This window comes from Triturus cristatus, chromosome 4_2 (genome assembly GCF_964204655.1).
Source record: "Triturus cristatus chromosome 4_2, aTriCri1.1, whole genome shotgun sequence".
Classification (NCBI taxonomy): Eukaryota; Metazoa; Chordata; class Amphibia; order Caudata; family Salamandridae; genus Triturus; species Triturus cristatus.
The window spans coordinates 919,756,623-919,828,711 of record NC_140586.1 but is presented as its reverse complement, the minus strand read 5'-3'; the positions used below and the strand labels follow the sequence as shown (position 1 = coordinate 919,828,711).

Sequence of the window (72,089 nt, the reverse complement as noted above, 5' to 3'; positions counted from 1 at the left end):
ATCGTTGTTTGGCTCGCACACCAATGAAGAGATGGCATGGATAAAGACGAGCTAGATACTCTAAAGGAGGTGGGGCTGGAGAAGAGAAAAGAGTTTTGTCAACGTTACCGCAATACGGATCGCCGCTCCTTCCAACAGAGGGTTCAAACCCCTAATCGGCAAAAGAACCGAAACCAACAGGGTCAGCAGAAATCACAGTATCAAAGCCGGCGATCCAACAGGGGAAGAGGAGGGAACCGTCAATCCTCTACCTCGACGAAAGCTCCAGCCAAGCAATGAGTGGCCACTTCCTCCAGTACCGTTCACCACTCCAGTAGGAGGAAGTCTGCAGAATCATCTGCAAGAGTGGCGAGCCATCACGAAGGATCAGTGTGTGTTGGCTACGCTGCAGAATGGGTACTCTCTACGTTTCCGACGTCATCCTTCCTCGATCCCTCGGGTACTGTCATCATGCTGCCAGGGAAGTGGGCATCCTTCTCCAAAAATCAGCCATACAGAAGGTTCCAAGGTCTCAAAGAGGTCGAGGAGTTTATTCCAGATACTTCCGAGTAAAGAAAAAAGGTAAAAAGTCAGAATACAGGCCCATTCTGGATCTGGGAACACTCAACAAGTCCTTGTCTCCGCAAAGGGGATTGGATGTGTTCGCTGGATCTGCAAGATGCCTATTTTCATATACCGATAAATCAGCATCACCGGCAATATCTACGATTCATAGTCGGAACATCACACTATCAGTTCAAAGTGCTGCCCTTCGAGCTGAAGTCAGCTCCCCGGGTGTTCACGAAGTGCATGGCAGTGGTGGCAGCTGCTCTGTGACGCAGAGGCATCTTCGTCTACCCTTATCTGGACGATTGGTTGCTGAAAGGCCCCTCTCCCCAGAGGGTGATGAACCATTTCCAGCAGTGCCCAGGGCTTTGTCAAAAACAAGCATCCTGGGACCGGTTTCAGGGTATGTCACCCTTCTTCAGCGAGGCTAGCTTGAACCCGGTCATAGGATGCTTGTTTCCAGTCCAGGGAAGACATGACCTGGCAGTTCGGGCTGGACTGCTCCCATTGGGTGCAGGGTCAACACTGATTTGCATATGGCTGGGTCCAAACTGGAATGGCATGGTGAGCAAAAAAACAATGGATTTAGCCCAGATCTCTGTACTTGGGTGAATGTATGAAATTGTTCTGCATTCTGTCCATCAATTGTTCTTTTTTCATTTGTCACCCCGGGTGGGACGGGTATGCTCAGACGTGGGTCCCGTGCTCTCTATGCCACTGGAGTCAAGCTATGCTGCCTGATGAAGGCTGAAAGCCCGAAAGCGGTTCTAGGATGCTTGTTTCCAGTCCAGGGAAGACCTGACCTGGCAGTTTGGGCAGGACTGTTCCCATTGGGCGCAGGGTCAAGACTGATTTGCATATGGCTGGGTCCAAACTGGAATGGCATGGTGAGCAAAAAACAATGGATTTAGGCCCAGATCTCTGTCCTGGGGTGAATGTATGACATTGTTCTACATTCTGTCCATCAATTGTTCTTTTTGCATTTGTCACCCCGAGCGAGACGGATATGCCCAGACATGGGTCCCGTGCTTTCCATGCTACTGGAGTCAAGCTATCCTGGCTGATGAGGGCTGAAAGCCCGTAACCGGTCCTAGGATGCTTGTTTCCAGTCCAGGGAAGACCTGACCTGGCAGTTCGGGCTGGACTGTTCCCATTGGGTGCAGGGTCAACACTGATTTGCATATGGCTGGGTCCAAACTGGAATGGAATGGTGAGCAAAAAAACAATGGATTTAGCCCAGATCTCTGTACTCGGGCGAATGTATGACATTATTCTGTCTTCTGTCCTTCAATTGTTCTTTTTGCATTTGTCACCCCGAGTGGGACGGGTATGCTCAAACGTGGGTCCCGTGCTCTCCATGCCACTGGAGTCAAGCTATCCTGGCTGATGAAGGCTGAAAGCCCGAAAGCGGTCCTAGGATGCTTGTTTCCAGTCCAGGGAAGACCTGACCTGGCAGTTTGGGCAGGACTGTTCCCATTGGGCGCAGGGTCAAGACTGATTTGCATATGGCTGGGTCCAAACTGGAATGGCATGGTGAGCAAAAAAACAATGGGGCAGATTTATGAGCCCCTTGCGACACTTTTGCGTCACTTTTCCCATGTTAAAAGTGACGCAAAAGTGGCGCAAGGGGCTCATAAATCTGCCCCAATGGATTTAGGCCCAGATCTCTGTCCTTGGGTGAATGTATGACATTGTTCTGCATTCGGTCCATCAATTGTTCTTTTTGCATTTGTCATCCCGAGTGGGACGGGTATGCCCAGACGTGGGTCCCGTGCTTTCCATGCCACTGGATTCAAGCTATCCTGGCTGATGAGGGCTGAAAGCCCGTAACCGGTCCTAGGATGCTTGTTTCCAGTCCAGGGAAGACCTGACCTGGCAGTTCGGGCTGGAGTGTTCCCATTGGGTGTAGGGTCAAGACTGATTTGCATATGGCTGGGTCCAAACTGAAATGGCATGGTGAGCAAGAAAACAATGGATTTAGGCCCAGATCTCTGCACTGGGGTGAATGTATGACATTGTTCTGCATTCTGTCCATCAATTGTTCTTTTTGCTTCTTGCTTAGACGTCTTGCTTCTTGCGGCCCGGCAGTAAAATTGAGCGCGACTCCTCGGAGATCCCGGTCCCTATCTAAGAAGAGAACTTCAAGGGACCGCTCCAGGAGCCCCAAGACCTCTTCTTCGCACTTGAGGTCCTCGGGTCACCCAGGGAAGAGGTATAAGAAGAAGAAGTCCAAATGGACTTCAACTTCACCTCCTCTGTTGGCCGTCGAGGAGGGAGGTAAGGAGAATCGACGCTCTAGACAAGATTCTTTAGAATTATTGCCGGGTTCAACTCCGCGGCCTTCCATTTCCCGAAGCCGAAGCAACCCCTGCGCAGATTAAAGACTTATATGAGGCCATGTGCCGTGTATTTGAGTGGGCCGTCCCCTCCAGTGCACCTTTGAGCCCCACAGGGACATATGAGGCCCCACCAGGCTCCACGCCAACGGCTCCGGGCCAAACGCCAGTGGGGTCTCATGGATCTGATTCCGGATCCGGGTTGGCACTGGTCTTAACCACTCAATTTTCCCTAACTTCGGCCTGAAGTCAGTTCCTCCTACCCCGCCAGCCCCATTCTGATACACGACAACTCAGAGTAGGATCGACATCAGTCAACGTCGACTCCAGCACAAATGGAGCACAAAGGTTCCTTGTCATTGCCTCTCATTTTGAAGAGGTTTCAGGCATGGGTGAGGATTGGGAGGGGTCCCTGTACCCTTTGGAATACCAGGTTGCCCCTTGTGTACAATTGGACTGGTATGAGGGCCTTGGAGACGCCAGTGGACTGGCCACATCTCCAGATACTGGCATGCTCTCTCCACCTAGTGTGACTTCGGTGGAGGGGGTATCTTACGCCATGGTGGTGAGGGCGTGCTGCAATGATACTTGACCTGAAACTACCCTCGGTTCAGATCAAGACTAACCTCTTGACCGAAGTGTTTCAGCCTGGGGCTGTCTTGTCTGAACCCATTTTGTCCTTTAGACATCGTCTCTGCACGTGGTCCCAGCCTAACACAGGACAATAGCACGCCGCCATCGCTCTGCACCAGGCGATCCAAGTTTTCTCAACCAACACCCCACCCCTGAGAGCTTGAAGCTCGAGTTGTGGTCTCAGAGGCAGTGAAAGATGAGAGCGATGCAGCAAAGTTCAGCATTAGGTGTGGCTTAGATACAACTGACTCGCTGGAAAGAGCGGTTTCTTCGACGGTGGCCTTATGACACCATGACTTTCCAAGAACATCTGGCTTCTCGAGTGATGTTCAGGCTAACCTCTTGGGCATGCCCTTTGGTGGGACTCGTCTTTTTGGTGAGAAAGCAGATTCTGCTTTGGAGCACTTCAAAGAATCTCTTGCTACAGCCAGATCCTTAGGCCGCTTAGCTACACCTCGTGGGCAATCTAGCGTTTGCCCCGTTTGTTGCTATGGAATGGGTTATAAACCGAGTCAGCCATACCACTGCCACTATCTTGCGCAGACTCTCCAAGTTGTGCATGGACGTGGACACAATTCATTCAGACCTCATGGGAATGGTAGCCACAAGTTGTCTGCCACCCAGTTACCGGCAAGTGCAGCCTCCAAGCATACCCTGTATGACTACGCCTCTCCAGTTGGAGGGAGAATTCAATATCATCTCCGCTGCTGGAGGTCCATACCAACGGACAAATGGGTCTTGCATATCATTTGGATGGCAATTCTCTTCCCTTTCTTTCTTTCTTTTCCTCCTCCTTTGTTTTCCTCCTCCTTTACCGAAAACTCAGGAACGGCTGGCGGAGGATCATCTAGTTTTACTCCAAGAGGAAGTTGCAGCTCTTCTGGCCAAGGGAGCTACAGAGAAGGTTCAGATTTCAGAAATAGGCTGTGGCTGTTACTCTCGCTACTTTCTGATACCGAAAAAGAATAAAGGTCTACAGCCCAATCTGGACCTTCGGACTGTCAATCTCTTCCTCAAAAAGGAGAAATTCAAGAGGCTCACGTTGGCTCAGAACTTATCTGCCCTGGAACAAGAAGACTGGCTGGTAGTATTGAATTTGCAGCATGCTTATTTTCACATCCCCATCCAGCCTGCCCACAGGCATTACTTGTGGTTCAAGGTAGGCCACGAGCATTTTCAATTCACTGTGATACCATTTGGCCTTACCAGCGCACCTAGGATGTTCACCAAGGTGATGGCGGTGGTTGGAGCTCATCTGCGCAATCAGGGGTGCCAGTTTTCCCTACCTCAATGACTGGCTGTCGGAGGCATCTTCACCCCAGGCTGTCATCTCCAACCTCCAGACAATGGCGAACCTTCTGTATTCGCTGGGGTTCTCTATAAACATGCAGAAAAGGAACCTGACTCCTTCTCAGACACAGTACAGTTTCAGTCTTATCCTCCTGAGCAGTGAGTCCAGGATGTTCAGGTTATGATACCGATATTTCAGCCTCTAGCTTGGATGTCGGTGAGAATGACTCTGAGGCCAGATTGTGTATGTGGGCTCTGCAGTTGGTCATGAAGTACCAGTGAGGGCTGCATCATGAGAGTCTCTCCAATGGTGTCCAGATCTGCAAAAGACCTGCAGTGGTGGTTGACAAACCGCGATTGGGTCTGAGGCAGACCCCTCTCCCTTCCCCAACCAGATCTCACAGTACTGACTGATGCATCACTCCTGGGATAGGGTGGCCATCTGGGAGAGGTGGAGATCGGGGCACACAGGTCTCTGGCGGAGTCGGGCCCCACATCAATTTACTGGCGCTTCGGGCAATCCTGTTAGCACTGAAAGCATTTCTTCCCTCCGTCAAGAGGAAGTTAGTGAAGGGTGCCATGTGGTACTACAACAAGCACGGTGGGTGGGGTTGTGGACCCGTTGTTAAAAGGCCCTGCGTCACTGGACATGGTTGGAACAGCAGGGCATAACCCTGGTGGTTCAACAACTGGCAGGTTCTTTGAATGCCAGGGCAGACAAACTCAGCCGTCGATGCCTAGCAGATCACAAATGACGTCTCCAGTCAGAGGTGGCACAAGGTCTCTTCTAGCAGTTGGGAGAGTCTAGGTCAGATCTGTTCGCCTCCCAAGAGAACAAGCAATGACAGAAAGTATTGCGCGCTGGAGTTTCCAAGGCGGCTATCGCTCTGTGACGCTTTGCGTCATAAATGGAGCTCAGGCCTACTGTACGGCTTTCCACCCATACCACTTCTGCCCAGCGTTTTCAAAAAGAGCAAGAGCGACCAGGCCCAAGTCATTTTTTGGGCTCCAGACTGGGCATGTAAAGTCTGATATCCAGAGCTTCTTCGAATGAGCATCGATCCTCAGATCAGTCTGCCCCTTCGGGAGGATCTTCTGTTGCAGCAGCAGGGGAGAGTCCTCCACCCAAACCTGTTAACTCTCCGCCTTCTTGGGTGGCGATTGAGTGGCCACAGTTGATAGATTTTGACCTTCCTACCAAAGTATGTAATGTTATTTTGGTGGCGAGGAGGCCCTCCATTAAGACGGTTTACACCTGCAAATGGCAAAAATGTGTGAAATATTGTACAGAAAGGTCTATTGACCCTCTTTCTGCTTCGCAATCTAATAGTCTTCTTTTTATTTTTACCCTTGCCCAGCAGGGCTCTGCTTTGGGTAGTTAAAATGGGTTATCTTTCTCCTCTGTCCACTTTCTTGCAAGTGCTGGGCCAACCCTCCTTGTTCAAATCCTCTATCGGAAATAGGTTTCTAAAAGCTCTTGTACATATGTTTCCACCTACGCTTTACCATGCCACAGTGGGATCTCAACTTGGTTCTCACATATGTCATGTGTGCCCCCTTCGAGCCTTTACACAATTGTCCCCTTTGGCTGCTTGCAATCAAGACAACCTTTCTAGTGGTGATAACATCTGCCCGGAGGCTGAGTGAATAGCAGGCTGTGTCATTCAAGCCTCCCTATCTGATGACATTCTTAGATAAGGTGGTGCTTTGCACCCATGCCTCATTCCTTCCAAAGTGGTAATCCCTTTCCATCTGGGTCAATGGATCACAATGCCCACATTTTTTGCTCCCTGGCTTCCCTCTAAGAAAGAGGACAGTTTCCACTGTCTGGACCCAAAAAGAGCATCATAATTCTACCTTCACCACACAAATGAGTTCCGGGTGGACGACTAGCTCTTTGTGGGTTACGTGGGAGCTTATAAATGTCGAGCAGTGCAGAAACAATCCATTTCGCGCTGGGTCATTATCTGCAATAAAATCTGCTACACCCTGCTAGGAAGCAGCCCCCTGAGGGTAAACAAACTAATTCCATCAGGAGGAAGGCTGCGACCACTGCAGTGGCTCCTGGTGTTCCAGTTCTGGATATCTGCCAGACAGCAATGTGGGCATCTTTGCATACGTTTGCCAAGCACTACTGCCTCGACATTCAGGTCTGTAAGGAAGGGCATTTCAACCGTTGGGTCCTGCAGGATTTTTTAGTCTAGCAAATCTGTCCGCAGCCCACCCCTAGGATGGTATGGCTTGGTTATCTATTCAAAGGTAAGGAATCTGCAGCTAGAAGTCACTATCAGATGAACAAGTTACTTACCTTCGGTAACGCATTATCTGGTAGTGGCAATATTTAGCTGCAGATTCCTTAGAGACCCACCAATGCCTTCCTGCTTTGCTGACTCATTTTATAGGGCTTGTGTTGCTCCCTTTTCAGGGCCCTAGTTGTGACACACACAAGTCAGTTCACTTCATGGCTCAGCAGTTCTGGCGTGGAAAAAGGGAAAAGGTACTGACATCCGCGTGCCTAGGTGGTGCCTATATAGGTGACTGCATCATCAAAAACGATGCCTGCGACATCATTCGGAGCCAAACTGAGCCATCCGACGTCATGCAGGGGTACTGCTCATGCAAAGGTTTCCGGATCCAGTCTGATGCCTGAGAAATTCAAAGTTAAGGAATCTGCAGCTAGATACTGTCTCTACCAGATCATGCATTACTAAAGGTAAGTAACTTGTTCTTCAGGAACCATGAGACCTATATATTTTGGTGTCAAAACATAGGTTTTTGGGGTCAAGTAATCTTGTAGAGACAGAAAATAACTCCTCAGAGCAACCGTTCCTCCATTTTCCAAAATGGCGGTTCTTTAATGATGTGTTTTAGCCATCTTATTGGTAATTTAATGTAATATTGTTTTTGTTTCAGGTTTTCCATTAATTCAAATTCGTAAACATGAGTGAAGCAGGTGGTAGCAGAGGACCATTACCTCCTGACAGAGTGTTGTTAACAACAAAATCTGATGATACCTTCAACAAAGAAAAATGTGTCATATGCCAAACTAATCCAAAAGATAAGCTAACATCAACAACGGCTGGACAGAAGAGTTTGAGATACTGCAGAAATACGGCAGGACGAAGTTCGCAAAAGATTTAAACTGTTGGTTAAAGAGGATCAAATATTTTATCATTGTAACAACAAGTGTTACAAGTCGTATATAATGGGGGAAAAATGGAAAAAAATTGTCCAAAAATAGCAGAAACCAATGAATCACAACAAGAATCCGAGTCTTCTGAGAAAGCGACAATAACCAAGCCCGATGCCGAGCCACCTAGAAGATCGATGGCTACCCCTCATCCACCTCCAACAACTGATCAGAAAGCAGAGGATCTTCAATGTGTTATGTTAATGTTAATTGCATTTGTAGAGTGCAGCTGTTACCCGAAGGTGTCCTGGGACTAAGGTGAAGACCTACCGGGGAATCAAGCGATTGGTGTATTGTGCGACCTAATTTGTGAAAAGCCAAGTTGTTAAAGCCTTCCTGAAGGCCATCTGATTGGTCATGAGTTTCAGATGTATTGGGAGATATTGAGGATATATTTTTATTGAAAGAGAAAAAGCTGTTTGACGTGATCACTAAAGCTAAACGTCCACACATTAATTGCCATAGTACAAAGCAGGTTACAAAAAAACTACTTTTGCAAGCACTAGAGAGATGGAAGTAGCAAAAGAAAGGAGTGAATTTATCAAGGACATTCTGTCACATGATCTTCTTCCAACAAACGCCTTATTTGATGGAGATGCTGCAACCAAACCAGTGAAGCACAAACTCGTACAAGAGGTCATAAAAAAACACTTTCACCTGAAGAATTTCAATTCGAAAATGTGTCCTCATTGAAAACTGCTGTTTTTGTGGACTATATGTCACAATTACATATGATCAAGATTTCATCCAAGTAAAACTACAGAACGGTCGTTCAGACTGTTCTACAGATATCAAAGTCAGTGTGCAACTTGCAAGAACTGCACATTGTCTTTGACAGTTATCTTGAACTATTTGCCAAGGAATGTGAGAGAATCCAAAGAAAGTCCACAAGTGGAACAATTGACCTTATCTGCATCAAACATTCGACACCTATACCTGTGCAACTTGATAAATTCTGGTCATCAACATCGAACAAGCTGAACCTAGATATATTAACTCGCCAAAACTTTGCTGATGCTTCAGTGAACACTGAATTTCCAATTATTGCATGTGGAATGATTGTCCATGAGGAGTTGGTGCCTGCAGAGATATGTTCAACGGTACAGGCCATATTGTTCAAGAACTTAACAGCAAATTGGAGGAAGCTGACCTCCGTGTTGTGCCCCATGTTGATTCTGCTGTTCAAAATAGGTCCAATCGAGTCATTGTACTTTAAATTAACACTGATGTTATTATTGTGCTACTTAGATTTGTGGTAATGTTCAGAAGTTTAGGATTGTCAGAATTATGGATACGTTATGGAACAGGCAAGAAAAGACACTTAATCCTACTTCTGTACAAAAAACTTAACCCAGAGATGCCTGGTGCTCTTATCAAGGCACATATTGCTACTGGTGATGACACTATGAGCAAAATTGGAACAGAGCTTGGAGCTTTAACTGCAGAACCTGTGAAATTGCTAAAAGGATTTGCTGAGACAGAAGAAGAATATGACTTTAAAGACGTAGAAAAACACCTTGCGCGTGTGTTGAAAATAAGCTCCGACTGTCACACAGTTGACGAACTCCGGTAAAGTGAGTTCAAGAGGTCAGTCCCGCTAAGCGAACTTGATCTTCCAATGATGGTATATTCTGAGCGTGGACACATTAAAAGAGTGTTCAACTTCATCATTAGATGTGTAAATATTTTGGATCATGCATATGTAGAGAAATATTCGTAGGAATTTGGTTAGGAATATATTGATGGGGTGCTAAAACCGATCAAATTTCAAAAGCCTCTACCCACAGAACTTACACATACATGTACTTGCAAAACATGTGCTACAAAAAGATTTCCCTCTTGAAATGGTCTTCTCAAGTGTTCAACATTCTGCAAATGTACCAAGAGCAATTGCAGAAACAAAAAAATAAAGTGAACTATGAAAATTTATCTAAAACAGGAGTGATAAACATTATTTTGTTTTCATATTCAGTTCATAAACATTGTTTGTTGTATACATAAAAGGATTAAAAACCATTATTATTTGTTTAATTTGTATATATGTCTCTTCTTCCTCTATTATAGCTGCCATTTTAGAAAATGGTGGAAGAGTTGCTCTGAGGAGTTATTTTCTGTCTCTATAAGTCTACTTGAACCCCAAAACCTATCTTTGTTTGGGTCAAAACATAGGTTTTGGGGGTCAAGACGTCTTAGTCTTAGAAGTATATAGGTCTCATGGTTCCTGAAATATTACATCATCACTGCAACACATCCCCCATTTTTTAAAATGTCGTCCAGAAAAATTCCGCCCGGAACAGCAAAGTCTACCCAAGAAAAAATTACTTCTTTAATGATCCAAAAACACAAATAAAAAATGAAAAACTCTTGAGAGCAATTTTTTACAGAGCTATATCGGGCCGGGATTACTTTGGATAAGTGGCTTTTGCACGGGTGATGCATGTGTCGGGGAATGCCGCCTAAAGACACAGCAACACACAGTGCAGCTTACAGGGGGGTGCACTGGAAACATCAGGGACCGTTCTCTCGCATCCTCACAGGGCTTGTACAGACATAAGTGCGCGAGACGGTAGCACTTCCTTCCCAATTCTATGTCAGGACAGGGGGCTCCGATTATGCTTTCTCATTTCTTTATTAGAAATGCTCAGCAGCCAATTAGAAAAACATTAGAGAAAAGAAAACAACAGTACCCATGAACACCAGGGTATCACGTAACCAACCATAGAGACCATAGTTTAAAAAGTCATCTAGATAGTATCACATCCTCTTTCTTTGCTGCTCCGCAGCCAGTTAAGTGCTTCTTTCATTATTACTTACTTGATGCTTTGTCTTTTTTCTAATGTTAATGCCTTGTTAGCGCTCGCGCTTGCTTCATATTCCTCGCGCTCTGCAGGCTGCCTGTCTGGTATCAGCTTGGGTTTCTCGGCTGTTTCGCCGCTTCTGTTGCACGTATGGCAGGGGGCGTGTGTTTCATCTCCCGGTGTCGGGGCTCTTTGCGCCCGCGTCTACAAGCATTTTGGTGGAGCGGGAGACGGGGCTGGAGGACTCGCGCGCTGTGCGCGACCTCCTCTTTATGTTTAACGAGGCGGCCGTTACCGCGCATGCGCGGCGGCCATTTTGAGGTTTTTCTTCTGTTTTTTCACGGAGATTTCCCTACGAAGGTTGTTTTCTTCACAACGCATGCCCACAGCCTCGTTTTTTCTGCCCCATTTACACCTTAGGCATATTAAATTGCTTTGGGCTGTACAACTAAGCATAGGCTCTGCCTAAAGTGTGTTTTTTACAGCAAGCCCTCCGTCCACATTTAAATATTAGCGTTGTGTGCAGGTTCTCCCTGTACTGTTGGCTTGCTGTGGGGTTGTTCACTCCCCCTGCATTGTGCCTTTGGCATTATAGAATTTTGTCATCTTGTGGGCATTATTTTAACACTTTGTGTCACTATGAATGAATATTTTGATGAAGATGACTATTACTATGAGGATGATGCCTCTGGCTTTTCGGAGCATGATTTGGTCGAGGCTTTAGACCAGGGTGTACAGCACTCAGTTAATAAGGCTCTTGCTTGTGCCATCAATCCCTTGAAACGTAATTTGACACATTACGCCAAACAACAGGGCTGGTTGCCATCCACACGTTCGTCTTCTAAGTCCCCTGTTAATCCTCACAGGTCGGACTTTAAGAAATTGGCTAAAACTCTGGCCTCTGATAAGTCTTCCAATGTGCCATCGAGGGGCGCTTTGGCATCCACCAGCAATGTTACGGACACTGATGGTACTCATTCCTCAGCTTCCACTGATCAGGATGTTTCTCTGCCATGAAAGAAGTCGCGTAAGGAGCATTATGTGGATGCTCCTACACATCCTCCTGTATTAACTTTCGAGCCTTCGGACATTTTTCATCCTCATTCTTCTTCATGGCTTCCTTCCCCCGCTGTGGCAGAGTATGTTCAAGCTCATATTCGACAACCCTTTGAGAAGGATGTCAGGGCCCGCCTTCGGTCAGAATGTCCGCGTCCGGATCTCGCCGACCATTTAGAGGACACTCCGGAGATTGATCCCACGATGGTCTCCTACCTCAAAAAATATGCCAAAGATCCCAAAAAGGGTCTTGACAGATCCTGGTGCTCCTGCCAGGACAAGTTGCGGGATTTGCTAGGGCCTCTCACAAAGATTTTAGATCTCGGTTTTTTGGCCAAAGAGTCTTCGGCCCTTGTTGACCCTGATGAACTTATCGAGTGGTCTCAGAGGGCTATTTGCCAGTTGGGTAATGCCAACTGTGCAATTTCCAGTGAGCGTCGCCGTTCAATTCTCCTTAAATTGGATCCATAACTGGCGGAGCTATCCTCATCCGAGTCCGGCCCTTTAGCTCAGGGGCTGTTTTTCGGTCATCCTTTTTTGAAAGAGTTGACAAAATTTGTGGCAACTTTCAGCGGCCTTGACCGTTTTTGCCAGGGCCGGCCGACATAGGGGACGCTCGTTCGGCTGTGGCTCTCAAAACTACCAGAGGGGATTCCAGTCCCAAAGAGGCGGTGGTCCAGATTCAGGCTACAGCAACCGTTCCCAATTCTATCCCTCTCGTAAAGGGAGAGGACAATACAGAAAGGGACGTTCCGGCGGAAACCAAGGTGGCTACCAGGATTCCAACACTTCAGGTGAGCTTGATTCCAGCTTCCGATGTGGTTCTGGGGGGTCGAATACGATTTGTTCTGCACAATTGGCATTTAATCTCCAAAGATGCTTGGGTGCTGCAAACTGTTCAGGGTTACAAAGTAGAGTTTTACCAGCCCCATCATCAAACCCTCCCTCCCACTCCTCTGTTTTTCTCTCTTCAAGACCAAGAGTTTATTTCTGCAGAAATCAATTCTCTTCTGAAAAAAGGGGCATCATTCAAACTGTTCGCCATCCCCAGGGGTTCATCAGCACGGTTTTTCTGGTGCAGAAGAAAGGGGGCGGTTCCCGCCTAGTGCTAAATCTGAAAGAATTCAACGGAGGTGTCGTTTACAGACACTTCAAGATGGAGGGAATTCATCTGTTGCGCGATCTTCTTCGAGAAGGGGATTGGATGGTTCGCCTAGATCTCAAGGATGCATACTTGTCGATTCCCATTTTCGAGCCACATCGACGGTTCCTGCAATTCCATTGGCAGGGGATTTGGTACGAGTACAAGGTTCTCCCGTTCGGCCTCTTGTCAGCACCTTGGTGCTTCACGAAACTTCTGAGGCCCGTCGTGGAATGTTTGCGCCCTCGGGGTGTTCGTTTAATAATATATCTAGACAACATTCTAATCATGGCAGAATGTCCCCTCAAAGTCTTGACACATCTGTAGTGGTCTATCGACCTCTTGCAATCTCTGGGTTTTCTGGTGAACCCTCAGAAATCAATTTTGATTCCATCACAGGTGATAGATTTTCTGGGATTCCAGGTCAATTCTCTTTCATGTCAACTTCTCTTACCCAATCAAAAGATTCGGTACATCAAGAGGGAATTGAATTTGGTTATTTCCAGACAGACTGTGTCACTGAGCTCGTTAGCACGAGTTGTCGGTCTGTTGGCGTCCTCCATTCAGGTGATTTTCCTGGGTCCTCTGCATTACAGGGCACTTCAACGCTTGAAGATCCGTCATCTCCAGAAAGGCCTTCGCTATTCCGATCTCATTCCTCTTTCGGAGGAAGCGAAGAGGGAGATGCAATGGTGGTTAGACCACATGGATGCTTGGAATGGGCGAGCCCTGTTCGGTTCATTTGCGATCCGGTGTTTCTCTCCTCTTCGATCCAATTGTTGCATTCTTCTCCGCATGGACAATATCTCGGCGGTCCGGTATATCAACAAGTTAGGTGGAACGAAATCCAGGATATTGGCGGAGATCGCCAAGGATTTTTTTTGGCACTTTTGTCTGCAACAGAGGATCACTGTTATTGCCGAATATCTTCCCGGTCACCACAATCAAATTGCAGACTGGAATTCACGCCACCTTCGGGACTTCAGCGATTGGCGGCTTCATCCTCGCATTTTCCGTTCTCTCCTCTGGATCTGGGGTCAGTGCCACTTAGACCTGTTCGCCTCTCGCCTGAACACTCAACTTCCTCTGTTTTTCAGCTGGAGGCCGGATCCGAAGGCCCTGGCCACAGATGGGTTTCTACAACCTTGGCTGTCGGTTCTGTGCTATGCCTTTCCCCCGTTCATGATGATTCCCAGGGTCTTGGCTTGCACGAAACGTTATCAGGCAGACTTAATTCTGATTGCTCCTCTGTGGAGGGCTCAGGCGTAGTTCCCGGTTCTCCTGGAGATGTGTTGTGCAGTGCCGCTCCTTCTTCCCCAGAAGTGGAATCTCTTGCTGGATCCTCTCGGCAATCCGCATCCCCTGATTCTATCAGGCAATCTCCTTCTGCCAGCGTGGCGAATCTCGGGGTTCGCTGGTCGATCGCAGGCCTTTCACATGACGCTTCCAAATTTATCAGTGAAGCCTGGTCTCCCAATACTCATAAACGATACAGAGGGTCATGGAAGCGATGGTGTGACTGGTGTGTTCAATGGGAGGTTGATCCCACTTCAGCGGATGTCTCCCTGATCATTAATTTTCTTGCCTCTCTTGCTTCCTCCGGTTTGGCTTATCGCACTGTCAACAACTTTCGTTCTGCCATTTCGGCGGCTCATCTTCATATTGATGGTAAACCGGCGGGCGAGCATCCTTTGATTACCAAATTGCTTAAGGATATTCGTCTGGCGAAACCTCCATGTCCTAAGTACGTATCTTTATGGGATGTATCCATTGTTTTGAAGTTCTTGGAAGCCTGGCCTTCCAATTCTTTGCTTTCCCGTAAGCAACTGTCAGCCAAACTGACTATGTTGTTATGCCTTGTTTCTTGCAAACGGGTGTCTGATGTTCGTGCTTTGGACTTGGCAGGTCGCAGTTTTACACCTGAGGGTGTCACATTTCGTCTTTCCAAACGTACCAAAACGAATACTTCCTTGATTACCTATCCTTCCTTTCCTAATCATCCCAACCTTTGCGTTGTTCAATGTGTCAAGGATTATGAGGTATGTACTGCTCCTTTACGTTCAGATATGCATGGTCAATTATTAATTGCTTTGCAGAAGCCTTTTCGCCCTGTTACCCCAGCTACATTGGCTCGCTGGGTTAGATGGCTCATGTCTGAAGCCGGCATTGATGTTTCCATTTTTGGTGCTCATTCGTCACGTGGGGCTATGGCTTCTAAGGCATTCTCGATGGGTGTTACTTTATTTGACATCATGAAGGCAGCAGATTGGTCTCTGATTCAGTGTTCAAGACCTTTTATTACAAACCAATTGATCATATTGCTTCTGTGGTGGTGGATCAGCTTTGAACAAGCATAATCGGAGCGTCCTGTCCTGACATAGAATTCAAAATTTGCGAACATACGTGACAAGAATTTTCAATTCTATTAAGGACAAGGAGGCGAGGATTATCCCACCCGTTGTTATTGTTTTCTGCACATGTTTGGCATTTACACTGTTGTTGCATATGAATTATGTTTAGTGCAATTCCTTATTTTCTCTACCCCCCCTATTTATGACTTCATTCTATATACTGGGTGTGTGTTACGGCTGTATGTCTCTTTTCAGGTTCTGACCCGAAGTAGCGGTGTTGCTGTTCCTTCTGGCTTATCCTGTTTTCGATCCTCTTCTGTTTCTGGTGATCTACTGCTGCCTAGTCCTGTGTTCTTCAATTTGGACTCCTGCTGTTGCTGAGGGTCTTTCAATCCCTGAGGTTCAACGTTTTTCTTGGACTTCCTGTTTTAAATTTGAACTGTTTTCCTCACCAAAGAAAGAGGATGTGATACTATCTACATGACCTTTTATACTATGGTCTCTATGGTTGGTCACTTGATACCCTGGTGTTCATGGGTACTGTAGTTTTCTTTTATCTAATGTTTTTCTAATTGGCTGCTGAGCATTTCTAATAAAGAAATGAGAAAGCATAATCCTCGCCTCCTTGTCCTTAATAGAATTGAAAATTCTTGTCACGTATGTTCGCAAATTTTGAATCATGAATCGTTCCAGTAGCCATATTGCAGGCCCACTTGTTGGCGGAAGTCTAAACTGCGCAGGCATTTGGAAAGGTTTCACTTTATGGCAATCCTGCAGAAAGCTCCCAGCGCCATCTTGAATGAGGAATTCCATCCCATTGCAATAACAGAGGCCTGGGAATGTAACGTTTTACCAAATGATACGGTCCCGTTAGCTTCGTGAAATGTATTGTTAATCTGTAACTGTGGTTGAGCATCTTAAAAGTTCTTTAGAAAACCTCAGCGAAACTGTCATTGTGTGACTACATGCAATGAACCATGAGGGGCTGATCTGCTGTAGGCAGTGTCAATGGCTCTTTTGTAAAGCACCCTGATGCCCTGTTGGCTCATGTTTGCGCAATATGAAACTGCATAATGAACGAATCAATATTTTGTACTCTTGAATTAAATGTTTAATTCAGAGGACCGGGTGTGGCGCCATGGGCGTGGTTGGAGAATACCATATTGTCTTTCTATTTGCAGAAATATATGGAATGTTCCTCAAAAATATTTGTAACAAAATAGTTTGTTTTCAATTTTGTTTAAATTCCAGTTTTAAAATAATAGTGGCAAATTTTTTATTTTACTGTTCCAATCTTTTCATACCTCATTATTCCTTTCCCCCGATTTACTTTTGATTCCTCAGGCACATTCTTTCAAACAGTAGAGCTGTGATCATTGTTTTTGCATAATTAATGGCCGCCACATTTCTATGAATAATAGCCACTCATTAAACTGCACAACTCTCACAGGCTTGTCACTTCTAGCTCCTGACACATGATTGGAATGTCTCTCAGTAACGTCAGTGCCCAGCTTCTTGGAAAGCTCAATCACCCTAAATAACCTTAGTATATTATGAGCACCTGCAAGAGGAGAGGGCGCAAGGTGGAAAACATGCTTAGAATTATCTTCCAATGAGGAGACAGCACCAGCAAGCAGCAGCCAATGATCTCCCTAACATAATTACTGCAAACATCCAAGAGACCACACCAGGCGACCATCCCAGAAACCACTGCAGGACCAATTACAAGAGGTGTTTTAATGAAGCACTTCTCCACTTAGCCTGGAGCTGGGAGAGCCTGCTGCGGCGCCCATGCATGCCAGGACGGTAGCAGCCTCCTGTCTTCCCGACTTCTCAGGGAGCTGGCAACAGCACCAGCCTCCAGCAGGTTGGAGGAGAGCCAAGCACAGGAGCTGCAGAGCCAGCCAAGGAAAGCTCCGCTCCCACGCTGCCTAGGCCGCAAACCTCATACAAGACATTTACAAGATATTCCTAGGTGTGGAGAATCAGACACCGAGCTGTAAAGTACTAAGTAGGGCTGACGTGAAATTTAAATTAGACCGGTCTCATTCTTGTAATTTAATGAATCTTGTGTTATGCTTGTTATGTGAAATTCCCCAAATTCTGGCTTTGGTGACTTTGCATACTTACGTGTCATTTGCTGTAAAGTAAGACTTACTGTACAAGCATGGGAGTAACAACGCGAGAGTCTGTTGTTCGTGATTCCTTGTTTATTTCACTTTTTTTTTTAGCATGAAATGCATTCTCACGTCAAAAGATTACACAAGCATGCATTTCGGCCGAAAATATAGTGCTAATTGGCGGATTAGCATTTCACATAATTACATGTAATTTTGCTAATATTGTCAAAATTTGACATAATTACGCACATTTTGCACACCCTCAGCAAGTAAACCTAAATCATCAATTAAGACTTAGACGTCTTTTATTACCCAACACCTTTGCTCATTCTATTGACTTCAGAAGGATGAAAATAGTTGTAGGCTCCATCGTGATTCAAACTTTGAGCTGAAGTTTTCAGAGAGATCTCAGTAGCAGGTGCACAAACCACTGAGCTATCATACCATCTGTAACCACTGGAGAGCAGAAATTGCTGAGCTTTGGAGGAATGAAAGGATTAAAAAGCATTATTGATAGTCCATTTGGAGTATCTAGAGTACCAACAAATATTGGAAAGAGGAGGGGGGTACTGAGAAACATCAATCAATCAATCAATCAATCACGGCATTTGTAAAGCGCGCTACTCACCCGGAAGGGTCTCAAGGCGCTGGGGGGGAGGGGTCCGTTAATGCTCGAACAGCCAGGTCTTCAGCTGCTTCCTGAAGGAGAGGTGGTCTTGGGTTAGCCGCAGGTGGATGGGGAGGGAGTTCCAAGTCTTGGCTGCCAGGTAGGAGAAGGATCTTCCTCCGGCGGTGACTCTGCGGATGCGTGGGACGGTGGCGAGGGCGTGGCTGGTTGATCGTAGCTGGCGGGTGGGCGTGTAGAAGGTCATTCGGTCGTTGAGGTACTTGGGGCCCAGGTCGTGGAGAGCCTTGTGTGCGTGGGTAAGGAGTCTGAACGTGATTCTCTTGCTGACGGGGAGCCAGTGCAGGTCTTTCAGGTGTCCGGTGATGTGGCTATGACGGGGGATGTCCAGGATGAGTCGTGCGGAGGCGTTCTGGATGCGTTGGAGTCTTTTTTGTAGTTTGGCTGTGGTTCCGGCGTAGAGGGTGTTCCCGTAATCTAGTCGGCTGGTGACGAGTGCTTGGGTAACAGTCTTCCTGGTTCCTGTGGGGATCCATCTGAAGATCTTGCGGAGCATACGCAGGGTGTTGAAGCATGATGTGGAGACGGCGTTGACTTGTCTGGTCATCGAGAGGGAGGAGTCTAGGATGAAGCCCAGGTTGCGTGCGTGGTCCGTAGGTTTGGGAGTGGTGCCCAGGGCAGGGTGCCACCAGGAATCGTCCCAGGCGGAGGGGGATGATCCCAGGATGAGGACTTCCGTCTTGTCTGAATTCAGTTTCAGGCGGCTGTTCTTCATCCATTCGGCGACGTCTTTCATTCCTTCGTGTAGGTTGGCTCTGGTGGTGGCGGGGTCGTTGGTGAGGGAGAGGATCAGTTGGGTGTCGTTGGCGTAGGAAATGATGTTGAGGTTGTGTTGGCGTGTGATGGCTGCGAGGGGGGTCATGTAGACGTTGAAGAGGGTTGGGCTGAGTGATGATCCTTGAGGTACGCCGCAGATGACTTTGGTGGCCTCGGAGCAGAACGGGGGGAGGCGGACTCTCTGGGTTCTTCCGGCGAGGAACGAGATGATCCACTCCAGTGCCTTCTCTTGGATTCCGACGTTGCTGAGGCGCTGTACTAGGGTACGGTGGCAGACCGTGTCAAACGCAGCAGAGAGGTCTAGGAGGATGAGGGCCGCTGTTTCCCCGTTGTCGATCAGGGATCTGATGTCGTTGGTGGCTGCGATCAGGGCAGTCTCGGTGCTGTGGTTGGCCCGAAACCCAGACTGCGAGGGGTCGAGGGAGCCGTTCGTCTCGAGGAAGGCGGCGAGCTGTCTGTTGACTGTCTTCTCGATGACTTTGGCAGGAAAAGGAAGGAGCGAGATGGGACGGTAGTTCTTGAGGCCGGTGGGGTCCGCCGTTGGTTTCTTCAGGAGGGCGCTGAGCTCGGCGTGTTTCCAGCTCTCTGGGAAGGTGGCGGTGTGGAAGGAGGTGTTGATGATGTCCCGGAGATGGGGTGCGATGATGGCGTCGGCCTTGTTGAAGACGTGGTGGGGGCAGGGGTCGGTAGGGGATCCGGAGTGGATGGTGTTCATAGTGCGGGTGGTGTCTTCGTTGCTGATTGGGGTCCAGTTGCAGAGGGTGTTGTTGGCGGGCGTTGGTTCAGTGGTAGGGTGCGTGGTCTGTGCGTTGAAGCTGTTGTGTATGTCGGCGATCTTGCGGTGGAAGAATGAGGTGAGTGAGTTGCAGAGGTCTTGCGAGGGAGTGATGTCGTTGTTTCCGGCGCAAGGGTTGGAGAACTCTTTGACGATGCTGAAGAGTTCCTTGCTGTCGTGGGCGTTGTTGTCCAGTCGCTCTGTGAGTGCTGTCTTCTTGGTGGCGGGGATCAGCTGATGGTGTTTGCGGGTGGCGTGCTAGAGGGCGGTCCTGTTGTCTGTAGTTTGGTCAAGCCGCCAGGCTTTCTGGAGGGTGCGGCAGTTCTTCTTGGAGCCCTTGAGTTCGTCGGTGAACCAGGGGGTTTTCTTGCTGCCGGGTCTGCTGGGAGGGTTCTTTAGTGGTGCGAGGTCATCGGCGCATGAGGTCAGCCATTTGGTGAGGTTGCTGGCTGCTTCGTTGGGGTCCGTTGTGCTGGTGGGAGGGTTCTGGCTGAGGGAGGTTGTGAGCTGCTCGGCGGTGATCTTGCTCCAGCTCCGGCGAGGGACCTGTTGCGGGTGGTGGTGGGTTGTGGTTCTTCTGAAGCTGAAGTGGACGCAGCTGTGGTCAGTCCAGTGGAGTTCGGTGGAGTGGCTGAAGGAGATGTGCTTGCTGGATGAGAAGACTGGGTCAAGCGTGTGGCCGGCGTAGTGGGTGGTGGTGTTCACCAGTTGTTTGAGTCCGAGGTTGGCGAGGTTGTCCAGCAGGGTGGTGGTGTTTCTGTCATTGTTGTCCTCCAGGTGGAAGTTGAGGTCCCCTAGGAGGATGTAGTCAATGGAGGGAAGGGCGTGCGGGCTGATGAAGTCTGCGATGGCGTCGCTGAATTGTGTGCAGGGTCCTGGGGGTCTGTAGACGAGGGTGCCTCTGAGGGTGGTCTTGGGGTTGGTGTGTATCTGGAAGTGGAGGTGTTCAGCGGCGGTGAAGGTTTCGTCGGACTTGGTCGAGATGCGGATGGTGTTCTTGTGTACGATGGCGATGCCTCCTCCCGTCTGGTTGACGCGGTCCCTCCGGGTGATCTTGTATCCGTCCGGGATGGCTATGGCGATGTCGGGAGCTGAGGAGGCGTTCATCCAGGTCTCTGTGAGGAAGGCGACGTCTGGCGATGTTGTGTCGAGGAGGTTCCTGTCAGGATCAGTGCTCTTCTGAATCACTCGGGAGCAGAACGTCGCTGTTCCCAACGCCCCTTCCCAGCTCTCCGGGCCACACGCCTATTGATACGAGCTGGCCCAAGAAACCCAGGGGGGGGAAAGGGGAATTGGACAGAGAAGAGACAGTCACTACGTCTTTTTCTTTCTTGAGTGTTGACGCCCTTTTATCTTCCACTGCGGTGATAGTAGTGGATATACTGTAAAGAAATAATCACATTAAATAAGCGCTCTGTTTTACACTCTACTCCTCTATGCTCTGTGTGACCTTTCCTTTTAAATACCCACCCTAACTTTTAGTGACCGATGCTCCTCTTCTGTTGTGTGGTGGTGTTGTCTTGGGGTGTAGTTACTGTAATGACAAGTAATTTCTTTTAGGTTTTGTCTTTACTCTCTCCCTCCACTTAACTTATGTTTTTCTTGTTTCTTTTCCCTTCTATAGGTGCGCTTACCCAAGATTCCACTGAAGGTGCCTTTACTGGATTCTGGTTGGTGAGTACCTCTTCTTCTAACTTCTAGTGTACTGCTACCGTGTCTTTTTTCCTCTTCTTCCTTGTGTCTATTCTGTCATTAATCTGCACTATTGTAATGCTCGAGGGATATTTTCCTCAACGAGTAGTTACTGCGCACTGTCCTATAAACACGCTACTCTGTGGTAATATCTGTGCAAGCTGTGGTTCAAGGAGTAGGGTTCACTTCACAGACTGGCTGACTGGATTTTTTAACTGTGACGCCTTGAGTAATTTTTATCACTGAAGATTCTCCTCATTAACGTCGCTTCTGTAACATACTGGTGCCTATAAACAATAATTCAAGAGAAACGAGAAAAGCATGCGCTTGCCTTCCTTCGCTTACAAGTTCGTTTCTGAGGGAAAAAATAATTCTTCCAAAAAAAATAACTCAGTGCTGAACAACGGAATAGTCTTACTTAGTGTTCAGATACTTGGACTCGATTTTTCTCTCTACTTGACGACAAACTCTCCTCACAGACGCGCCGCACAAAACGATGACTTTCTCTCCTCACGACTCCGGTGAAGTGCTCAAGCGTTCCAATTGCGGCGGCCATCTTAGATCCCAGTCGTACTTTACATCGCTTGGGGATCGCTGTGGCATATGGTCTGCTGGTCCTGACAGTACCCCCTCTCAAAGGACGTCCTCCCACTCTGGGCTTATTAGGAAATCTCTTGTGAAATTCCCTAATTAATCGAGGAGCATGAATGTTTGAAGAAACTTCCCAAGCTCTTTCTTCGGGCCCATAACCTTTCCAATCCAACAAATAGTACATCTGCCCATTTCGTATCTTGGAGTCCAAAACTCGCTGTACCTCAAATTCTTCCCCTAATTCAGTGTGGATTGGTTTTGGGGGTATTTTAACTCGTAGATCTCTTGAAACCTTTTTTAATAAGGAGACATGAAAGACCGGATGCACACGCAATCCTTTGGGCAACTTCAACTGATAATTCACGGCACTTAGTTTTTTCTCAATCTCATATGGCCCTACAAATCTTGGTTGAAACTTCCTAACCCCCTTAAGTCTAAGGTGCTTTGTGTTTAACCAAACCTTATCTCCAACTAGTAAGTCTGGTTCCTTCCTTCTTCTTTTATCAGAATAAAATTTGTAAGTCGCCTTTGCCTTGGTTAAATTGTCTGTGGCTATTGAATGCACTTTCGTCATGTGATCAACTAAGTTTGTTACTGCTGGAACATCTACCTCTTGAAAATCTACAGCTTGATGGGGATGTCTTCCTGTGTTTAAATAAAATGGGGAATAACCTGTGGACATGTTTTTTGCATTATTGTGGGCAAATTCTGCCGCCCACAGATAATCTGGCCAATCTCCTTCCTGTTCTAATAAGCATAGTCTTACGTACTGCTCTAACTCTTGATTTGTGCGCTCAGTTTGGCCATCTGTCTCTGGGTGATAGCTAGTCGTGTACCTGGAGTCAATACTTAGTTTCTTAGTGAAGGCCTTCCAGAAATGGGATAAAAATTGGGACCCCCTGTCTGATATCACAACCTTGGGTATTCCATGGGCTCGAACTATGTGTTGACTAAAGGCATGCGCCAGAATTTCCGCCGTGGGAACTCCCTTCAATGGTACAAAATGTCAAAAAACGGTTGACAGAGTGCACACCAATTCTGCCATGTTTAATCGTTGTACTCTGTTTAGCGTGCAAGCCCGGTATCGTGGTCTGTCCAACCACGTGAATTGTAACAACACTGGAAATGTGGGGCTGATTGATGACCCACTCCGGACGCACAGCGTTAAGATGCATAAATAATCTTGCAGAGTTAATCAAGTTCAAAATGTTTATTTGATTTAGCCATGTTCATACATTGCGTTGTTCAAAGTTTATTCAGTCGCATGTCGGACACTATGTTCACTTTAAAATCCTTAATGCTGTAAATGTGCCATTACGTGCCTCCTTCTATAGCATGGAACGCTACATAGATACTCTTTAATTCAATCGATTCCATTACCCAATGCATTTCGTGCCTTTCCTGGCACTTCGTCAGGGGTTATTCTACAAATTTAAAACATAACCATTAGATGACTGCCTTGTAATTAACAATTTTACACCTAATATACACCATATCAGATAAAACATCCTTGAGTTCACCCTGTGTTCAACATATTTGCCCGCAGAATTCATGCTGTTAATTACACCCTGTTAAATGCCCCATTTTTTCTATAACCCTCGGTAATCCTCAAAACCTTTTTAACCTGTCTCTCTCACCAAAACCACTTTGTCCACCCTTCGTGAATCTCCCTTCAAAATAGATTGAACAGGCCCATACCTCGAGTGCTCTGATGACTGCCTCCATTCATTTTCAAACCGGTACTGAATACCACACTTCCTCCTCCTATTCACAACACCTGTGTCTAGTTCCCGCCCATCCTTATCCTTCCTGTTCACTCCCCCTTTCTCATCAAACTGCTCGGCCCATAATGCACCATTGCTGTTGTTAAAAAATAAGGAATGTAATGTGAGATCTTATATTTTCACATCAATGTGATTTCTTAGCTGAATGCGCTTGTTCAATCTATAATAATATAACTTCGGTCAGAGACGATTTTAAGGCACCCCATCTTTAACGCAATATCCTGGACATTACAACAGAAAATTCCCCGCCCTCCCACAACAATTGTTGTCAATGTTGAGTACACCAAGTACCAAATCATCCTCAAGTAAATGATGTCCTGTGCAAAAAGATAAACATATCGTATCTCGAATATAACCATGGTATCAGCCAAAATTCATCCAATGTTAGCTCAAAAAAAGTAGTCTGTTTTGATCATTTCAAAGAGGATGTAAAAATGGTCCATCATGCGACACGTTCCTTTGTGAGTTTCTTTTGTGGGTTACGGCTTCTTAATCCGTGGGTGCAACTCGTCGAGTGGACAGAAAAAAGATAAGTCAAAAAACGGTTGACAGAGTGCACACCAATTCTGCCATGTTTAATCGTTGTACTCTGTTTAGCGTGCAAGCCCGGTATCGTGGTCTGTCCAACCACGTGAATTGTAACAACACTGGAAATGTGGGGCTGATTGATGACCCACTCCGGACGCACAGCGTTAAGATGCATAAATAATCTTGCAGAGTTAATCAAGTTCAAAATGTTTATTTGATTTAGCCATGTTCATACATTGCGTTGTTCAAAGTTTATTCAGTCGCATGTCGGACACTATGTTCACTTTAAAATCCTTAATGCTGTAAATGTGCCATTACGTGCCTCCTTCTATAGCATGGAACGCTACATAGATACTCATTAATTCAATCGATTCCATTACCCAATGCAGTTCGTGCCTTTCCTGGCACTTCGTCAGGGGTTATTCTACAAATTTAAAACATAACCATTAGATGACTGCCTTGTAATTAACAATTTTACACCTAATATACACCATATCAGATAAAACATCCTTGAGTTCACCCTGTGTTCAACATTTTTGCCCGCAGAATTCATGCTGTTAATTACACCCGTTAAATGCCCCATTTTTTCTATAACCCTCGGTAATCCTCAAAACCTTTTTAACCTGTCTCTCTCACCAAAACCACTTTGTCCACCCTTCTTGAATCTCCCTTCAAAATAGATTGAACAGGCCCATACCTCGAGTGCTCTGATGACTGCCTCCATTCATTTTCAAACCGGTACTGAATACCACACTTCCTCCTCCTATTCACAACACCTGTGTCTAGTTCCCGCCCATCCTTATCCTTCCTGTTTACTCCCCCTTTCTCATCAAACTGCTCGGCCCATAATGCACCATTGCTGTTGTTAAAAAATAAGGAATGTAATGTGAGATCTTATATTTTCACATCAATGTGATTTCTTAGCTGAATGCGCTTGTTCAATCTATAATAATATAACTTCGGTCAAAGACGATTTTAAGGCACCCCATCTTTAACGCAATATCCTGGACATTACAACAGAAAATTCCCCGCCCTCCCACAACAATTGTTGTCAATGTTGATTACACCAAGTAACAAATCATCCTCAAGTAAATGATGTCCTGTGCAAAAAGATAAACATATCGTATCTCGAATATAACCATGGTATCAGCCAAAATTCATCCAATGTTAGCTCAAAAAAAGTAGTCTGTTTTGATCATTTCAAAGAGGATGTAAAAATGGTCCATCATGCGACACGTTCCTTTGTGAGTTTCTTTTGTGGGTTACGGCTTCTTAATCCGTGGGTGCCATCTTAGTAAATGCATCCACACACACCAAAATCGTATCATAACCCTTGCTGGATGGTAAATCTACCATTAAATCCAAGGTTATTGTGTGCCATGGGTGTGGTGGTGTAGGCAAAGGTTGTAGTAACCCTTGCGGAGCTTGCCTCTCCGGCTTTCCCCTAGCGCAAACGTCACAAGTGGCTACATATTGTCGCACATCCTTTGCCAAGCTGGGCCACCAAAAACGTCGCCTCACTAAATCTTCGGTCTTTGTTATTCCCTTATGGCCTGCCAAAAGATCATCGTGACTTTCCTTCAAGGCCTTTTGCTGCATTTCTGCTGTCGGCAAGTAAAGGACTCCATGATGATATGGTAAACCTTCCCGAACCTCTCGACCAGAATCTTCTCTCACCCATTCTTCCAATTCTTTTTTGGACATAGAGAACAGCTTCTTCTTTTCCTGTGATTCTCGCAAAACTGCTCCAATTATTTTCTCCGAAGGGATGATGGTCTGGACCTTAACCTCCTCCATAACTTCTTCTTCTGTCCCTCTCCTAGATAAGGCATCCGCCTTACCATTTTGTGCACCTGGACGATAAGTAATTATGAAGTCATAGTCCGCAAAATATAATGACCATCTTAACTGTCTTGGTGTCAAAGTTCTTGCAGACTTCAGGAATTTCAAATTTCGATGATCTGTGTAGACTGTTACCATATGTCTGGCCCCCATTAGGTAGTGTCTCCAGTCCTTGAAGGCGTCCTTAATTGCTAACAGCTCCTTCTCAGTGATGGTATAGTTAATTTCCGGTGCAGTCAATTTCCTAGAGCGATAGGCCACTGGGTGCAGTTGACCAGTTGACTTGTGTCTTTGAGATAGCACTCCTCCTAAGGCCCAATTGGAGGCATCCGTTTCTACAAAAAATGGCTCAGATGGATCTGGATGCAAGAGAATTGGGGCGGAAGTAAAATCTTTTTTCAACTGCTTAAATGACTCTTCTGCTTCCTCTGATCACCCAAATTTGACGCATTTCCTTAGTAGTCTTGTCATAGGAATTAGTTTCTGAGAGAAATTTTTAATGAACCTCCTGTAAAAATTAGCAAATCCGATGAAACTTTCGATTTCCTTCACGGATTTCGGAGATTCCCACTCCAGAACTGCTTTGATTTTGCTTTCGTCCATCGTCACCCCACTGGGAGCGAGCACAAACCCCAAGAATTTAACGGATGATACACTAAAAGCACATTTCTCCAATTTGACATAAAGACTGTGCTCTCGCAATTTCTGCAACACCTTCTTGACATGCTCTTCATGTTCTTCCACGTTGTTCGAATAAATGAGTATGTCGTCGATATACACCAATGCATGCTGATCGATAAACTCCTTCAAAACATCATTGATGAAGTGCTGAAAAGCTGCTGGGGCATTACATAGGCCATACGGCATTACTTGATATTCAAATAGGCCATGTTTAGTCCGAAATGCCGTCTTCCACTCATCTCCTTCCCGAATTCGGACCAGGTGGTAGGCCCCTCTCAAGTCCAGTTTTGTATAGATCTTGGCTTCCTTCACCTGGTCCAATAATACGGAAATCAAGGGCAATGGATACCGATTCTTAACGGTTATTCTATTTATTGCCCTGTAGTCAATGCAGGTTCTTAATTCCCCACTCTTTTTTGGAATAAAAAAAAGTTGCGAGGACACGGGGGACTGTGACGGTCTTATAAACCCGTTCTCCAGATATTTGTGCAGATACTCCTTCAGGTGCTCATCCTCTTTCTCTGTCAGAGCATAGATTCTACTACATGGGAGATTAGATCAAGGTTCCAATTCTATCTTGCAATCGAAGTCTCGATGCGGAGGTAGCCTTTCCGCTTCCACTTCACTAAAAACATCTAGGTACTCCGCATATTCTTCAAGTAGTTCTATGGTGCTGATCACACAGATCGTGGATTTCCCTTCGCTTAGAAGATGGGCCTGAGTGTTTTCTTGATGTCTGTGACCTTCCAAATAACAATGCTCCTTACAATAATCTGAGTTCAAGGTCACGGTACGGGCCCCCCAATCTATTGTAGGGTTGTGTTCGGTGAGCCATGGCAACCCCAATATTAATTGGAACTGTGGAGCGTCAATCAAATTGAACTGGAGATTTTCTCGATGACCTTCTTCAGATTCCAACTCCACTATTTCAGTATGACTCACTATGGGTCCAGATGAAAGATTCGTGCCATCTACTGCTCGAACTGCCTCACTTCTTTCCTTCTTGATGGCCCTTAACCCAATCTTTTCTGCGAATTTTAGGTCACAGAAATTGCCTGTTGCTCCCGAATCTAACATCACTGTGACTCGCCTTAATATTTGTTCTCGGTAACGCAGCGTCATCATTAAGATCAAATGCGGAGCCGCAGACTGCAAGGTATTCGCCAGGGTATGAGCATCTGGAGCTGTTTCTTCATTTGCAACCACCAGTCCAACTCCACTTACTGGTGGTGCAAGGCGTTTCCCGACGGCTTCTGCTTGGGCTTTTTCTGACAATCCCGAACAAAATGCCCAGTTCCTCCACAATATAGACATTGCTTGTTCAACCTCCTTCTTTCCTTCTCCTCCTTGGAAAGTGGACCTCGAATCGTCCCAATCTGCATGGGCAACGTCACCTTCCTTGCTGCCTTCTGTTCTCGCCCGATCAAACCGAGTCACACTTGGACGATAATCTCGCTTCCTTTCTCCTCTTCTCTCTCCTTGACGGAAGTCAATTTCTAAAACTAGATCGATCAATGCTGATATTTCCGTAGGTCGATTGGGTACTTGTGCTAATGCATCTTTCAACTCATCTTTTAGACCTCGATAAAACACAGCAGCTCTTTTGTTCTCAGGCCATTCAGTTTCTACCACCAACTTATTGAATTGAGCCAAGTAAGCTACTAAGTCTCTGCTTCCCTGTTTTATTTCCAATAGTTCATTGTCTGTGGCCTGGGATGCTCTTCTTCTGTCGAAGATACGAAGGAATTCCTTCTTGAATTCATCCAAATCATATAATAATGAAGCGTTACTGGTGACCAGAGTCATAGACCACGACGCCGCATCTCCACTTAAGTACGACAATATGAATGCCACTCTAGACTGCGCATCGGGAAATAATGCCGGACGACACATAAAATGTAGTGTGCATTGGGTCAAGAACACCTGAGCCTTTTGGGGATCACCACTAAAACGCTCTGGGGGCGCCAAAGGAATTACAGGTGACAAGGAATGAATTACTTGTGTCGTTATTTTAGGCTGAGTGACTGAAGACTCACTGGCAGCTCCTTCTGAATTAACTGGGAACCAAAAACTTGGATCAGAAACCATGCCACTCATTTTTAAGTTTAAATCTGTGGTTTCCTTTCTCAATTCCCTATTCTCCTCTCTAACGGAAATTAATTCTCTTTGGATTCCTTCTAAAACTTCACCTAATTTTTTCAAGTCCAAACCTTCAGCCATTCTGCTCAAGAGCGACTAAAAGACGTGGGCACTTCACTCTGTCAGGATCAGTGCTCTTCTGAATCGCTCTGGAGCAGAACGTCGCTGTTCCCAACGCCCCTTCCCAGTTCTCCGGGCCACACGCCTATTGATACGAGCTGGCCCAAGAAACCCAGGGGGTGGGAAAGGGGAATTGGACAGAGAAGAGACAGTCACTACGTCTTTTTCTTTCTTGAGTGTTGTCGCCCTTTTATCTTCCACTGCGGTGATAGTAGTGGATATACTGTAAAGAAATAATCACATTAAATAAGCGCTCTGTTTTACACTCTACTCCTCTATGCTCTGTGTGACCTTTCCTTTTAAATACCCACCCTAACTTTTAGTGACCGATGCTCCTCTTCTGTTGTGTGGTGGTGTTGTCTTGGGGTGTAGTTACTGTAATGACAAGTAATTTCTTTTAGGTTTTGTCTTTACTCTCTCCCTCCACTTAACTTATGTTTTTCTTGTTTCTTTTCCCTTCTATAGGTTCGCTTACCCAAGATACCACTGAAGGTGCCTTTACTGGATTCTGGTTGGTGAGTACCTCTTCTTCTAACTTCTAGTGTACTGCTACCGTGTCTTTTTTCCTCTTCTTCCTTGTGTCTATTCTGTCATTAATCTGCACTATTGTAATGCTCGAGGGATATTTTCCTCAACGAGTAGTTACTGCGCACTGTCCTATAAACACGCTACTCTGTGGTAATATCTGTGCAATAGAACTCTCCGCTGTGGTTCAAGGAGTAGGGTTCACTTCACAGACTGGCTGACTGGATTTTTTAACTGTGACGCCTTGAGTAATTTTTATCACTGAAGATTCTCCTCATTAACTTCGCTTCTGTAACATACTGGTGCCTATAAACAATAATTCAAGAGAAACGAGAAAAGCATGCGCTTGCCTTCCTTCGCTTACAAGTTCGTTTCTGAGGGAAAAAATAATTCTTCCAAAAAAAATAACTCCGTGCTGAACAACGGAACAGTCTTACTTAGTGTTCAGATACTTGGACTCGATTTTTCTCTCTACTTGACGACAAACTCTCCTCACAGACGTGCGGCACAAAACGATGACTTTCTCTCCTCACGACTCCGGTGAAATGCGCCTCTCCACCGGGCTGACACCTGGATCCTACTGATTACCATGGAACACTAGAGCGCTAACCTGCTGCTCAAGCGTTCCAATTGCGGCGTCCATCTTAGATCCCAGTCGTACTTTACATCGCTTGGGGATCGCTGTGGCATATGGTCTGCTGGTCCTGACAGTTCCAGAGTTCGATGGCATGACTGTGGACGGAGCGGGTGTTGAGCTGGATGCATTTGAGGTGGTTGTTGCTGGTGTCTGGCTTGGCGGGAGCGGTGCAGGTCCGGAGACAGGTGAATTTGCAGTCTTGGCAGGTGAAAGGTCCGTGGGTGCGTCTTGGGGTGGCTCGGTAGCAGGTGGAGTTCCGGCCAGGGTTGAGTGCGTTGAGGGTGGTGGGGTCGTACGTCCGTCGTGTTGGCTGGTGTTCTCGGGGACCAGGGGTACTGGCGCTGGGCGCGGTCCAGGCGCGGAAGGGCGCAGACGGGCTTACCTTTGGCGCGCCATAAGAGGGAGGGAGGGGAGGAGGGGTCAGCTGGGAGGCGGGAGGGAATAACCAATCGGGGGGCGAGCGCTGGCCGGGGCAGTCCGCTAGGCGTACGGGGCACAGCAGGGGAAGCAAGGGGGCGAACTGGCACACGGGGTACAAAAGAGAGGGGGAGATACAGGCACACGGGGTACAGTGGAAATAAACCGATGGGGCGAACCTGGCACACGGGGTACAAAAGAGAGAGGGAGATACAGGCAACATGGTGCTGAGGGTCTAAATTATAGGGTTGTGCAACATTTTAATTAGGGGTTAATTATAGGGTTGCGAGAAATTTTAATTAGGGGTCAACTACCACGCCAAAATAGATAAACACAAAACGTGACTGCCTTCAAGTATCTACATTTTCAGAGTTCCAAGCTGCCTTGGAAGTCCCAATGAGGGTTCATTCGAAGCTTCAGTCCCAGTCAGGACTCCAGGTGCAGGAAACATTATTTCGAAGGTCTCCCTCTGTCACTTGCTGTGGAAAGATTACAAAACATGGTTGTGCTTTGGCAGGCGAAGGGTGAGAACCCCAGGACCTGGGAGCCATGCACCGGTCAGTTGTGTTACAGAGTGCCCACGTATGCTATTCCACAGCCTAGAAAGGCCTCCCCTGCCTGCTTGGGTTAGAAAGCTCTGACCCGACCCCGGTCTGAGATCCTGCAGGCTTGGGTGTGGAAGCCCTCAGCACTGGGGTCCGTTCCCCGGACCGCTGTGTCCCAAAGTGCCATGGACAGGGTCCCACTAGCCCGAGAAGGTCTCACCTGTTTGCCCTGGTAAAGAAGCTCTGGCCTGGCCCTGGGTCAGAGCTCTGGCAGACCCGAGGTTGGAAGTCCCAAGCCATGTGCTCCCTTCTTCAGCCCGTCGTGCCCCACAGTTCCAAGGACAGGGTCATGCAGACCTGAGCAGGGTTCCCCAGCTTGGCTGGGAGAAAATGTTGTGACCGTTTCCTGGGTCAGAGCTCTCAGAGGCCTCCTGACAGCACCATGCAGTGGCCCAGCTCGGGCCCCAAGAAACACCAGGATCCTCCAGGGAGAAGCAGAAGCTGATTCCTAAGACATGGTGTGACCAGATGGCTGTTCTTCAAACCTAGCCATCTCGTCGCTCTTAGCCCAGCCATCTGGTCGTGCATTCAACAGGAATGAATTGTGCATCCCTGGTAGTCTTGATGAAGGCTCATTTGACTCTTTGGATTACCCTTCCTCAGATAAGTAGGAACATGGCACTAGGGGTCCCTTTGTCATCAGTTCTTCTCACCAAGGGCCGTAGGGCCCATGCCCGGCCTGCCTGCCAGCCCTGCCTGATGGTCCATTTAATCTGAGCTTGGCTTCCTGGAGAGCAGGCAGGGAGGCGAAACGGATATCCAGTTGTAGGGCAGCCTGCTCGGAGACGGTTTAGCCAGCTCTGTATTCCAAATGATTGGGAAAACTTGGTCAATGTAAGGACGGACTTCTTAGCCAGCCTTGGCTGCTGTTTCAGACACAGAGCTTCCACCCCACCTGGGGTGTCTAAATCAAGGATCTGGCTTTTGTGGAGACCACTCAGCAGAGCAAAGGCCAAGCAGCCTTGCAGCTTGTGCCCACTCGGTGGTCCGACTAGAGTGGATGGAGTTGGGGATCTCACCTGAAGGCCTTGGCCCCGCTGTCCTGTCCATTGCTCTTCTCTACCCAGCACATTTCAGGAGCAGCCCGGAAGAAGCATTTTGTGGGGTGTCCTGGCTGCCCAGGCCAGCACGTTAGCTTCTCATTCAGGCATCACCTTGCCGTGTCTCTCCCTTCCGTTGTTGCAGAGCAGGCTGGGCCTGCAGGTGGCAATGTGACAGCTCTGTGCCCAAGCCCCCTACAGGCAAGTAATGGCTCCCGCTGCAGGCTATGGAGGTGTTGTGTAGTTCCTATAAATCTATATAGGAGCTGTGCGTTTAGGCTACATAAACTGTGAGATGTGGGGAATTCCCAATCCGTATTTATAAGCACCAGTAATAGTTCTTTTATTTCTGACAGCTGTGCCGCACAGCCTCCTAGAGACTGTGTTTTCGTACTGCTAGGATGGAACTTGCCTTCCTGCATACATCTTTTTACAATCGCACAAGCTACGCTGTATTGCTGTACATGGGATCCTACTTCCAACACTAGAATTGGTGTTCAGGTAGGATTCCAACATGTTTGATACCAAACATGAGCGGTTTCAGTGCAGCCAATATGTAGTTAGACATCTCGTATTTGACTAGATGTCCACTGTATTCATTAAATGGCTGACCGCACTTACAAAGTCCGGGGAATCTACCCTGGGGTTTTTAGAGGGGCCATGCTCATGCAGGAGCACCATCACACTTGTAACCAAGCACCCTGCCCTCAGTACTAAATAGCCTGCCAAGGGGTTACTTTTAGGGGCCGATTCGCAAAGGTAACCAGAGCCAAAATACTAACTTTAAAACTTTTGGTATTCACAGAAGCCACTTACAACTTTTGGTACTCACAAAAGTAATTTCCGACTTGAATCTTTCTTTCCGCACTCTGGCTGGAATTTTTGCACTCGGGCAGAATTTACGCACCCGGGCCAGAAATTGCGCCGAGCCGGAAATTCCGCACCTGACCCAGAATATCCGCATCTGGGGCAGAATCTCCGCATCCGGGACGAAATATCGGCTTAGGGCAGGATGATCATTGTCTCCACTGCTAAACACCTGTGCAAGTGCTTACCATCCCCCCTGCTTGGGTGAGGTGAAGTCAATTAACACCAACTGCAAGACCTGCACCACTAACCATATAAATGCAGCACACAAACAAGGTACAGGTTTGTCCACAGAGAGTTCTTGCTTGCCTGCTCTACGCATCACTTCAGGAAAATGCACCACCAGTGAAGGAAGAAAATTTCACAGATGAGGAGACCACCATGATCCTGGAGCACATTATGAGGCAAAACACACAAGATGATGGACGGGATGTTGCATATTGGCAAAACATTCACCCCCAGTCACAGATCTGGGTTTAATCCATCGTTATTTCGCTCACCACGCCACCCCAGTTCAGACATGGCCAAATGCAAATCAGTCTTGACCCTGTGCCTCATGGGAACAGTCCAGCCTGAACTGCCAAGCCATGTTTTTCCTGGACCCGAATCAAGCATCCTAGGACCGGTTTCGGGGTTTTACCCCTCTTCAGCCAGGATAGCTTGACTCCAGTGGCGTAGTGAGCACGGGACCAACGTCTGGGCATACCCTTCCCACATAGGGCAAACAGCAAAACACACAAGATGATGGACGGAATGTTGCACATTGGCAAAACATTCACCCCCAGTCACAGATCTCGGTTTAATCCATCGTTATTTCGCTCACCACGCCACCCCAGTTCAGACATGGCAATAAGCAAATTAGTCTTGACCCTGTGCCTCATGGGAACAGAACAGTCCGAACTGCCAAGCCATGTCTTCCCTTGACCGGAATCAAGCATCCTAGGACTCGTTTCGGGGTTTCACCCCTCTTCAGCCAGGATAGCTTGACTCTAGTGGAGTAGTGAGCATGGGACCCACGTCTGGGCATACCCTTCCCACATAGGGCGAACAGCAAAACACACAAGATGATGGACGGAATGTTGCACATTGGCAAAACATTCACCCCCAGTCACAGATCTGGGTTTAATCCATCGTTATTTCGCTCACCACGCCACCCCAGTTCAGACATGGCCATATGCAAATCAGTCTTGACCCTGTGCCTCAGGGGAACAGTCCAGCCTGAACTGCCATGCCATGCCTTCCCTGGACCGGAATCAAGCATCCTTGGACCGTTTTCGGGGTTTTACCCCTCTTCAGCCAGGATAGCTTGACTCCAGTGGCGTAGTGAGCACGGGACCCACGTCTGGGCATACCCTTCCCACATAGGGCAAACACCAAAACACACAAGATGATGGACGGAATGTTGCACATTGGCAAAACATTCACCCCCAGTCACAGATCTGGGTTTAATCCATCGTTATTTCGCTCACCACGCCACCCCAGTTCAGACATGGCCATATGCAATTCAGTCTTGACCCTGTGCCTCATGGGAACAGTCCAGCCCGAACTGCCAAGCCATGTCTTCCCTGGACCGGAATCAAGCATCCTAGGACCGGTTTCGGGGTTTCACCCCTCTTCAGCCAGGATAGCTTGACTCCAGTGGCGTAGTGAGCACGGGACCCACGTCTGGGCATACCCTTCCCACATAGGGCGAACAGCAAAACACACAAGATGATGGACGGAATGTTGCACATTGGCAAACAATTCACCCCCAGTCACAGATCTGGGTTTAATCCATCATTATTTCGCTCACCACGCCACCCCAGTTCAGACATGGCCATATGCAAATCAGTCTTGACCCTGTGCCTCATGGGAACAGTCCTGCCCGAACTGCCAAGCCATGTCTTCCCTGGACCGGAATCAAGCATCCTAGGACCCGTTTCTGGGTTTCACCCCTCTTCAGCCAGGATAGCTTGACTCCAGTGGCGTAGTGAGCACGGGACCCACGTCTGTGAATACCCTTCCCACATAGGGCAAACAGCAAAACACACAAGATGATGGACGGAATGTTGCACATTGGCACATTGGATTTGCATATGGCCATGTCTGAACTGGGGTGGCGTGGTGAGCAAAATAACAATGGATTAAACCCAGATCTGTGACTGGAGGTGAATGTTTTGCCAATGTGCAACATTCCGTCCATCATCTTGTGTGTTTTGCTGTTCGCCCTATGTGGGAAGGGTATGCCCAGACGTGGGTCCCGTGCTCACTACGCCCCTGGAGTCAAGCTATCCTGGCTGAAGAGGGGTGAAACCCCGAAACCAGACCTAGGATGCTTCATTCCGGTCCAGGGAAGACATGGCTTGGCAGTTCGGGCTAGACTGTTCCCATGAGGCACAGGGTCAAGACTGATTTGCATATGGCCATGTCTGAACTGGGGTGGCATGGTGAGCAAAATAACGATGGATTAAACCCAGATCTGTGACTGGGGGTGAATGTTTTGCCAATGTGCAACATTCCGTCCATCATCTTGTGTGTTACATTATGAGGCACCACACACGACTCTCTGGTTTCCCCCCTTATTGCACCAGTGGAACACAGAAGGCAGCTCTATGGCAGCATTTGGCCACTGCAGTCACAGCTTTGGGGGAGGATTTGAGCACTGTATATGACATCAAGAAGAAGTGGCAGGACGGAAAGAGCCGGGTAAAGGGGAAGTATACCAGGATTGAGGTGGCCCGAATCCTCCTTGGTGTACAATCCGGTCCCCGCCTCCGTCTTACCACACTTAAGGAGGATGTCCTCAATACAATCCACCCCCACATGCTCCATGGGTTCCCTGTGAGTGATTTTCACAATGTGGTACCGTGTGAATGTAATGACAAGAACAACTATACAAAATGACTGTCTGTTTTGCAACCCAATTGTGATTAAGGAAGTAGTCCAAAGTATGTATAAAAAGTACAGTGAGTCAGAGCCTCATGTGACTCTTTCTGTATGTTGCACCACAAGTCCCAGAATCCTTTGGGTTAGAAATGTCAAATCCAATTCTCACTTTCGAAAACATGGGCCCAGTACTGCTGCCGTATATACCTAAAGCTGTTAAGTAGCAGTTGACAAAGTGCCCCTTCCACTTATCCAGATGGGGCAGTCAAGAACGTCAGGGGGTGGGGCGGTGCAGGGGAAAATCGACAGACAACGTAATAGGTAAAGAAAACAAAATTAACAAACAAAACAACTTACCTTGTGCTTGCCGCATCACTGAGCACAAGGTGAGTGAATTCTTATTTTAAGACATTTATTTTCCCTATTTCATCGTCTGTCTATTTCCCACCCTGCCCCACTGTGCCCCCCACCATGCCCCAATGCTCCTACCTGCACCGTCCGCGGCTGCACTTAACAATCCTGTTAGCATGTAGAAGCTCTGAGGACATTTCTGACAAGTTACACATGTAGATTTTTGATTTGGTGTCTTTTCTCTGTTCTCCCTATTGACACATTCAGCCAGAGTACAGTCAACCACAGTAGCAGAGATCCCTGCAGCTGCTGGGATGAAACAACATCATCCAGAGCAAGGCATACCACCCTCACAAACTGGTAAGTTAAACTGGTCAGGAGAGGGACAAAATGCATTCATTGTCAGCAGACAAGAGAGGGACAAATAAAGCCCGATTCTTAAAGGTAACCGGAGATGAAAGTCTAACTTTACGACTTTTGGTAGTCATAAAGGACATTTAGGTTGCCCTTTGTGAATTCCAAAAGTCGAAAAATAAGATATTTTGGCTCCATAAACCTTTGTGATTCTGGCACATCACATGTATTCCATTAACAGTTTCAGAACTGTGAACTCAACTCAGGAATCGAGTGCCACAACAAGACAAAAAGGAGCATCCAGTATATATTTGTTTTTCTGGTCCAAAATCTGGAAATCCAATGTTAGCAAATATAACAATGATGAACAAGAAGTGAGATTCAATTAAGAATGTGTCCAGTATCCAACTTATATTGTTTTTTCAATACATGAAACTGTCCAGTCAACCCAGCTGGTTATATTTGTTAACATTGGATGGCATGATTTTGGGCCATAAACAAAACAATATAGTGGACCTTCCTTTTGTAAATGTTGTGGTGTAAATGTAATAGTTGTTGCTTCGAGGCAGTGTGGCCATTAAAAATTGAGGGTGAGATCACTGATGATATTTAGAACGACACACTTCTGCAACGGTAGGGCCCACACTGCTTACATTGAGTGCATCACATGTGGCAGCTGGAATGTTAAGTGGAAAACACACTCCTCATTGTAGGTCCAATGATGTCGGGCCAGATTCCAGTACCCCCAGTGACATCTGCTACAAGGTTGGCTGTGACATCTGGTCAGGGACCATACACTGGCAGATGTGGGACCCTGGTAAGTGAACCCAAGAATGATGTACCTGAATGCTCATGCTCATGAAATGTGGCTTTAATGTCCACAGTATGTTGTATGTGTTCTACATCACTGTTGTCCTTCATCATAATATACTTACATATGGCATTTAACCACATACCATATCACACCATGGTGGCTAGTGAAAGGATGACACTTAATGTATGGCAAGTGAGTGCAGAAAGTACATAAAATACCATCTTGTGTCATATGAAGTGGAGTAGCCACAACTGGATTGTAATTCAATGATATGAAAACTCTTCAGCAAAATCACAATGGACAAAATATATTGAATTTGGTGTGGATGAGGGTCGCACTGATGCCAGTTGTGTTCTTTTGGAAGGGGTGTATGGGCTGCTAAGCTGGAAGTTGAGGAAGTGAAATATTCATATCTGGTGGCTAAAAAGCATAACACAAATCCAGTGTAGGCGGCAACCATCCAAGCTTCTACACTTTCCCACAATGTGAGATCCTGGTCAAATGTTGAATTCAGTCTGCCTCCTCTTCTACCATATTCTCATATATAAGTGAAAGGATAATATATGAGATTAGGATGTGTGCTGTACAATACATCATCGATTGTCAACTGAGTTCTACCATGATGTTGTAAATGGACAAATGTGTGATCTCAGAGTCCAAAGTGAGCTTTGTGACTTCATGTGGAGGGAAGCACAAATGAGCCACAAAATGTACTTGACTATTGGGCATCGCACATATGAACTCTACAATGCCATGATATGATCTGATGTGCAAACGTGAAACTGGTCAGCCTGATGACGTGCACTCCTTTAGACTTGTTAACAGACAACATTATACTCATGAGGCATGATGGTCATAATGTGGAGGTGTAATCCGTGTAAGAAGGAGGCGTCCAGAATATGTATCCCCTTCCTTCAAATATCAGTTACCTTCTCATGTACGTTTGTCTGTTGATGTGTCATCACGTTGATGTCAGTGCTGTGTGGAGATAACAGCTGGCAACTGCTGCTGGTGGGCAGGAGCCCACATGTGAAGTCCAGGAGGAAAGAATGCCGCACACTGGCCAGGGATAGTATATCAATGGTCATTAGGAATGACACATACATGTTAGCTCATATCTACCATCCTGTGTACTTAAATATGGACATGTATGTTTCATAACAGCTGCTGACAGGATGCCATCAGTGCAGCGGACAAAACCATCCCAGGGTATGCAAGACTTCCTGGCTGCAGCAGTGAAACACACACATCTGTCCCTCAGGTAAGCATGCCATGAAGTGTTTCACTATCATGGATTCCAAAATCATAACATAGATCTAAATTCCCTTCTGTATAGCATCTGCAGTTGGTGTTTACAAAGTTACATACATACCATTTCATAAATGTGAGTGTCATATGTGCCTACTTGTAAATTAGTAATGCAGATCATTGAGTATGGTGTCACTTTCCTCTCCAGCTGCTGGATCGGGGGCACCTTCCTCAGCTACACCTATGAGGAGACAGGTTCAGCAGTTGACATCAGGGGGATCGCAAAGGGACACAAAGCTGTGACTGGAGCTGGTGAGCTTGCTTGTGCATTGTACATATCCATTCAACACCTCAGTGCTATGGTGTCAGCTGTTATGTGTAGGTGTACCCAAACCAGGTCACATGTGCTTCATCTGTTGATGTAAAGTACAGTAGAACCAACCCTTGTGTTGCACCATATCTTATACTAGCTCAATTACATATCCTGTTGCTACCTCTGTCTTCCAGGTGATGATGAGGATGAGGAGGATGGACCTTCCACTAGTGGTGGGCAATGGGCAATTGAAGGGGAGAACCCACTTGTCTTACAAGCAGCAATGTTGACAGCAAGTACTTCACAAGAGGAGGAGGATTAAGTACCTTAAGAGGCTGCTGAATATGAGTATGAGGGAGACTCTAGCCCTCCTCACAGAGGATGAGGATTCAGATGCCCTGGCCACAACATTTATCACATTGGCCAAATTCTGCAAGGTTACACACCCTCCACCCAGACATGGAGTTTCCCCTATATAATCCTCCCTATACAGTGCATCCCAGGCATTCTCTCCACCATCTGAGGGAGGTACCAACCCTGGTGTGGAGCAGGTATCCCCTGGGCACCAATCTCCTGTCCACAGATTATCACCTGCCACCTTCCCCATGCTGGTGGACCTGGTGGTCTCATCCATGGGTGTCCCCTGCAGAGAGGGCCAGCAGATGGCCATGATATCCAGTGGGAGGAGGACGTCTTCCAACAACAGGCATATGCGAGATAGGACATTTTTGCCATAGGGGCTACCCTGTCAGACTTATCTGATGCCCATTAGGACATACGGCAAATCCCTCAGGTGGTGTACAGACTGACACAGGTGTTGGACAGGATGGATAGATCTTGGCAAGACATGTCCAAGAATATCAAAGACATTAAATCCATCCAAAGGGAAGAGAGTGCAAGACACCATGCTTTGGCCATGAAGATGATGAAGGGCATTCTGAAACTGATCCAAAGTCTCCCTTCTGGGTCAACGTAGGATAAGGGAGCCATCACATCTGCCTGCAGCACATTACACCCACTCACCTGTACCAAAAACTACACAGGTTCATAGCAAGAGTACATACCCACCACTGCCCCCTGTCCAGGCACTCCCCACACCTGCACATCCACCACCTCCCCCTGTCCAGGCACTCCCCACACCTGCACACCCACCACTGCCCCTGTCCAAGCACTCCCCACACCTGTACATCCATCACCACCCATGTGCAGGTACTACCACCACCTGTGCACATCCACCACCACCCCTGTCCAGGCACTACCACCACCTCCACACCCACCCCCTGTCCATGGACCCCACCAACTCTACAGACACCATCAGCCCCTGCCCATGAACTTTCCTCTGTACAGACAGAAGCACCACACCAATCTGCACCTCTGCGACAACCCAAATGTACTCACTCACATCGATCCTCACCTCCAACTTTGCAAAGTCGCAAGCATGATTCCCCTCGATCACAACTCAAATATATCATCTAGTGTGAATATTAATCACATCTCAAATATATCATCTAGTGTGAAAATGTGTGAATAAAATCTAAATCTCCTCACAAGTCAAGACTAAGATTCGTATTATGTACTGATGGGCAAATGTTTACCCTTGTGGTGTCCTAGAGATGGGAGGATTAATGTGTGTGAGGGACACATGTAAGAGTATAACCCCATCACTGCAATAAAAGCTATCATGTGCAGAACAAACAACTTACAAGATATATGTCCATACTTTGACCAAGACATTCACAATGAAGTTAAACAAGATAAAGTATGAATCAAAATATCAGTTTATGTAAATGAAATGTTTTTGAGAAGAAAAAAATAAAACAGTCCGTTTGGAAGGGAGAAAGGAATACAAATAATGTTCTTTATACAGAAAGGACAAGGGAACTTGGAGAGCAGGGCAACATAAATAAAAGACGTCAGGAAGCGTCAGGGGAACCAGTCTATATACAAGGGGAAAAGTAAATAAGTGCCCAAAACAATGTCAGAGTTCAACAGGACAACCGTCCTTCTGGTCATCCTCTATCTCCACAATGTCCAGATCCTCAGAATCCGAAGCGGGCTACTGGTTGGCTGGCCAGTGCAGGAACAGGCACCACACGGGGTTGGGATACACGAGGAGTACGGTGCAAACTGTGGGACAACATACAGGGGGAAACATTGAGGGTGGTGTGGGAGGAACGTTGGGCTAGGATAGACAACATGGCTGCACCCAAGGAAGTGACACTGGCAGTGAGGGTGGCCATGGCTCTTGCATTTTCCTCTCACATCAGACGCAACTCAGTGCAGATCTGCAGCATGATGCGAGAGGCCATGTCTGGCTGACCCTCACAAGCCCATATCACTTCCTGTGGTGCAGCCACAGGAGTTACAACACAGGGAGGGGTTTGGGTAGAATATGAGGGGTGTGGTATCTCGGGTTCGGAGCCGATGTTAGTGTCTTCATGGCAGCCACTAAGAGGGGGAGTTCAGGGGATACAGCTGGAGGCCCCAATGGAATGGGGGCCTCTTGATTTAGGGAGGAGCTGATGGCAGGCCCAGGTTGTGTTGTGGTCTGCCCAGAGTCGATCTCCCCCCCCGCTCCCAGGCAGAGGTGTCCAGTTCTCCCCCCCTTCAATGTCCTCAGCCTCTACTCGGTCCGCAGCACCAGAGGTGTCTTCCTGCTCAGTCCGGGTGGGTGCAGTTCCCCTGCCTCCTGATGTAGAAGGTCTCTCCTCATCCTCATCAGTCGTTGAGAGAGGTCGTGGCTGCTGGTGCACCAAAGATGTCCTGCTTTGAACCGTGTCCTGGTCCTCTTGTCCAGCTGAGCCCACTGACATGTAGGACAAATCATAATGTAGTGGTTGTACACGTCAGAACAAGACATACCTACACAAGGCAGGCGCAGACTTTGCTCTCCTCTGATCACACTATACAGATGTAAGTGAATTGGAGCCTAAAGTACGTATATGTTCACTGGGATCTCCTGATTTGACTCACACATGGGCATCTCAATTGAATTTTGATGGCTTACACTTCTGTACTGACCAACCCTCAGGTTCTGCATTCTTGTGATCTGTGTGTCCTGTAATTGCTACATAAGCAGCTTCCAATCCCGGTCTACAAAAGGAGATCGGAGACAGTCCGTATGATATTGGATTGGGACTGTGATATAGAGTCTCTGCACTTTGTGTCCTGTCCAGTGTATGGGGCATTTGTATGTGTAGGTGTGCTCTTGTAGTGATACAGCTCAGTACCAGATGCAAGCACCGCGGCTGGCTTGCCGGAGAGATGCTGACAAGGCTACTTGAGACCCTTTGGAACGGCCCCATTGTGAAGAAATAGAGAGCAGAAAGTATCTTGAGATAGGCTGGGATGGCATGGGAGCGACAGCTCACAGAGTCAAGCTCCTGCTCCCACTCACATACAATCTACACAATTACATCTGGAGGGAAACGGTATGTGGCCCTGACATCTTGGCCGGACATCCCAAATAAGTTAATCCTTTGTCTGAATATCCTTTGTACTCTCCTCTTCCTCCTCCTCTTTAAGTCTTCTTGCCACATGGCAAGGGGCAGAGCAACAAACACATTCAGCGACATGCTGGAAGATTTGTGTATGTCAGCTCTGATTTTATATGTGATGCAGGGCTGGGATTGGCTGTTGGGATGCAGTGTTTTACCTGGAGCATGGTGGGGAATGGTAAGCACTTGCACAGGTGTTTAGCATTGGAGACAATGATCATCTGGCTCCGATGCAGAGATTCTGGTCCGGATGCGGAGATTCTGGCTCGAGTGCGTAATTTTCGACTCGGTGCATAATATCCAGCCGGAGTGCAGACGTAAAGATACAAGTCCGAAATGACTTTTGTGAATACCAAAAGTCGTAAGTGGCTTCTGTGAATACCAAAAGGCGCAAAGTTAGAATTTAGAAATTTGGCTCAGGTTACCTTTGTGAATCAGCCCCATAGTTTTTAAGTGCAGTGACCTCAGACATAAGGGAACATATCTGCTGTAAATGGTGCTAGCACCAACTTGCACAGGCTGCAATGGCAGGGTTGTAGTCATATTTTGAGTGGACTCTCATGGGTGGCATAATACATGCTGGGAGACCCCTGGTCTACCTATGCCCTGGGTACCTTAGTACCATATACTAGTGACTTACAAGTGTACACCAGTAGGCAGTTGGTAAGGTACAAAAGTATTTAGAGTTGTAAAATTTAGGGAGGAACCACAGTGACTGGGGTCCTGATTAGCAGGATCCCAGCCAGACTAGTCAGAATAAAACCAGCAAATAGTAGGGGCAACCATGAAAGCAGACCCTACTTTCCTACATCCGTCCATAACAATGCCGACTAACAATCCAGATCTGTTATTCCCATGTCCCACCGGCAGCTTCTGTGAAGCTAAATTCTTTGTGTTTCGGGGGGGGGGGGGAGGGGGTATGCTTGTAAAGCTTAAACTTGAAGGAGTTGGTGGGAGGATACCATCAGGAGTTGAGGCTTGTAGCTTAACTTAACTCAACATAGGCAATCTCACCCAGCCAAAACGCAGAAAGGATTAACATATTGATAGCTCTTTCTTGATTCTGTGGATGGTGGTGCATGGCCGTTCTTAGTTGACTTGCCTGGTTAATACAGATAACATTCATAACTCCTCTATGCTAACTAGTTACATGACCCCCATCATTCGGCGTTCGTCTCTAGGAGTGAAAATTGACATTCGCCCACATAAAATCAAGCAGTGACAGGGCTGCAAAGTGCTACACTGAATGAATCAGCATGTGTCTACCCTTCGTCAACAGGTTTACCCCATTCGTAACAGGGATTGGGGATTGCAATTATTCCCCATGAATAAGAAATTCTTCCATAAGTTTGGGTCATGAGCTTGCATTCATTAAGGCCCTGCTCTTTGCACACACCGCGCCGTCACTACTACTGTTTTGGAACACCGAAAAATGATCAAACTTGACTATCTAGAGGAAGTAAAAGTTGTAAAATGGTTTTCTATTGTAGAACCTGCAAAGGGTCATTAATAGCCGAGTGGCTTCAGCAACTGATGGTAACAGCCTGAGGACTTGTCCCACATGGAACCGAAGGGAGAGGTCCCTGCCCTCCTGTCATGTGTACTGTTTGGCAGAGCAGTCTGTGGCCACTGGGTGCTTGGGTGAGGACCAGGCTTGGGCTCCTCCACCCGGGAGGACCCAACCAGCCATTGTAGGTGGCAGGGCAGTCTGGATAGGAAATAGCTAGGACCGTGATGGAATGCTAGCGCCTCTTTGTAGAGATGTTGAACCCTTTGAAGCCAGTGTAAACTGCTTCAAGAGGTGGAAGGAGAAGTCGCCCCTGGCTACTTGAGGTTCCATGTGTGTACTGGAAGGGGTGAGTCACTTTGCAGTGTGGGGAAAGCTGGCTCTTCTCCCCTCGTCCCACCAGGACAAGGGGGATCCCAGACTGCCAGCATTGGCTAGGGCTGCCGTCTAAAATGGGGGTGGCATGGTGAGCAAAAGAATGATGGATTTAACCCAGATCTCTTGACTGGAGGAGAATGTTTTGATTTGTTCTGCATTCCGTCCTTCAATTGTGTGTCTTTTGCTAGGGCTGCCGTCTAAGCTGGTGACAGCCTACATAGAGAGGTCGGACCTTAGTTCCCACTAGCTCCTGGGAGTGTTGGATGGCTAATGTTCAGGTAGGGCATCCTTTCCTTGTTGCCAGGTAGCTGGTGGCCTGAGAGGACCACGCTGGTGTTTCAAGACACGTGCGGACCTGTCCTGTGGGGACCGTAGTGGAGATGTCTGCCTCTATGTAGGAAGCTGGCTCTGTATATACTATATCAAAGTAAGGTATAGTGTGCACAGAGTCCAGTGGATCCCCAGAGGCTTACAGAGGCTCAAATAGATGTTACTAAAAGCTCTATTTGTGGTAGTGTGATCTAGCAGATTGTCATGCTTGCGTACCCGACACGTATTATGCCTCCTACGTTTAGGCTTAACAGTCTGTTTATTCCCGTTAGAAACCCACCCCTATCCCATGCATCCAGCACTTCAGCGGTTAAGTAGGCCTGGGTATTTTAAAACTCTAACGTGAATATGATTGTACCAATTCATCTTTTCTGTAAAAGTGTTATATGCGTTTTACCAATGCTTGTTTATGTGTACATTCAGCGATGTACGTTATATCATTTGCCACTGCTTATTCTTGTAATTGCCAAAATATAGTTTGACCTCTAGAAATAGCAAATCGGGTGTTGCTTCCTGAAAAAACCCGGTACAATCTATTGCGCTACACGCGCGTTCGATGTGAAACCTAAAAAGAGCTTTGTTCAGGCTGCTCGTTGTCTCGCGTCTAAACGCGTACAACGTCGCAGCCGTCAAGGGTGCGGTTCGGGTGTGGCTCAGCTATAAAAAGCCACACCCGAGTTCTGGAAGGCGCTTAGCCTTCCGTCTGCAATCCAGAAGACATTGTGCTTACCTGAGTTATTCCGGTCCCCTGGAAAACGCGTCCATCGTCGGAGGCTTCTTGAAAATCCATGACTCCTGTAAGAACAAGGAAAACAGAAAGAAAGCTAAGTACCTTTTTAATTCTGTAATACAAAAGGCGCCCATCGCAAGACAGCATGAATATTTAGCGCGCAGAAGAATTAAGACAATTTTTGGAAACCTTTTTTGTCAACCAAAAAAGAAAAGACTCAAGAACTTTAAAAGCACGTTTGGTGTATTATGGTCATTTGGTGTATTATGGACATTATGCTCAAAGAAAAACCCTGTTCTAGCGTGATAAGTCTACAATTGTAGAGTGTTATGTTTTTTGGTGCACATTCTCTTATTATTTTCATTCAGATTCGTGGGATGAACTCAATAACAACCTCATATCAGTAAGTGATTTGAAAAGGAAATAACTAGCATAAGATGTGAAAAGCCTTTTGTGTTAATTGAATTGAAGAAGTCATACTGTCTTTCCTATCACCTTTTACAATAGGCAGGAACATCAGCTGCTTCTCCAATACGGACACAGCTACACCAACCACATATCAACCACCATCATCCTCCCACGACGACAACCAGGGCGCCAAGTCCATTCCTGTGAATCGCAGGTAGGACATTTACAGTGTACAATTAGTCTGACTTGATTGATAGGACTTGGAGTAGTAAAGTTAGTTAATACCAATACTTGTTTATCACGTCTTTGACAAGACACTTCTTGTTGCCTCGCAGGTCGACAACAGGAAACATCAACAGTGCCCGAGTCCGGCCCACCTCCCTGATTTCTATATTGTAGCCATAGTATAAAAAACAACTGAATACTGGTTATATTCTAGGGGTTCTGGGAGGTTGTCTCATATCGTCTCTGCGAAAGCATAGTCAAGCACCTTACAGGTAAGAAAGCAAGATCTTGCAGGTAAGAGTGCATTGATAACCTGACACAGATAGGCTCATCACAGGGCTGTGTTAAGCATTTGCTGTACACACTCCGGCAAGACATTATTGCACACATTCAAAGACTGAATCCAAGACCAAATGTTTTGTATGAAAACGTTATACTTTGTTATTTTATTTTATAACCAAGAAGAACTCAGTTGCAGGTAAGTAACAGTTTCAAGAGTAGTAATACTTTCCAAAATGCAGTAGGGAATATCTTTCAGAGGCAGTGGGAATACTAAATACTTTTGTTTTGTCACTCAAGATCAGTAGCAAACTTAGCAGTTGTGAGAGATAGGCAGTTAAATGCAGTAGGAGAAATGCAGTGTAATCCTATGGGAGGAAAACAGTCATATGCATTAACAGATAAGTACACAACTTACTCTACCAGTCTTTGGGGGTTTAGACCAACACTGGGCAAGGTTCACTTTAAAGTAGGGATTGCACCACCAGCAACACTGGGACAGCCAGGTGCCCAGGTCACTGGGCCCAATGTTAGTCAATGGAGACTGGGGAGCACCGAACAAGGAGGAGATTGCAGGTAGGTATCTGCAGTTTCAGGGCACAAGCCCTGGGTGTTAAAGCAAGCACAGGATGGGGCACAAAGCAGCACCAAAGCAACACCACCAGCGGTGCAAGGGTGGATGGGTGCAGGGTGCAAATTAGCATTGGGTGGCTTATGCAAACGAATGGGGGATCTTGGTCGCATAGAGGATGCAGGCTCTGACCAGGAGGGTGGATGAAGGTTGTCAATAGCAAGGCAGGTAAGTTGGGATGTCAAACTGCCGGCCGGGGTCCCCAAATTTGGGGGTCTGAGGATGCAGGGAAGCCTTTGATGTTGGATCTTCTTTACCGGAGCCAGACGCGGTCAGGGGTACCCTTCTTGTAGAGGCTGCATGAAACTTTGTGGGCTCCAGGAGAGGTCAGCCACGAGGGAGTCAAGGTCTGAATCACTGGGAAGATGTCACTGGACAGGTTTGCCACTCGGACTCGTGCTGTGGGCTTTGGTGAAGAGTGGTCAGGGGTCACACATCCACCTGGATCCGGAGTCCGTGAAGTTGGAGTTTTCTGGACAGGGCTGCTGTCCTCGGGAGATCTGGTCTTTGTTGAAGGCTGGCAGTCTTCCTGAGGATCTTGCAAGTGGCTGGCTACAGGACAGGTGTCGTCTTCTTCGCAGGGTTTTAGAGCAGGAGACCGACCGGTAAGGCTGGGGCCAAATCAGTAGTCCGATTCCAGTATATGTTGCACAACGTCTTCTTTATCCATTTCTCCTCAGGTCACAGGAATCTGTCGATCAAGGTTCAGAGATGCCTCTAAATACTGAATTTTGGGGCAATACAGGTACTGTCGATTGGTAGCTAATGGGTTACTTGACTTTAGGGTGACTATACCCTTTGTATATCACTTAGCTTTGGGGAGGGGTTATCCGGAACCTGATTGGTTGGAATCCTTCCACTGTAGATGGAGAATTTCATAAGGAGGGGGTCACCTCGGTCCATGGCACCTTAGAGGTGTGCCTGGCAGAGAGGGGACACACCGCTCCAGACTACTCATTTTCCTGCTGACCTTGCCGCCAAACGTTTGGCTTGGTCAGGGGGGCGGGCATCTCCACTAGATGGCAAGGCCGTGGTCAGCATAACAAAGGGCAGGAAGCCTTTGAGGCTCACCACCCTGAATGCTGTTCCTGCTTGGGGGTAGGTGAGAAGCACCTCCACCCCAAGCAGACTTTGTTCCTGACCCATGAGAGCGCAAGGGCTCGTCTGTGTGTGGCTGGCTGGTGCAGACCAGTCAGCTGCACACTAGAGAGTTGGTCGTTTTTCACAGGGCATCTCTAGGAGGACCTCTGAGTGCATTTTGTAATAATCCAACACTGGCATTAGTGTGCGTATATTAAGCTGAGAAGTTTGATACCAAACTTCTTAGCATTCAGTAAAGCCATCATGGAGCTGAGGAGTTCGTAATGATAAACTCTTAGCTTATGTACTCAATAAGGCTCTACTGCACTTACAATGTCTGTTAATGGACACATGCACTGTAGGGGCATATTGCTCATTCAGCTATGCCCTCACCTGTTGTTTAGTGCACCCTTCCTTAGGGCTGTGAGGCCTGCTAGAGGGGTGACTTGCCTATGCTACAGGCAGTGGTTTGTGGGCATGGTACACAGGGCTGTGTGCCATGCCATCTCTTAAGATTTGTCTGCACCAAAAACACACAGTCTGCAATGTTAGTGTGCATGTGTTTGGTGAGGGGTCATTGAGGGAGGAGCTGCATGCTGCAGCCCCTATAGACCCTCTCTGGTCACAAGGCCCTTGGTACTGGTGGTACCTTTTACAAGGGACTTACATGCGGGCCAGAGGTGTGCCAATTGTGAAAACAAAGGTACAGTTTTGGGAAAGAGCACAGGCACTGGGAACCTGATTGGCAGGGACACAGTGCACATCCAGTCAAAGTGCATCAGATATCAGGCAAAAAGTGGGGGTAGCCATACAAAAAGGGGCACTTTCCTACACTCTACTACTTTGGGAGCCTCTTGTTTGCCCTCACTGCATGGTAGTGCTGTGTATTTCTTGGGCCAAGTACCTGGAAACACTCTGTAAATCGTGGAGAACTACCTCTAAAGGAGAAGCTTGAGTAGTTTCTGGGCTGTCTCACAGCACAGGTGGTGGATGGCCTACACCACGGTTACTCATAGTACGGCCCATTTTGATGGAGGCAAGCCGAGTCAAGTAAGCTTTTTCTTTGCCGCTTCCAGGCTCCTTCTCACCCGGGAGCCTACCGGGTTCTTTTCACTAATTTTGACTTCCCGTTTTGCGGGGTTCATTTAACGCCATACCGACTCTGAGTTTTTTAACCCCTGCTTCTTCCTAGGGTTATTCAGGCTCCTCCACCCTGGCAGACCATAAGGCTAATTTTGGCTAACTATTAAGTAGGTACATACGCTATTGTTTATGTTTCATGTTATGTTTGTTATGTCGGATGTCCCATCACAAGTGTGTTTGTCTTTCGTTTTTACCATGTGGTTTCTCACTATAGAGACACACGATTACCAGACTGGACTGGATTTCTACACTTAAGTTACAGTCAAGAGCACTATCACCTGTGGATTGATTTGATCCAAGAAGAACTGCATTTCCTACCTGCCCACGAGTATGATGGGCAGGCAGCATATTAACGTCTGTATTTTGTATTCCTTTAGATACTATGTGTTCAGTCTAACCGTATGTAATTTATTTACACTGACACAGAGGTGCACGTTCATTTTTCCTATTTTTCCTATTTATCACTTTATTACAGGTTGTGCACGGAGTGGTACACATGGGGCTGGTCCCCATGCGGTCCTGAAGAAGAGGTGTAGGGAACAACCTTGAAACATGTTGACTTTCAATATTTAAACAATCACCCACACCACTACCCCTTCACTGCACTACACATAGTCATTATAACTCAGTGCTCCTACGTAACTATCGCAAGTCGCAGCACGCCCCAAGCAGTAGATGCTTGGGATGGTCCCAATGATGAAGCATGTCACCTAGGGGAAACCTTTGGTGAGTGAGGGGACTCAAGAAAAGAATTCTCTTTTCTTTATCTGAGGTGCGTCTTACTCATATAGTAGACCCCTCCTTTTTTTTTTCCCTACTAGCTAGGTTCCCTGATCCACGATCTCGGATGTTTTTTTGTCTGATATATATTATGATCATGTTGTTTATGTATGTGATAATGTTTACATAATTTGTGAATTGATGCATTTGCACTTTATAATATGTATGAGATACTGTTGAAGGTTGTTTTAAATACAGCACAACAGAATGTTTTTTAAATAATAAATCACAATATGTGTGTTTATTTGGTTCCTATTGAGTTTTACTTTAAGACAGTTTTTGAGTCCATTAAGTTCCATTGTCCTTAATGTAACCTGGATGTTTTTTCTGTTTTATTGTATAGTTAAGAATAATTTTCTTCTTTGCATAGTTTTGTACACATCATATCACATAAGTCTTCTATAAGGTTTGCCATGTTATTACATACATAAATGCAGCTTCTCTTTTCTTATAAAAATAGAATTATTGTTCTTGCTTTTCACGTACCCGTCCCTTTTCTGAGTATTAGGGTAACTCCCTTAAGTTTTCACGTACTACACTGACTTCCTCCCGACTCTCCTGCACCCGCAGGTGGGGGAACATTGTGAAAGTTACCTGTGACTCTTGGTAGCAGAGTGGATAACTCGTCTCACATTTCACTGAAGAGCACAGCTAGCTACGAGAAATAGTGTGAATTGCTGAACACATTGATCATAAACACTTCAAACTCGTCTTGCAGCCAGAGGTCCTCCCGGGGCTAAGCCTTTCTGAGGGTCGCTTGAATGTTAATTGTCCTGGGGCTCTCCCAGGGCATGTAGGGCTGTCGCAGGGGGCTCTGGTCCATTCGTCCTCCCAAGGTCAGACCCCTGGTCGGCTATTGCGATTGCGCACCCGGTACCATACAGAGGTGCTGTGCCAGCAGGCCTGGCCTTTCCCACCTTAGTGGGGCGATGTGTGGTGATAGGCCTGAAAAATCTGAGGTTCATGGCTGCGTGTTGCACATGGCTTTGTCTGGTGTGCCATGGCTGCCCGCATGCACTGCCTCGGGTGCCCACTTCCACTACTGGGGCTGGGAAGGCCCCCTCCCTGCCGGAGGGTCTCTGATCTGGGAAAGGGTGTGCTGCCATGACCCACCTGTATAAAAGAGGGTCCCCACCTTCTGCAGCCCAGGAAATTGCTCCAGCTCCCTCACACTTTAGCATCCGTCTACGACTTCTGATCCGACATGGAAACCAGCTGAATTTAACTGTATAAGTAGGCAGAGGAAAATAAACTAACCAGGTTTCCATCCTTAACAGCGCATGAAGAGAGAAGAGCCCAGTGCACTGCTGAATCCCTGCCTGGTGGCAGGCGTGGGAAATGTGGTGGACTGAACACCGACTCCCCAGCATTGCTCAGGGAGGCCAAGTTCTTCTAATCAAGGCATGCACCAGACTGATTTGCATACGGCTGGGTCTAAACTGGGTTGGCATGGTGAGCAAAAGAACAATGGATTTAACCCAGCTCTATTGACTGGGGGAGAATGTTAGATTTGCTCTGCATTGCTTCCATCTTATGTGTGTCATTTGCAGGGACCATGCTTTCCTGGAGTCAAATTGCTTGGAAATGCAGACCAAAGCAGATGGTAAACTACATCTCAGGCTAAATACAGGCATGAGACGGATAGACAACAAGTACCATAAAGGACATTTGAAAAGAACTTTGAAGAAAGAGTTCAAGAGGGTGTGAAACCATCCAGAGATAAACAGGTTAGGTCCACGCAGTCTGCTCAGAGGAGTCAGCAAGATAGGAACTCGGCTCCCACTGGGAACATTTCCCCGTTGTTGGTGTGCACAACTAGCTCAGGGTCTATGTCTGTGGGACTGAGGGAGATTGATTGTCTCTTGCCCTCTTCCGGCAACCACCACTGACTACTCTCAGGGTGCAATAGGGTGAGGAAGGGCGTGGGGGCCCCGTGATCCAGGCTCAACCGTCATCTAGGGCAGACTGTGCTCAGTGCACTCTGACTGTGTCATGCCACCGGGTGGGGAGGCCCGTGCTGGGCGCCAGGATATGCAGCATTATCAGTTACCCACCTGAACCATGTTGAAACATGGACCAAGAGATGAGCAAAACCCTGTGGCACAATCATGGTGAGGGCTGGTGCATGCCGGCTGATGTTGGATCCTGCCGTGGCCTTTTGGCAGGTGCACCACCGGCCCATCTCACCCACTCCGTAGGGGAAATAGAGCATGAGTGTGTGTGATAGGACCCTCAAAGATGGTGAACGGTCTGTAGCTGTCCTGGCATGCAAATTGGCCATCTGCTCTAGGCATTGAGGTGAAAGACTAATTGAACTATCTAGTAGCTGGTTCCTTCTGAAGTTTCCCTCAGGATAATTTCTGCTCAGAAACCCAAGTTTTATCTGGTAAAGCAAATGATCAGAGGACTTGGGGCCAAAATGATCTCAAGCTATTCTCAAAAGTTAGGTTAAAATGTGTTTTTATTGGCAGCTATCAAAGACAAATACAAAGCAAAAACCACTCTAAACTCTCTCCCTAGTGCCATACATATGCAGCCAGAGAAATAGCACCCATCCCTCCCTCAACCAACTCCAACCCTGTGCCATCTCTGTGAAATCTCTTAACTAGCCTTCCCACTTCCCCAATATTTATACAGTGGGGACCTCAGTCTAGTTAGTCAATGTTGGTGATGCCAAGCGGAGAAGTTTAAGGTATCTGGGACATGTCAATTCCCAGAATTCATGGGACAGTAACGAAATAAAGGGGTGCCATAATGTGTGGTAGGCATCTCCTTGCGATGTGAGGATCAGCGTGAGTCTCTCCATTCCCCCGTTAGTGCCATAAGCGGTGTATCCACCCCAGATGTGTCAGAATTCTCTTCGTACACCTAGACACGAGTATCGTATGAGTACAAAGCTAATGTGCCTACAACTGTGTGATATTAGCGGAAGTGTGAGGGGATTGGACAGCCCTAGAATGGTGTACAAAGGGAATCTAGGGAGGTGAGTGTTCAGGTGCTTATCAATATCATGAATCGAAAAACAGGAGTAAACAAAAAACAATGTCTCAACCAGTAATCATTCTAGAGGGCAGATACAAAGAGAGCATTAATCAATCGGAAAGGAGAAGAAAGGGAGACCACAAGAAGTTCATAGGAAGAAAATAAATTCTTATTTGTAAGTATTTATATCAGCTTTACAATACAATGTATGCATAAGTAACCAAAAAGTGAGTGTGCACTTTCCGTGCTCGTGACAGTGAAAGGCGAAGCGACACAATGAAGTGGAAAACAGCGTGGACGGTGCAAAGGAATATACAATAGAAAAGTTAGTCAACTATACAATAAAGACTATATACAAAGCAGCTTAAGTTGCTTCGGATGACCACAGTAATGCCTGAAGTTACGCTGGGTTGTCGACGGCGTTTCGAACTGTTTGATTCCAGGTCATCATCAGGACCAGGTTACTTTAATCAATATAGTGCTATAAAGTCAAAGAAAACAAGAAGGAGGCCAAGAAATAATAAAGATGGTAAATTTAAACAGGTCAGTGACAGAGGAAAGGAAAACTACCTGTTGTGGTAGTTAAGGATCCAACCAGATGGAAAACGAAGTGAGTGGGGTCCAAAATTGGCTATCTATGGGAGGAAAGGAAAGTGCTGTAAAATCGGCAACATGCAAGTCGGGGGACAAGGGTGGGGGAGTTGCAGAAAGAGTAATTACCTGCAGTGGAAAAAGGGAGAGAACAATGTTGGGACACGTGGGTCCTTGTTGATTGAATCGTGTTGGGCGCTGTAGCAGAGTCCCGAGGTCAAGTTGTGATGGACCAAGACTAGAGGGAGAAAAACGGGTAACAGGATAAACGAAGTAATGAGGGCGACTGTGCAGCAAATGGGAGAGGAGGGAACTATAGCTTACCTGTTGATAATTGTCCGAGGCTGGGAGTTGAAGAGACGGCCCTCGTGGTAGAAGGAAATGAATTCCGGCAGAGGCAAGAACAGGCAAGTGAAGCACCCCGTGTGACAGCCAGCAAATATGCTGCATCAGTGAAGAAGCAAAAGAGAGGGGTCACGTGGTGCTTAGCGAAGCTAGCACGGAGACAAGGCTGCAGCGTGAGGTGCCCCGGGGGGATAACAGAGGGAGAGGTGCCAGTAGAAAGAAGGTGGAGAGCGTTAAGCAACGCAGAAATGCACCAGAATAAGTTAAACAAATTGTACATATTACGATACTTGTGCAAGAATAATTGCGACACAAATACAAATACATCCAATTTACTAATTGTGGGTCATAGATATTCCAATTCTAAATGACTTATGTGGTATAACGACATGATATCCAAGAGAGTGGGAATAAATCAGCACTCACTAAAAAGATGCCTGAACAGTGTTACAATATTACAATTACATAGTAAATGATATGAGGGTAGCAGGTGGGGTAAACAGCATGATATCCAATAGAGTAGGGATTAAGGGTAGAGCACCAAGAATTCTAAGCGCTAAATTTTTTAAAAATATGTTTTTTGCCAGTTCTGCATTTGACACCCAAACAAGTGAGTTATCATTTTACTCAGGAGACTGAGGGGAACACTGTTGGGTAGGACATTTGTGCGGGCACGGTGATTTCACTCAAAAATATGTGGAAAATGTGTTTTTTCAGCTAAATTTGAGGTTTGCAGGGAATTCTCGGTAGGAAAATAATAGCGGATCCACGCAAGCCATACCTCGCTGGACTCCCCTGGGTGTCTAGTTTTCAGAAATGTGTGAGTTTGGTAGTTTCCCAAGATGGCCGACAAGCCCGGGGCCAAAAACCCAGGTAACCCCCTTGCAAAACCAGGTTGTTTTGTGATAGGTAATTTTGATGATTCCTCAATACGTTTTGGGCCCTTGCCTGTCGCGGGTGCTTGACCCACCCACACGAGTGAGGTACCATTTTAATCTGGAGACCTGGGGGAACACTGGGTGGTAGGACATTTCTGTAAGCCCGGTGATCCCAAAACTTTCCCACAGAAATGTGAGAAAAAAGTGGGGGGTTTTCAGCTAAATTTGAGGTTTGCAGGGGATTCTGGGTAGGAAATTGTTTGGGGGCCCACGCAAGCCATACATCACTGGACTCCCCCAGGTGTCTAGTTTTCAGAAATGTGTGGGTGTGGTAGGTTTCCCAAGATGGCTGCCGAGCCAAGGGCCAAAAACCAAGGGGACCCCCTTGCAAAACCAGGTTGTTTTGTGATAGGTAATTTTGATGTCTCCTCAATACGTGTTGGGCCCTTGCCGGTCGTGGGTACTTGACCCACCCACGTGAGTGAGGTACCATTTTTATTGGGAGACCTGGGGGAATGCTGGGTGGTAGGTATTTTGTGGATCTACGCAGATTCCAGAACTTTTCACCACCGAAATGTGAGGAAAATGTTTTTTTTTTACCAAGTTTGAGGTTTGCAAGGGATTCTGGGTAACAGAACCTGGTGAGACCCAGACAAGTCACCTCATCCTGTATTCCCCTAGGTGTCTAGTTTTCAAAACTGTATATGTTTGCTAGGTTTCCCTAGGTGCCGGCAGAGCTAGGTGTTAAGTCTCCACTCTTGAAATCCAGAATGTTCGATTTTAGAGATGAGACGCTTGTTCTCTACGCCCCAAAAATCTACGCCTGTCAAACCGTATGTATAACACAGCTTAACAAGAACAGATCTTTAGGGGAAGGGGGAAAATGGGTCAAAATAAAAAAGAACAGAAAGAAAACACTCTGCTGGAATCGGATCTTGCCACGACTGTGGCACTGATCGCGATACCTTAACCACTCTGTAAACACAGCAGTTCTTGTGGGAAAATATCTATGTACAAACGATAAAGATCTATAAACATTATTAACCTACTTAGTTGAATACATTCACTAGTATCCTGATTTATGTTTCACATAAAGATTATATCTTTCACTTTAATTTGCTGCTCAACATATAGCTGAGATAATGTTTCCCTTTTATCATCAGATGTATCACATGCTTAAAGTGACATTCCTAAATACATGTGTATAATGCTGCTCTCTGTAATGAAATAAAAGTCTCTCTTTACTTTGAAAAGTCTTATTTGTCTCACTCTTGGAATACGAAGAAATTAATATTTAATGAACCTTGGAGCATTTCCTCTGTGAGCGCAAAAGTCGTAAATTATCAGCCTTTGAATAGAACAGAAAAGTAGCTGTTTAATCTTTGACGCGCTTCCATTGCAAGCTATGTTAATTAAAAATGCCTTACTTGACAGAACGCTGCTAATTCTTTCTTTGTTGCAGGCCAGAGTTATTTCTTAGACGGAACGAAGGAGAAAGGCTTGGCGTTGTCCTGGAAACCACCAAGAGCTGACTGGAACCGATGAGGAAGAATGCTGCCAGCGGCGCGGGAACTTGAAGGAAATCAGGTAAGTGGGGAGACGTGAAGACGAGCGCAAGCATGTCTCATTCTGTTTTCAAACCTTTTATAGGCTTCAGGTGGGTGGGGTGGTTTAACAGAAATGCAAATTGCCAACTGTAAAGCAGGTGTGGCAGGCACATGTTAACTGTCATTAGTTCTGCTGAATCAAGTTGTTTTAAGCTAAATAGATTCAGATACCAAGAACTACTTAATGTTTAGGACATTATTACAGCAAACCATACCAATTTATACAAGAAAAAAAAAAGCATGAAAATTCACAATTGTGCAATACCATAAAGCAAACCGAAATAAAGACTGAACATGCTACATATATTAGGTCAATTCTAATACACAGTATGAGGATTAAGCCTGGGCGGCGAACTACGCTCCGCTCACGGAGTTTGCGAAGTTTCGGTAACTTCGCGGTTCGTGTAGAGCGCAAAGTTGCCGAATACTATGCAATCTACACCATAGCGTAGTTGTTTTTCTTCCTCACGCGCTCAATATGCATTCTCACGGGCGCGGTAACGACTTACCGTGATTCTGCGTTCCCGACTCGATTTTCTATCCGTTCGCATGCACCACGAGGTTTGGAATCCAGCCGCATGATCCCGCGAGACTGTGCGAACGCGAACACGTCTTCCTTCCGGCGGCAGTGTTGGTAAGATCGCGTTCTCGAACACGCAGAAACTACAATCTGGGAAAGAATATCTCTCGAGCACGATAAAACCTTCGCGAAAATTCTCATTTTGCTCAGAAAAACTCCTCAGATTGTGATTTGGCTGTAGACTTTTGTGCAAGGAGTCCTTTTTTTTTTTTTGCTCTTTTTTTCAAGAGGAAGGAAGTGCCACTGAGTCTCCAACTTCCTGTTCCTGTCCAGCAGGCTCCTCCCAGTGCTTTGTCCATGTGCTGTTCACTTTCATTTGGATTTGGAGCTTTAAGGATCACTTTTTGTTTCTGTCTGCTGCATCATATCATTGGATTGGATTTATTTGAGGACTTTTGGATTTGAGATTTCATTTTACAAGTAAGTTGGAGAATTGGTGTACATGTTTGTTTGATTGGGGCTTGTTTGTACCTACAGTTTTCTGGGGTTTTCATCGTTTTAAAAAAATATTGTTGAAGTTGGCCTGTACTTTCAGTAGGGGCCTAGTTGTTTTTCTTTGAAATTTCAGCCAGTAGGCCCAGAGGTACCCATGGGTCCATGTTTCTGTGGTGTCTGTTGAATTTAAACATCATGTAGGGCATGGATGGCATAGGATTGAATTGCTAAATGTGGTTGTGGTGTATTTCACTGTTTGGGTGTGTGTGTTAAATACCTTTGTTGGATGTGTGTGTGTGCTTGATGTGTAACTTTCCAATCCTTTCGTAGCCCTTTTGATTTTCGTTTTTGCATTTTTGTATTAAAGCTGTGTTGTTTAGCAGGCCTCCTTTGTCTGGTCATGTATAGGCCTGCTTCAGTTCATTGTTTTCCATGGCCTGTTGTGACTGTGAGTGACCATGTGGCTTGGGGCCATTTTGTGGTGGTAGTTTAGTTGTGTGCTTCTTTTTCCATGTAGGCCTGCATGTCTTTTCTTTGTTCCCCTTGGCTTATGCTTGTTGCTGTTGTGGCCTGGCCATGTTGGTGGAAGCCATTTTGTGAAGACAGGCAGTGTGCTTTTGGCATAGGCTTGCATTGTCTGTCTTCCATCTCTTTTTGTTGTGGGTGGCTAGCGGCCATTTGGTGGAGCCATCCAGGCAGTGTGCTTGCTTTTGCCATAGGCTTCAGTTCCAAGCTTGTGGCCTAGTCTGTCAGTAGGCCCAGAGGTAGTCATCATCAATTCATGGGTGCATAAAAACTGTTTCTGTGTCGTCTGTTGAATTTTAACATCATGGATGGCATTGGATTGAATTGCAAAATGTGGTTTTTGTAGTGGAATTTCAGTTTTTGGGTGTGTGTTAATTAAATAGGGCTTTTCAGCCAGTAGGTAACCCTAGGAGTTCAGCTTGCGTAGTTTTGGCAACTCTGCACAGCGCGACAACGTGGATTTACATAATTTGCATTCTGGCGAACAATATCTCACGAGCAAGATAAAACCTTCTCGAAAATGATGATTTTGTTCATTTTGCTAAAAAAACTCCTCAGGTTGTCATTTGGCTGTTGGTTTTGGAGCATGGAGTCATTTTTTTTTTTTACAATTTTTTAAAAGAGGAAGGAAGTTCCCCAGAGACTCCAACTTCCTGTTCCTGTCCTTTGTATTCACTTTCTTGTTATTGTGGTGGGTGGCCTGACCATGTGGATGGCGGCCATTTTGTGAAGCCAGGCATTGTGCTTTTGCCATAGGTCTGCATTGTCTGTCTTGTATTCCTTTTCTTGTTTTTGTGAGTGGCCTGGCCATGTGGTGGCGGCCATTTTGTGGGACAAGCCACTGTGCTTTTGCCATAGGCCTCCAAGCTTGTGGCCTAGTCTGCCAGTAGGCCCAGAGGTACTACTCATCAATCATCATGGGTGCATGAATGTTAAACGACTGTTTTTGTGTTATCTTTTGAATTTTAACATCATGTATGGCATGGATGGCTTTGGATTGAATTGCAAAATGTGGGGTTTTTTCTGGGGTATATTTCAATTTTTGGGTGTGTTAAATAAATGCCTTTTTTGTGTATGTGTTGTTGTTACTCCCTGATGCTGCATCCATCCCATGTGATGCACAAATTAAGGGCAAACAGGCTTCACTACATTTATGTTTTTGTTCTTTGCTATTCTTATTCTTCCTGAGTACACCAGGAAAGCCCTGGCCTTGTTGTCGAAGTCTCATAAATGGCTACACTGTTGTTGTTTATTGACTTACTAAAATGTAATACTTGTGACCACCCACCACACACTAAGAAGTTAAATATTATATTAGTTTGATTGTACTATCTTTTGACTGATGTTCTTCTGGCTTTTTTGCTTTTAGGTGCACAAAAGACTGAAGAGGCGGTGTGTCATCATCACCCGCTGTGGTGCCAGACAGACGTCCTGCTGCTGTACACGACGTGACATGTGAGTGACCTGACCAGCCATCTCTGCAACTTGTGCAACTGAGTGCTGCTGACATCTGAAGAAGATGTCCCCAAAGAAAGCAGGTAGCAGGTCCTTCAGTACCAAGAAAGTTGCTATTGAGAAGAAGGAACAGAAGAAGGAAGTGTCATTTAAGTCTGGTGTGCCGCCCAAAACCTTTTTTGGGACACCAAAAATGACACCTCCAGCAGCGGTGTCCGGGGGCCAAGCTGGGGGCAGCACCTCCGCATCAGTGGGCCCAACCCACCAACCCAGGCCCAAGCAGATGAGTGTGGAAGGGGTAGCCAGCCTAATAGTGGAAAGCAGTGATGCTGAGCCTGACCTAAACTTATCGCTATCTCAAAGTAGTACACAATGAATGCAGGAGGGAACACAGCAGATAAGTGGTCAACAACAACAGTCGCAACCACCGCCCGCAATAGTAGTTGTTGTTCCTCCTGAAGTCGGGGCAGTTCAGGAAATTGAGCCACATGCAGAGGAAGAAGAAGTGGAAGCCACTCATTCAGGAGATCCATTGTCTTCCAAATCCCCAGCAAGGAAAAGGAGGGTTAGTCCATCTAGTTCTTCGCCAAGCATCCCTTCTGATGATCTAGATGTCACTTGGGAGCCACATCAACCTGAGTATGAGAGGGAGACACATCCCAAGACCAGGCTCAGGAAAAGGAAGGTTCCAGAAAGCCTTAGACTTATGGAGGTCGATGTAGAACAGCAGGATAATGATGATGAGCCAGTCATCACGAACATCGCTCCCGGTCCCGAGGAGATGGAGACCAACATTATTACCCTATCCAAAATGGCTGCGAGGGATGTAGCACGCATACCTGCAAAACAGGTAACACCAGCACGACCTCCAGCTTCCATATTTACTTTAGCAAAGGCAGCGTCCTACATCCAGCACAAGCACCACCTCAGCAGAAGTAGGTAGTGGTACTGCACAGAGTAAAATTCAACGCACACCCTCCAGTTCATCCGGCATTGGAAGTGGCACCTCCAGCAGGAGACAAAAGTTAAGCTCCCCAGTGTGGGACTTCTTTACGGTTAGCGAAAAGGAGGAGAACATTGCTATATGCCCCATTTGTCATACCTCTGTTAGTCGGGGTAAGCTTGGTACAAACTATGGTGCCGGAGTCCAAATGACCCATCTGAAAAAACACCACGCAATCAACTGGGAGGACCACCTTCGTCGCATAAAAACTGGAACCATTGCTGTTGGTGGGAATAAACAAGTAGAAGGTCCGCTCACGGTGGAACAGGAAGAAGAAGAAGAAGAAGAAGAGGGAGACATTCTCTCTGGTAGTGGTACATAAAGTAGCCCTGTCCCCAGCACTGCAGTGGTACCGTCCACATCCTCAGCAACATCTCAGTGGCACAAGAGTAAGAGTCAGCCTGAGACACCAAGGAGTACTGCAATGAAAAAAAGTGCAACGTTGAGCCTAACAGAAAGGAATACCACGCAGCCTACCATTCTTAGCATGTTTACTAGGCCGGAGGGCAGTACGGACTAGGCCTGGGCCAAAATTCTGTTCCGCTCGCGGAAATTGCGATAATTTGGCATTTTCGCATTCCGCGGAAAGTGCGAAAATGGCAAAATTGTCGCAATCCGCGTCTTACCGGTAATTTTTTTCTTGCTCGCGCTGTAAAAAAATACATTCTCGCGTGCGCGTGATCGCCTTACCTGAATCCCCGCGTTCGCCGACAAGTTTTCCAGACCCGGTCGCGTTCTCCACGAGATGTTGGATTGTTGGTAGCCATTTTGCGCTGTCTCGCGACAGTTCGCACCCGCATTAACATCATTTGTCGCGCGATCACGTCATTTGTCGCGCGATCACGTCTTTCTTCTCGCGATCATGCACCACTAGAGTATGAGAAGATTGAGATCTTGAACATGTCATTCTCCACCGCGAGCGAGAGTGTGAGGACGCCGGCACGTCTAATCAAACATGAAAAGGAGAAAGAGACGCCGAACATGTCATATCCAACGCGACAGGGAGCGAGAGAACGCGATCAAGTCATTTTGGACACGCCATCGACATCCGGCGGAAGTAATATGAAGCTCGAGAACTCGAACATATAAAATTTTCAATTTGGAGAAGAATGTCAGCTCTAGCAGCATGAAACATCCTGCAAATGATGATTTTGGATGAAAACAACTCCTCAGATTGACATTTGGCTGTCCTTTTTTGTGCAAGGAGTCCTTTTTTAAAAAGGTGGGGAGAGGGAGGAAGTCCCACAGAATCTCCAACTTCCTGTTCCTGTCCAGCAGGCTCCTCCCAGTGCTTTGTCCATCTCCTGCTCATTCTGCCTTTGGATTTTGAGCTGGAAAGATCACTCTTTTTGTCTGCTGCATCATTGCAATTGGATTTGAGGATTTTTTAATTGGATATTTTACAAGTAAGTGGTTGTTGTGTCTGTTTGATTGGGGGCATTGCAGTTGTTGTAACTACAATTTATTTTTGGTAACTATCATCAATCCTTTTTTTTTAAAATGTTGTGGGTAGTAGTAGTCAGTAGTAGGCCCGAGCTAGTCATGGCCTCATGGGTGTGTGCATGATGAAGCAACTGTTCCTTTGGTGTTTTTTGAATGTATTTAATCTTCAAGCATCATTTAGGGCCTGGATGGCATTGGATTTAGTTGGGAAATGTGTGTGTTTTTGGGGTGGGCTTTCTGTTGTTGGGCCTGGCCTTGTGGCTGGTGGCCATTTAGAAGCCTAGGCCTGCAAGCTTGCCTGGCCTTGTCTGCCAACAGGCCTGCTTTCATCCAGTAGGATCAGAGCAGGTAGCCACAGCTTTATTAATCAAGTGTTTTCTGTGTGGTCTGTTGAATTTAGACATCATTTAGGGCATGGATGGCATTGGATTGAGTTGGGGAAGTGTGTTTTTTTGGGGTGGGCTTTCTGATGTTGTTTGGCCTGGCCATGTGGCTGGTGGCCTTTTTGAAGCCTAGGCCTGCAAGCTTGCGTGGCCTTGTCTGCCAACAGGCCTGCTTTCATCCAGTAGGATCAGAGCAGGTAGCCGCAGCTTTATTAATCAAGTGTTTTCTGTGTTGTATGTTGAATTTAGACATCATTTAGGGCATGGATGGCATTGGATTGAGTTGGGGAAGTGTGTTTTTTTGGGGTGGGCTTTCTGATGTTGTTTGGCCTGGCCATGTGGCTGGTGGCCATTTTGAAGCCTAGGCCTGCAAGCTTGCGTGGCCTTGTCTGCCAACAGGCCTGCTTTCCTCCAGTAGGATCAGAGCAGGTAGCCGCAGCTTTATTAATCAAGTGTTTTCTGTGTTGTATGTTGAATTTAGACATCATTTAGGGCATGGATGGCATTGGATTGAGTTGGGGAAGAGTGTTTTTTTGGGATGGGCTTTCTGATGTTGTTTGGCCTGGCCATGTGGCTGGTGGCCTTTTTGAAGCCTAGGCCTGCAAGCTTGCGTGGCCTTGTCTGCCAACAGGCCTGCTTTCATCCAGTTGGATCAGAGCAGGTAGCCGCAGCTTTATTAATCGAGTTTTTTGTTTTGTGTGGTCTGTTGAATGTAGACATCATTTAGGGCATGGATGGCATTGAGTTGGGGAAGTGTGTTTTTTTGTGGTGGGCTTTCTGATGTTGTTGGGCCTGGCCATGTGGCTGGTGGCCATTTTGAAGCCTAGGCCTGCAAGCTTGCCTGGCCTTGTCTGCCAACAGGCCTGCTTTCATCCAGTAGGATCAGAGCAGGTAGCCACAGCTTTATTAATCAAGTGTTTTCTGTGTGGTCTGTTGAATTTAGACATCATTTAGGGCATGGATGGCATTGGATTGAGTTGGGGAAGTGTGTTTTTTTGGGGTGGGCTTTCTGATGTTGGTTGTCCTAAAGACATGCTTTTGTTTTGTGTGTCTGGTGTGTGTTGGTGTGCAATGCATGCACCCTGCAGCAGACCTTTTTGGGGCCTGTGAATGCTCGTATTTGCATTTTGTTGCATTAAAAAGGCAGAGCAGTGTGCTTTAGCATGCATCCTTTACCTGGCTTTTATAGGCCTTTTGTCAGCTCCTGGTGTTTCCCAGGCCCCCTGCTTGTTTGTGATTTGTGAGTGTCCATGTGGCTGGTGGACTTTTTTGTGTTGGGAGTTATTACTGTCCTGCTTTTGCCATATAGGCCTGCATGGTTTTCCTATTGGCTTACTGCTTCCATCCATCCACCCCCTTTGCCAGCAGCAGCTCCATGGATGCTGAGATGCTCAAATAATTTAATGGCAAATAGGGTCCACTCCACTTCCATTACATTTTTATTTTGGTGGTTCTTATTAACTTTCCTATCCTTCCTGAGAGTGTAGTGTGTGACTGTACACAGTAGTATAGCATAGCCCTTGTTGAAAAAAAGTCCTAAATGGCTAGACTATCTTTTGTTTGCACTAGTACAGTACTAAGCAACTGAACCACAACAACAAATGCAACATTTCACTGATGTTCTTCTCCTGGCTTATTTGCTTTTAGGTGCACAAAAAGCCAGAGGAGGAGGTGTCATCAGCATCACCCGGCTACCCGTTGTACTGCCAGCCAGACAGAAGTCCTGCTGCTCATCACATCCATGTGTGACCAGAACTTGTTGTGCATCTGCATCCTGCCTGACATCTAAAGAAGATGGCCTCAAAGAAAGGTACCAGATCCAGTACCAAGAAAGTTGCCGGTGAGAAGAAGGAACAGAAAAAGGAAGTGCCATTAACCACGACTGGTGGTGTGCCGGCCAATGTATTTTTTGGCACCAAAAAAGTTACGCCTGCAGCAGCGTTGTACGGGAACCAAGCTGGGAGCAGCACCTCAGCACCAGCGATCCAACCCCACCAACCTAGGCCCAAAGGCTTTAGTGTCGCAGAGGTAGCCAGTCTACTAACGAGCAGCGATGTTGAAATGTCATTATCGCAAAGTAGTACACACTCAACGCAGGCGCAAACTCAGCAGATAAGTGTGCAGCCGCAACAAGAACAGCAGCAGCCGCAACAAGAACAGCAGCAGCCGCAACAAGATCAGCAGCAGCCGCAACAAGAACAGCAGCGGCCGCAACAAGAACAGCAGCGGCTGCAACAAGAACAGCAGCAGCCGCAACAAGAACAGCAGCAGCCGCAACAAGAACAGCAGCAGCCGCAACAGCCCACCATAGAAGTTGTCGCTCCTGACGTAGGGGCATTTCAGGAAATCGAGCTTCCTGCAGACAAAGTGGAGCAAAGTCAAACCACTGTTTCAGAAGATCTATTGTCTTCCAGACCACCAGTAAGGAAAAGGAGGCTTAGTCCATCATCTTCTTCTTCAAGCCCCGCTTCTGATGATCGTGATGCCACCACCAGCTCAGTCTGAGAGTGATATACGCCACAAGACAATGCTTCTGAAAAGGAAGGTCCCAGAAAAACTTAGAGTTATGGAGGTAGATGTAGAAGAGGGGGGTGATGTTGATGAAGACGAGCCAGTCATCATGCACATTACTCCCGCCCCAAAGGGATTGGAGACCAACATTCTCACCCTATCCAGAAAGGCTGCTACTGAGCGGGATGTAGCACGGATATCACCAACACAGGTTACACCACCACTACCTCCAGCTGCCATATTTTCCAAAGCCCGGCAGGGACCTACATCCAGCTCAACCATCTCATTAGGTAGTGGTAGTAAAAGTCACAGTCTAGGTGCACAGGGTCACATTTCAAGCACACGCTCCAGTTCATCTGGTATTGAAAGTGGCACATCCAGCAGTGCCAGAAAGTTATTCTCCCCAGTTTGGGACCTCTTTTCTGTTAGCATCAAGGAGGAGAACATTGCTATATGCTCAATTTGTCGGCAAGGTGTTCGGCGGGGTAAGCTTGGTACAAACTATAGTACCGGAGGCCAAGCAAGTCATCTCAGAATACACCACACTATCGTGTGGGAGAATCACCTACTTCAGTTAAAAGAAAGTAGAAAAACTCAACCCATTGAAGTTGGTCGGGAAGACTCAGGGAGCGATATTATTGCGGTGGAAGGTGAAGAAGAGGGAGGCATTTCTAGCCCTGTCCCCAATAGTGCAGTGGTACCGCCCACATCCTCCTCAGTAACATCTGAGTGGCACCGCAGTAAGAGCCATACTCAGAGTCGGGCTGAGACACCAAGGCGACCGAGTACCGCAATGAGACAAACTGTGTCGTTGAGCCTAAGTGGGTTAATGAAAACAGCACCACAAAGGAAAGTAATCCAGCCTACCATTGAGAGCATGCTTAGGTTGGAGGGGCAGTTCGAACGCAACCACCCAACGGCACGGTTGTACAATGCGAAGCTGGCTAAAATGTTAGCGCTGGACCTTCTTCCTTTTTCATTTGTGGAAGGCGTGAGTTTCCTTGAATTTGTGTCAGCCATCTGCCCTAAATGGAAGGTTCCCGGCCGCTCCTATTTCGCAAGAATTGCTGTTCCGGCACTACATCATGATGTGCTGGAAGTGGTTGGACAAGCTTTGCAGCAGACTGCTGTTCACAATATCCACCTGACAACAGACATGTGGACCAGTTGCCAAGCCACAGATTACATGTGCATCACTGCACACTGGGTCTCTTTTGTGGGGGTTTGAGATAAGCTATTTGCATGAGGTGCTGTTGACACAGCTGCGATTTTTAAAGGTACTCGGAAACATGCAACTGTAGCCATGTTCGCCATGGAGAAATCTCATACGGCTGTAAACATTTTGCAAGAGTTTCGCAGCAAGGTTTTTGAATGGTTGCGCCCAAGAGGGCTTAGTATTGGTTTTGTTGCCACAGATAATGGCAGTAATGTACTTAAGGCCATGGATCTTGGTTCCTATTTCAGGGTTCCGTGTTTGGCGCACTGCATAAACATTATAGTTCAAGACTTTCTGAAAAAAGAACCCATAGTCAGCAACTTACTGGCCATCTGCCGAAGAATATGCACTCATTTCAGCCATTCTTTTAAAGCTCAGAAGCAGCTGAGGATCATCCAACGTGAAAATAGGATGCCAGTCAAGGCACTCCAGGAGGTGGCAACACGTTGGAACTCAACGTATTACATGCTTGATCGTCTGTATGAGCAGTACAGGTCACTCCATGAATATGTCTGGAAAAGAGGGGATGCTACTGTTAAAGGCATGAACCTTGAGATGGAGCAATGGAGCCTAATTAAATGCCTGACGGAGATGCTTCGTCCTTTTGAGGTCTTCACACGTGAAGTCAGCAAGGAGGACTGTACAATGGGCCAAGCTATCCCATTATTGCAAATGCTAGAGCATGAGCTGAAGAAGGTTTCTGAATCATACAAAGGTGTAGAGGACAAAAGGGAAGCCTACGACTTGGTGGAGAGCTTAGCCCGTCGCTTAGCTGAAAATACAAGGATAGAAAATAAAATTTTGTCACAAGAACATTACATTTGTGCCACAAATCTGGATCCACGTGCAAAATTTGGACTGAAGACATACTTTGCTTTTTCAGAGATTGATGTTGCCCGCTACAAAACTTGTATAGCTGAGGCAGCCAGTAAGTTGGAAAACGATCGGCTGCTAATTAAAAGCCCACAAGATCAACCCACAAGAAGTACTGCAGCAGGGCATGCAGGATCAAGTGCAACTTCGTCGGCTGAGGGCATTGCGTTTGGATCACAACACTCACCATCACTATCGACAACAGCAACAATAACTGGATCATTAGGCCCAGTAGAATCGTTAGACGATTGGTATGTACAGTTAGGCATTAATAGGCACAGTGCTGATGCACAGAGAAAAGAGCCCGAAAGCTTACCAGCAGCACCCCTGAACATTGAGCGGATGGTCCAGGCCTATCTGGACGACCCAACAGAGGTGTACATTGATCAAAACCCATTGCAGTATTGGTATAGGAAAAGGTCTGAATGGCCACTGCTCAGCAGGCTGGCGATAAGCTATCTGGCTTGCCCTGTCGCAAGTGTCTCTTCCGAACGTGTTTTCAGTGCTGCTGGTTCTATTGTAACATTGAGAAGAACCAGTCTCTCGCCCAAAAACGTGGAGAGGTTAACAATGATCAAAATGAATCAGCACTTCATACCATCGAATTACACAATACATGAATCAATGGAGGAAGATGAGGACAGCGGCTCAGGTGACGGAAGTAGTGTGTCACATGATTACCTACTACTGGCTGACCCCCCAGAGTTTGAGGACGAGCTATACTTCCCTGACAATTAGGCTTGCACTTACTGTCTTCCTCCCTTTTTTCCCCCTTTATTTGTGTGTCTGTCGTTCCGGTTACAAACTTGTGAATCACAACAAATCCATTACCACCGTCTTCTACTCTTCTTATTTATTATACAAGTTTCCGGTGTCAGCAATTTGACAGTACAGTCCTCCAAATCCAGCTCCTCCGCTCCATCATACTGAATCCCCCACCCAAATCCATTGCCCTCATGAATGATGATTGGATGATGGTAAATAGAAGAAAAAATTTAAACTTTCCTAGTTCCGCCAAAAGAAGTGGAGCATGAATCAGATGACTACTATAGCTATCCTCCTTTCAGAGCAGAGAGAGACTGCCCATTAACTGAAAATAAGATGGAACAGGTAATGATTGATGCCATGCATTGGATGCAGAGTCGCAGACTGAGTGATTTTGTTGTGTTTGTTGTGCATGAATTTATGTAATTGTGCACTAATCATCTTTCTACAGTACACACTAAACTTAACTCAAGGTGAATTTTCCCCTTCTTGCAAATAAGAAATTTGTACTTCTCCTGCAGCTTGGTGATACATTGCTTTTAATTCAATACAGGAAGGGGACTCACTCAATCTGCGCAATGAGTATGATTGACACAACAGCACCGTCCATGATGATGATGGCGAAATAGACGGCCCGTTAACTTAAGATGAGAAGGAACAGGTAATGACAATTAATGGAATGCATTGGACACCTGACTCTGAGTGATTGGTGTTTGTGTTTTCGTTGTTTGTTTGTTGTGCACAAAGTGAAGTCAAAGTGTACTAGTAATCTATCTTTCTGTACACACTAAAGACTGACTCAAGTCAATAATATTTCTACTCTTGTTGTGTAATAACAATTTTACTTGTACTGTAGGCCGATCTTCATAGTCAGTCAGTACAAGTATCGGCGATGATGATTGATGGAATAATAACAAGTCAGGAGGACGTTTCTAGCCAGCACTTGAGAATGGGTATCTCACGAGACAACTGGCACAAGCGCCGCAAAACTGGAGGCAAAAGGAAGCCCTACCACAAGAAAAGGAAGTATGAATTGGGGCACCCTGCTGCCAACACAAAGATTGGGCCTCGACGTATTCACACAGGAGGACGTTTCATGAGTGGCATAAAACTAAAAAGCCTAAAGGTAAACACGTCAACAGCAACCACAGCAGACCCAAATGTCTGTGTAGAAGTGGAGTCGAGTGTAGAGGTGGGATGCCTGCGGTGCATTGATTTACTAACTTAAACTGTAAAATGCTATGTTTGGAATGGATAATGTGCTTTGCCTTTGTCCAACTCTTTAAAAAATAAAAAAGTACTCTAAAGTCTAAAGGTAGGATGTGCTACTGCTAAGCAACGTGTCGTCAGGCCTGTCACTGTGGGCCTGCTCTCTCCTGTTATTGTTGAAGGTCAATGCTGGAAACAGACCAGAGTAGAGATGATGCATACATGCCACCTCGGAAAATGTTCTTGTTGCACTACACCATAACTTGTGCATTTGTTTCAACTTTGTTTCTCAATATCCCCTTTGTTTTTCCATCTACAATTACACGCCGGGCCTTGCCCTATATTTGGGAAAACATTACAATGCACACTTACCTTACCAATAAATCGAGAAAAAAAATTCCAGCCGGGCAGTGGCGAACGCCACACCCAAGATTGATGGACGAGAGGACCATGAGGAATGCCGAGATGCAAATCCAGTCCACATTTTTTACCAGGATAACACAGTAACAGTATCAACTTTTATCTTCTTTTAAATAATTTGAATCATTTTTTTGTCTACAATCTTTACAACAGTGTGTTCTTGTTGTTGTTATTATCATCATTAGGTTTGCTCTCTGTTTACGATTCTTCCCTACCAATATTTAAAATTTCTATTTGCTATCTGTAAAAGTATTAAGGCCGGAACAACAGAACAAGAAGTATATGTAATCCGGGTCTCTCATCATCATGCATGCATTTCCTTTTTCTCCCTTAACATATGGATATGGTAGTCTTCAAAGATTGTCGTTTGCTTGTCCATGCATACTGTTTTTCAATGTCAAACCTTTCCCAAAACCCCCTTCCCATCCATTCAACAAGCCATAACCCTCTTCCCCCAGGCTGTGTGACTTATTGTCGAGGTGTGACTAAATTAAATGTACACCAATACTTAATCACACGCTTGCTGGGGCGGATGTGGCGAAAGCAACAGTACTTCAATTTCAAGGCAGAGCGATGATCTTCTTCTGCTTGCCCACCCATGAGTAGGATATTTTAGAGGTTATTTTATTTAACAAAGGAACATATACCTCAGCATTAATTGCCAGCCTTGATTGGATTTGTTTGTTGTCATTCCTCATACACAGCACTAACTGTTAGGCTGTAGGCCTAGTCAAGTGACTCGACACAACTATAGTTTGTAACTCTGTCTAGTAGGCTATCCCAACCACCATTATGTTTTGTTGTAAAATATTTTAGCATATTATTGTTGCTCGGTAGGTTCTGTACTGTACTTCATTCTACTACTCCTCTAACAGTCTCTCAAAGGCGATTGACTGTCTCCTTTTCTTTTTTTGCAAATGCTGCTGCCCTGCCAGTGTCTACTACTACTACTACTATACCACCACCACCACCCCAATCATGGCATGTTAGAAAAAGGAAACCATCTTCACCATGCAGCCATTGCTGTGCCTAAGTTAAACATCAAGCACAGGTAAGAGAGAAGTTTGGGGGAGGCAGAATTAATAATGGACATGTTTTCAATGAATTCAATTTCACACACTCCTTTGAGACCAGATAAAGAATGCATAGACTAGAGGAGAGACTGAAAGTACTAGTAGGACAAGTCAATCAGTGAGGGGTGTTGCATCTATCTGTTTGTGTCTTACACAGTCAGCCAATTATTTAAATCAAACACTGGCTATGGGCGGCCCTGCACCAGCAAGGAAACACTGTGATGTAAAACAGTAACCCCACCTACAAAACATTAACAACATTGCATGTAACGTAGAAAAATATATTTAATTTACCCTAACAAAAATAAACTAAAAACCCACAGAAGTTGACCCACCCCCCTCCCTAACCCCAACCAATGTCCGTAGGAAAGTCCAGGAGAAAATAGTAGTCCGAAAAGCAAAAACCCAACGCCCAAACCAGTTCCCACCCACCCAAACAAGAATTAAAAAAGGGGCAAAAGACAGGGACTAAGTTGTGGGGCGGGATTGAAGGAGGACATGCATCTGCTCCTCTAAACGGGCGACGCGGCGTCTGAGGGCGCGGCAGTTGCAGCCACAGTGGGGGGGCACCAGAGATAACATTGCGGTGGCGGCGGGCAGCCGCCAGACGGTGGCGCCGTACCTCTGGAGGGCGGTGGCTGGGGCCCGGGGCACTGGAGGAGGCTTCAAGTGCTGCTGCAGTCTCCTCCTCCTCCTCTGCCAAGACCACCAGCCGCCGGTATTCTTGCTGGATTGCCTCCAGCTTCCGGCGCCGTGCCTTGGCGGCCAACTCCTTACGATTGACTTTAGGAGTAGCTGTGTATCAAAAAGAAAAAACAAGACAATTGTAAAATATACTCTTAGAAAAACAGTAAGACAGGCTAATTATTTATACACATAGTGGCATGGTAGAGTAGCACTATAAAGCACAGTAGTACATAACATTTTAAATCTCGCCCGTCCTTCTTCCTTCCACCCGTCTTTCACTTTTTAGTTGAACAGTGCACCAGGTGCTCTTCTCCATAAAACTTTCAAAGCGGAGTTGAAACCAGATAGATGAGGCCATTAGTTACTCAATACTCCCGCTCCTATGCCAATTAAAGGGATTCTAGTCTTCTAGTTCACTCATCAAACGTTCACAACAACTCATACTTACTTAGGACATCGGATGGTGGGCGGATGGTGGGCGGACTGTGTCCGCCCGCCATCCTTACGCTAAAAAGGGTGGGGGTCCCGTGGGGACAATTAGGAGGATGCGCCCGGCACAGTGGCGGGCGCATCCTGTTTTTTTTACATTCTGGTTGGCGGTGCCAAAAGCAATGCTAAAAATACATGTTGTGCTGCTTTTCCAAGCACAACATGACAGACCCCGCACGGAGCCTGTCACGTTTTGCTTTGAAAGGCAGGGGGGGTACCATAGCATAGGTACCCTCCATGGGGGCCCCCAAGCATACTCTGCAATGTCTGCATTCCTTTCCGTGGCGGACGGCAATGCCGCCACGCAAAGGCATTCCAAAATGCAGATTATATGGCTGGCGGTGTGTTCAGAGAGACACCACCACCATATTGAACCCTTTTCCGCCTGGTCGACATGTGGGGGGTCTGACTCTTTTCTACAGGGATGGCGGGAGATTTGCCCCTGCGGTGTCAGCGGTGAATACCGCCAGCCCGGCGGGGGCAATACGCCTGCCATCCTAATGGGGCCCTAAGTCTCAAC

General features: G+C 46.6%; 1 long non-coding RNA gene and 1 pseudogene across 1 annotated transcript; one reads left to right on the top strand and one right to left on the bottom strand.

Annotated features, from left to right (window-relative positions):
• Positions 1-23,176: 23,176 nt before the first annotated feature.
• LOC146835406 (uncharacterized) lies at positions 23,177-56,514 on the bottom strand. The gene is made up of 6 exons (XR_014960435.1): positions 56,323-56,514; positions 53,997-54,116; positions 53,802-53,910; positions 53,652-53,716; positions 45,554-45,618; positions 23,177-24,717 (listed from the first exon to the last, which is right to left on the bottom strand). It is a non-coding gene; the product is annotated as an uncharacterized LOC146835406 (long non-coding RNA).
• On the top strand, positions 50,698-50,855 carry LOC146835407 (5.8S ribosomal RNA; annotated as a pseudogene).
• Positions 56,515-72,089: the final 15,575 nt, after the last annotated feature.